The sequence below is a fragment of the Mus musculus genome, chromosome 17, assembly GCF_000001635.26.
Source record: "Mus musculus strain C57BL/6J chromosome 17, GRCm38.p6 C57BL/6J".
NCBI lineage: Eukaryota > Metazoa > Chordata > Mammalia > Rodentia > Muridae > Mus > Mus musculus.
In genome coordinates, this window is record NC_000083.6 from 18555364 (window position 1) to 18627452 (window position 72089).

At 38.3% G+C, this 72089-nt stretch overlaps 1 protein-coding gene across 2 annotated transcripts; it reads left to right on the top strand.

Annotated features, from left to right (window-relative positions):
- Nucleotides 1-17891: 17891 nt before the first annotated feature.
- Vmn2r96 (vomeronasal 2, receptor 96) lies at nucleotides 17892-42794 on the top strand. 2 transcript variants are annotated; one of them, XM_006524579.1, is made up of 6 exons: nucleotides 17892-18250; nucleotides 26354-26648; nucleotides 26980-27771; nucleotides 28432-28647; nucleotides 30951-31074; nucleotides 41869-42794. In XM_006524579.1, the coding sequence occupies exons 1-6, from the start codon at nucleotides 18033-18035 to the stop codon at nucleotides 42792-42794; spliced, it is 2571 nt and encodes an 856-aa protein (XP_006524642.1). In that variant the 5' UTR covers nucleotides 17892-18032. The 2 variants fall into 2 exon arrangements, with proteins under 2 accessions (XP_006524642.1, NP_001098017.1); NM_001104547.1 differs by lacking the exon at nucleotides 17892-18250 and having other exon boundaries at nucleotides 26364-26648.
- The last annotated feature ends 29295 nt before the right edge of the window (nucleotides 42795-72089 follow it).

Consider the following 72089-nt stretch of genomic DNA (forward strand, 5'->3'; position numbering starts at 1 on the left):
TTTTTTTTTTTTTTTTTTGTTTTGTTTTTTGTTGTTGTTACCAAGAAAATCCTTTCCCAAAGACTGTGATTTAGACAGGAAACCCAATCCATCAGAAGGTTTAGAAGGTGGCTGCTTGCTAAAATTAGAATAATTATCCTTATCACTGGGAAGACAAACATGTGAACCTTCAACTCACATAGGACTGGTTCCTATTGCCATGTCATAGTCAATGCTGGATTCAAGAATTTCTGTATGATTTTCTGAAAGAGAGTTTTAGAAAATTAGAATTTCCCTTTTCCATTTAACCCATGGAATGACTATTTTGGTTTCTTTATTGTGTAACCTCCCTCCCTCAGCCTGAAACCTGATTGCTCAGGTTTCACTGTCAGCAAGAAGAGAGCATAGGGGTGGAGCCTGCCGCCCTGTCGTTCTGCCACTCCCACTGCTGCTGCCAGCCTCACATCTGTTCTGGAGCCGAACACGTGGTCACCTGAAACTGGACTCCAGGATGACTTGGCGGGAATAGGCTCCTTTCCCCTCCTTCATAACTCAGTGTACCGAATAGTAAAATTGAGCTTTGATCAGAACCTGGGTTGTTTTAGCTCTGTTCTTTCTCTTGTCCGTCTAGTTTCTTTTCTTTCAGCTCGAGTCTGCCACTTCAGCCATACCCCATTCCTAGTGAGCCGCTGGACTGCATGCAACAGTTTGGTGCCAGACCAGGGACCTGAAGAATGGCAGAAGGACACTGAGAGAACGCTGTCCATGTGGAGCTCCACTGGAAAAGCAAATGGTCTTTGTATTGGGCACCGGAGCAACAAACAGGTACACATGCTAGCGCTAGCTTAAAATTTCATGTTTTTAAAGTGTTGCTGAGGGTGCAGTAGAATACGAACTAAGCTTAATTCAGCACTTACCCAATGCTGGTTCTGTTTTGGTCAGCAGCATATTAATCAGAACTACAAACTGGAATCAAGGGGTTGTCCCCAGCTTTTAGGAGCTGTTTCAGGCCAGAGGAGTAGGGCTTGATGTACAATTGGTAAGAAATTTTTTAGATAGTATAGATAGCTGTTGCCCATGGTTCAAGGAAGAAGAAACAGTAGATTGCAGAACCTGGGAGAAAGTTGGTGAGGCCTTGAAAATCACTCAGGCAGATAATTTCACCTTAGGCCTCTGGGCTCATGTATATGATGCTATCAAAGATGCTACCTCTCCGGGGTTAGATTGTACCCAGACAGAGCTTGTAGAATCTCAGGAAGAGCACCTATTGGAGAGGGCCTTCTCAGAAAAGGGTCCTCTTAACTCTAGAATTGATAACTCTGATGATGGAACTAATTTCTAACAAGAATCACTCAGATAGAGGAGCTGCTCATTATTTTGATGAGAATTGGCCTTCTTGCAAGTCTTCTGCTCCACCTATGGTCCCCACCTAGGGAGGTGCTACTCATAGGGACACGCGACTAAGCAAATTAGAGTTTGAAATTAGGCTTCAGAAGTTGACTAATGAGCTTCAGGAGCTAAAAAGGATATCAGAAGCGGGGAAGAGTAACTCTTCTAAAGTTCACCAGGTGCCGCTAGAAAGAGCTGTGAGTCAGGCACATGGGAGAGGACAGAGTATGTCTGATATGCTAGCCTTTCTGGAGGTCGAGATAGTTGATCAACAAGATGGTAGGGTCAGACATTACCAGACTTTGGATTTCAAGTTGATAAAAGGAATTAAAAACAGCTGTTGTGCAATATGGCCCTTCAGCCCCATCCACTCAAGTGCTACTGGATACCGTCATGGAGTCATACTTAACCCCCCTAGATTGGAAGACTCTTTGTAAGGCTACCCTGTCAAGAGGAGACGTTTTTTGCTTTGGAATTCTGAATGGTGAGACGCCAGTAAAAAAACTGCCACTTTAAATGCTCAGGTTGTTAATTTAGACTGGGATAGCAACATGCTTTTAGGAGAGGGTCCATATGAGATACAGACAAATCAGACTGATTTTCCCATTACAGTGTACATGCAAATTGTGGCTGCGTGCAGTGCTTGGGGACTGTTGCCAGTTAAAAGAGATATTGGTAAAAGTTTAACTAGCATTTGGCAGAGTTCTGATGAGCCTTACCAAAACTTTGTGGACAGGCTTTTAATTTCAGCTAGTAGAATCCTTAGAAAGTCAGGCACGGGAAGGCTTTTTGTTATGCAATTGGCTTATGAGAATGCTAACGCAATGTGCTGAGCCACGATTCAACCGCATAAGGGACAGACAGATTTGGTGGGATATATCCGTCTTTCTGCAGACTTTGGGCCATCTTGTGCAATTTTGCAGGGGACCCATGTACAAGCAATGTTCTTGTGGAAATGAGAGAATAATGCATGTTTTAAATGTAGAAGTTTGGATCATTTTAAAAGTAATTGTCCTAAGAACAATGGTGCTGAGGATAGGCAAGCAGGCCATGCCCCAGGAATTTGTTCCTGGTGCAAGAAGGGCCACCACTGGGCCAGAGAGTGCAAGTCTAAGCCAGGCATTCTGAGCTGCCAGGTGCTGGGAAATGAGGGAAGGGGTCAGCCCCAGATCCTGACTTACTCAAAGAAAACAGCTTATGGGGCTATAAAACTGCTGCCTAGCCAAAAAGATCAGTTTTAAAGCTTATCAGGTCAAACCCAGGAAATACAAGACTGGACCTCCATCCCACTATCCACACAGTATTAACCCCAGAAAGGGGAGTCCAAACTCTGCCTACCAGAGTCTTTGGACCCCTACCCGTAGAAACTTGTGGCTTTCTTTTAGGACGAAGCAGTTCTATTGTAAAAGGCCTGCAGATTTATCCAGGTGTTATAAATAATAATTATGAGGGAGAAATTAAAATCATAGCTCCTTCCCCTCTGTGAGGAGCTGCCCTTGCAATCGCCATTACAAGATGGTGCTGACATCCGGTGTTCTAACTGGTAAACAAGTAGTCTGCGCATGTGCTGGGGTATTTTTCCATTCCTTGTACCCTGCCTGTCCCGTGGCGTCATCTGGGCTGATGGTGAGCAACCAGTCAGGGCAAGACACGTCTCCAACCGCTCTTCGTGGTCTATTTAAGGACCGAGTTTCCTGTGTTCTGGGTCTCCTCCCCAGAAGCTGATCATCTTTCTCTCGAGATCCATTAAGCTTTGCTGCAGAAGGATCCAAGTGTGTCCTGTGTGTGTGTCCTCGCCGGCGAGACTCCTTCTCACACAGGGACATCTGGTGCTGAAACCCGGGAACTACAACATCTCCGGCACTGAGGAGACCCCTGGAAACGGGGCAGATTCAGAACTGCAGTGGAAGGTAACTTCGGAGAGGCATGTCTGATCGTGAGCCTGTTGTTCCTTTTGACTTTGGTCTCAATCTAGAAGCACCGTGGGAAGGGTCGGTGGAAGTTTTGGTTTTGGTAACCCTGGTGCTTGTCTTCTTTCTCCTGGTGTCTTATTGTGTTCATCATGGTTGGTGTTAATTTTGAGGTGCGGTCAGTCCGACGTAGATAAGCGACGGCACCGTCAAGCTCAGTCAGTCTCTCGTACATAAGAGAGTGGAGCGTGGCATTTTACTTTCACTTCTGCTCCGGGAGCAGACTTCTGCTTTGAGAGCAGACTTCTGCTTCAGGAACAGACTTCTGCTTTTGGAGTGGAGTGTGGTTTTCTACTTTCACTTCTGCTTCAGTGTGCCTTAAGTCGGATGTAGATAAACTGCAGGCACAATGGGGTCATCACAGTCAGTTGTAAACACACTGCAAGTTGTCCTTAAGCAGAGAGATCTCAAGATTGCCACCCGCACTGTACAAAATTTTGTCAAAGAGATTGACCATGTTGCCCCATGGTATGCTTGTTCAGGTTCCCTGACCACAGCCTCGTGGAATAAACTAGGAAGAGACCTAGATAGAAAATTTGAGGAAGGAGACTTACGCCTAGGCACTAAGGCAATTTGGAAATTAATAAAGAATTGCTCAGAAGATGAGACCTGCCAACCTGCAGTAGTTGAGGGACAAGAGACGTTAGAGGAGGTTCAGGACAGCATGTCAGAAACCGAACGGAGCGAGAGATTAGGAGCTGGTAAAAAGAAAAAAGACACGTCTAAGGAAAAAGGACCTCCCCGGATGCTAGAAACGGGGGGGAGTGAAAAAAGGGGAAGGTGAAAACGTGCCCCCTACAGGTAAACTTAGTAATATTTATCCCACCCAAGATCTAGAAGCCCTAGAACTTGTTGCTCAGATCCTGATGATTTAGACCCTAGTGAAGAGGCAGAATTAGAAGAGGAAGCAGCAAGATATGAAGAGGCAAGGTATGGCCCTGATCACAGAGTACAGCAAAAGGTTAATAAAAGGGGGGGCATACAGCCATCACCCAAGCCCTCAGAGCCTCCACCATATGAATCAAGATATGGTGCTAGTTCCTTTCTGCCTCAGGAGGAATTAAAAGAGATTCAGATGGCTTTTCCAGTCTTCGATGCTGGAGACGGCGCAGGATGCATACATGCTTCTGTAGAATATCAACGAATTAAGGAACTTGCCGAATCTGTCCGTAATTATGGAGTCAATGCCAACTTCACCTTAGTACAGGTCGAGAGATTTGCCAATACAGCAATGACTCCAGCAGACTGGCAAATGACAGTTAAAGCCACTCTACCTAATATTGGACAATACATGGAATGGAAAGCCTTGTGGTATGAGGCTGCCCAGAATCAGGCAAGAATTAATGCTGTGGCAGAAGATGATAATCAGAGGCAATGAACTTTTGAATTATTAACAGGCCAAGGACAGTATGCTGCCAATCAGACTAATTATCATTGGGGAGCATATGCTCAGATATCAGCGGCTGCCATTAAGGCTTGGAAAGCTCTTACAAGAAAGGGAGAAGCTGGAGGCCACCTTACAAAGATTATCCAGGGCTCCTAGGAGCCGTTCTCAGACTTTGTAGCACGAATGACAGAGGCTGCAGGAAGGGTTTTTGGAGACCCTCAACAGGCTATGCCATTAATTGAACAGCTTGTTTATGAGCAGGCCACACAGGAAAGCAGGACTGCAAACACGCCAAGAAAAAACAAGGGATTGCAAGATTGGCTTAGGGTATGTAGAGAACTAGGATGTCCACTTACTAATGCAGGGCTGGCTGCAGCCATATTACAATCACAAAAGCGCCCCTCTATCAGCAAACAAAGAGCTTGTTTTAACTGTGGAAAGATAGGCCACCTAAAGAAAGACTGACCCTTCCCAGAGCAGGCCCGAGTGGCTACTCTTTGCTCTCGTTGTGGAAAGGGTTATCACAAAGCTAGTGAGTGCTGCTCAATTCGTAATATAAAGGGGAGGCTCCTGCCCCCAATCAATGAATCTGACAACCACCTAACAAAAAACGGGATTGTGGGCCCCTGATCCCAGGGCTCTCACAAATATGGGAGTCGATTTATCAAAAGCCAGAGCAACTCAGAGGAAATGAACCCAGAGGAGTCGCATCAGTGGACCTGCGTTCCACCACTGACTTCCTACTCATGCAACAAATGAATGTCTATCCTATTCCAGTTGAAGCCCCGGAACCCGTACCTTCAGGAACAGTGGGCCTGATAATAGGGCGAGGATTGCTGACTATGCAAGGACTTATAGTTTATCCTGGAATAGTAGATCATCACCATTTACAAGAAATTCAGGTCCTTTGCTCCTGCCCTCAAGTAATTTTCTCCATTACATCGGGAGATAGAATTGCACAAATGATCCTATTGCCCACAGGGAGAGAGGAGAGAACACAAAACATGGAAGCAATCGCATAGGCTCTTCTGGCCAAGATGCAGCATATCTAATTATGCCACTAAACAATAGACCCACGCTGCATTTAACAATCAATGGTAAAGACTTTCAGGGAATTATGAATACAGGGGCCAATAAGAGCATCATCTCCTCACATTGGTGGCCCTGGGCCTGGCCTGTAGATAAATCTTCCCACTCGCTACAGGGCCTGGGATATCAATCATGTCCTACAATCAGTTCTACACAATTGGAGTGGCAGACTCCGGAGGGACAGAGAGGCTTATTTACCCCTTATGTCCTTCCATGACCAGTCAATCTTTGGGGAGAGATGTTCTCTCAGAAAAGGGCCTGACCTTAAGAAATGAGTATTCTACACAAGCTGTTAAAATCATGAGTAAAATGGGTTACAAAAAAGGAAAGGGACTAGGGAAAAGAGAGCAGGGTAGACTTGAACGTATCCCTCAAGAAAGTAATAAAGGGAGACAAGGTTTGGGTTTTTTCTAGGGGCCATTGGGGGCTCTATGCCCATACCATGGCTTACATAGGAAGTTGTATGGGTTCCTCAATGGCCTCTCTCCTCTGAAAAAATAGAAGCAGCCACAAAACTGGTCTCTGAACAGCTACATTTGGGTCATTTAGAGCCCTCTACCTCACCCTGGAATACACCTATTTTCATAATTAAGAAAAAATCAGGAAAATGGAGGCTTCTTCATGATCTCAGAGCAATTAATGCCCAAATGAACCTTTTTGGCTCCATTCAACAGGGATTGCCCCCATTATCTGCCCTGCCCAGACATTGGAAAGTTGTTATTCTAGATATTAAAGATTGCTTTTTCTCTATACCTTTGTGTCCTCAAGATAGGCCACAGTTTGCCTTTACTGTTCAAGCCCTTAAACATATGGAGCCTGATAAGCGATTTCAGTGGAAGGTACTCCCTCAGGGCATGGCAAATACTCCTACTATGTGTCAACTTTTTATACAAGCAGCCCTGGAGCCTGTAAGACATCGGTTCCCCACCTTGCTTGTCATACATTATATGGATGACATTCTCCTTTCACACAAGGATATGACAATTTTGCAAGAATCTTACCCATTTTTGATACAGATATTGGCACAATGGGGATTACAAATAGCAGCAGAAAAGGTGCAAATTTTAGAAGTGGGCACATTTTTGGGGTCTATTATATCCCCCACTAGAATAACTCCTCAAAAACTAGAAATTCGCAGAGATCATTTACACACCTTAAATGATTTTCGAAAATTGTTGGGACATATAAATTGGCTGAGACCATTTTTAAAGATTTCCTCGGCTGTGTTAAAACCTTTATTTGATATTCTGGAAGGGGATTCTCATATCTCCTTCCTTAGGACTTTTACTTATGCCACTAATCAGGCCTTACAAAAGGTAGAGAATGCCTTGCAAAAGGTTCAATTACAGCGCATTGATGAGTCACAGCCTTTTGATTTGTGTGTCTTTAAGACAGCCCAGTTGCCAACCGCAGTTTTTTGGCAAAATGGACCTTTATTATGGGTTCATCCTAATGCATCTCCTGCTAAAATAATAGATTGGTATCCTAATGCAGTTGCACAGCTTTCGCTCCGAGGGATAAAAGCAGCCATCACTCATTTTGGACAAGATCCTAACTTCTTAATTGTGCCTTATACTGCTGCACAAGTTCAAACCTTGGCAGCTACATCTAATGATTGGGCAGTTTTAGTCACCTCCTTTTCAGGGCTGATTGACAATCATTATCCAAAACATCCAATTTTACAGTTTGCCCTAAAACAGGCTATTGTGTTTCCACAAGTAACAGCTAAGGAACCACTCAAAGACAGGATTATAGTATATACTGATGGATCAAAAACTGGTATAGGTGCTTATGTGGTTGCTAACAAGGTGGTATCAAAACAATATAATGAAACCTCACCTCAAATTGTAGAATGTCTAGTGGTGCTGGAGATTCTTAAAACCTTTCCAGGCCCGCTTAACATTGTATCAGATTCTTCTAATGTAGTTAATGCAGTTAACCTTCTTGAGACAGCTGGAGTAATAAAACCTTCCAGCAGGGTTGTCAATATTTTTCAACAAATACAGTCTGTATTATTAAATAGAAGATTGCCTGTTTATATTATTCATGTCAGAGCACATTCATGCCTTCTTGGTCCTATGTCTTTGGGAACTGATTTGGGAGATAAAGCCACTAAGGTTGTGGCTGTTGCTCTGTCTTCACAGACAGAAGCTGCAAAAGAATTTCATATGCGCTTTCATGTGATGGCTGAGACTTTACGTCGCCACTTCTCATTAACTAGAAAAGAAGCTAGAGAAATTGTTACTCAATGCCAAAATTGCTGTGAATTCTTACCTGTACCTCATGTGGGGATAAACCCACGTGGCGTAAGACCTTTACAGGTCTGGCAAATGGATGTTACTCATATCTTCCTTTGGAAGACTTCAGTATTTACATGTTTCTATTGATACTTGCTCTGGTGTTATATTTGCTATGCCTCTAACAGGAGAGAAGGCCTCACATGTAATTCAACATTACCTCAAGGCATGGAGTGCTTGGGGACAACCTAAAATTCTTAAGACAGACAATGGACCAGCTTATACTTCTCAAAAATTTCAACAGTTTTGCCATCAGATGAATGTGACTCATCTGACGAGTCTTCCATGCAACCCTCAAGGACAAGGCATTGTAGAACGTGCCCATCGCACTTTCAAGTTCTATTTAATTAAACAAAAGGGGGGAGTCGAGGAGGCTCTACCCTCAGTACCAAGAGTAGCTGTTTCCATGGCACTCTTCACTCTTAATTTTTTAAATCTCGATGCTCAAGGCCATACTGCGGCTGAACGTCACTGTTCAGAACTGGATAGGCCCAAGGAAATGGCAAAGTGGAAAGATGTCTTGACAGGAAATGGAGAGGCCTGGATCCTATTTTAATAAGATCCAGGGGAGCTATATGTGTTTTTCCACAGGAGGAAGATAATCCCTTTTGGATTCCGGAGCGCCTCACTCGAAGGATCCAGCTCTCGGACAATGAGTCACAAGAATAAGATCCCAAGACATTGATGGATCATATTCCTCATGATGGAGATTCTGGTTTCTAGTATATCTGGAGAGTTAAGATGGGGAATTATGTCAACTTTCCCTCTTCCTATGCCAGTTATGCATAATGCACAAATATTTCCACGCTTTTTTACTACAGATAAAGAACTGGGACTTGCCTACTTACCCTTAGATGAACAGATTCAGGCTTTACAAGAAAATAGAACCTTCTTCCTACAGGGAAGCTTGTGCTTTGTGCTAATTTCCTCATTAAAAGATAAGAGTCAATGTATATCCTTGTATAATCAATCAGCAGCCTGGTTAAAGAAGGTCTCTTTTGACAGAGTGCAAGAGATAAAGGCTGATGCCATAGTTATAAGAGGATGGTGTCCTAGCTGAAAACCTGGAAATAAGCCACAACCACAACCAAGAATGGCACCCTTTTGCAAGGAAGTTTCCATGGAAGATTTAATGTTACCTTGGACAGGTTGCCAAGTTAAAAAATATTCTTGGGCAGTAGAGAAATATTTTTCCTTTTCCCCATATATTAGTAGAGAGTATAATGATACTTTTGCTGGATATGATATTAGTACTATGGACCCTCTCCGATCTAATACTAAACCTTTTGATCAGTGGTTGCTTTGTGGGGTTAATGGAAGCTGTACTTATCTCGCCCCCATGGCAATGATTGGAAGAGGTTCTAGTGAGAAAGGAGAATTGACCTTTGATTGGAAAGGTACCTTGAAGACCAGTCGGTCTGATGAACAGAGTTCAAATTATTTTAAATGGACCACCTCCAATGTTAAATATAAAAAACAGAAAGAGGTAAATTTTACCACCACTCCAGTGTGTGTATGGCCCCCGTTTTTGTGGGTGGTAAGTAGCAAAACCTTAAATCAGAATCAGATAGAGATAGATTGCTCACAAGAAAAATGTTTTTATGCCCTATGCTGGGATGCTAAGAAATATCCTTTTGCTTTGGTTACCCACATGCCTAGATTTGTTCCTATTCCTGTAGATGCCCCTAATAGCTTGACTTTGTTTCGAGGGAAAAGAGATTTTGGTATTTCTGCTATCATAGTTGGACTGGTGGCCACAGCATCTGTTGCAGCCTCTGTCATGGCCTCGGCACTCACTCTATCTACTACTGTTCAAACAACACAAACTATTAACGAGCTTTCTATGACGGTCACAACGGCCTTAGATAAACAGGCCACAGCCAACTCACAGATACAAGGAGGGTTGATGCTGATAAATCAACGCATCGACCTAGTCCAAGAGCAAGTGGATATTCTTTGGCAGTTGGCTCAATTGGGTTGTGAATACAAGATGCCTGACCTTTGTGTTACTTCTGTTCAGTTTGAAAATTTTACAAGAGCAGCAAATTTGTCAAAATCTTTGTCTCATTATATGTTACAGAATTGGACCATGGAATTTGAGCAAATGCTTTGAGAGTTGAGAGTTGCTATTCTACAAGTGAATTCTACTCATCTCGACCTTTCGCTGACAAAGGGCTTCTCCACCTGGATTTCCTCTGCATTTTCCTACTTTAAGGAGTGAGTGGGGGTAGGCTTGTTTGCCGTGATCCTATTTGGTGGAGCATTGCTTTTGCTCTGGATGGTCTGTAAACTTAAAGCCCAAACTAAAAGAGACAAGATGGTGATAGCCTAAGCACTTGCAGCATTAGAACACGGTGTCTTACCTTATATATGGTTATCTATGCTTAAGCAATAGGTCGCTGGCTGCTCAGCTCTTACACCCCATGAGGCTAGTCTCATTGCACGGGATAGAGTGAGTGTGCTTCAGCAGCCTGAGAGAGTTGCACGGCTAAGCACTGCAGTAGAAAGGCTCTGCGGCATAAAATGAGCCTATTCTAGGGAGACATGTCATCTTGTATAAAGGTTGAGTTTCCAAGTGTCCTTCCCCCAGGAAAAAAATGACACAGGAGCAGACCAAGACCCCTCTGGGTGATGAGCCTGGAAGGAGGTTTTGTGTAATGCCCCTATTTTTGCACACTGGGGATTTGACCTCTATCTCCACTCTCAGTACTGGGTGGCCTGTTGCCTTTTAAATAAAAGAAAAGGGGGAGATGTGAGGAGCCGCCCTTGCAATCGCCATTACAAGATGGCTCTGACATCCGGTGTTCTAACTGGTAGACAAGTAGTCTGCGCATGTGCTGTGGTATTTTTCCATTCCTTGTGCCCTGCCTGTCCCGTGGCGTCATCTGGGCTGATGGTGAGCAACCAGTCAGGGCGAGACACGTCTCCAACCGCTCTTCGTGGTCTATTTAAGGACCGAGTTTCCTGTGTTCTGGGTCTCCTCCCCAGAAGTTGATCATCTTTCTCTCGAGATGCATTAAAGCTTTGCTGCAGAAGGATCCGAGTGTGTCCTGCGTGTGTGTCCTCGCCGACGAGACTCCTCATCACACAGGGACACCCCTCATGGTGTTATAACTGTTCCCACTAATCAGAGAATTGATCAACTTACTTTGATTCCTTTACATCAGTCACCGTATATGTTCTTTAAAAATGAGAGAGGACAAAGTAGCTTTGACTCCTCTGGCACAAATTGTGTTCAATCTATTACTAACCAGAGACCTAACATTAAATTGACATTTGATGGAAAAAGCTTTGAAGGATTAATAGATACTGGGGCCGATGTAGCGATTATAAGAGGGCAGGAATGGCCCTCAAACTGGCCCTTGACTGATTCCTTAACTCACCTTCAAGGAATTAGGTACGCTAATAACCCAAAATGTAGTTCCAAATTGCTAACCTGGAGAGATGGGGTTGAAAAATCAGAAAAAATTCAGCCGTATGTTATGTCAAATTTCCTCCTAACTATGTGGGGAAGAGATTTGTTGTCAAAGATGGGCGTTATAATGTACAGTTCTAATGAGATGGTGACTAAGCAGACATTCAGGCAGGGACCCCTGCCTGGTCATGGACTAATAAAGAAGGGACAGGGAATTAAGTATTTTGAGGATCCTAAACCTCACTCTAACACAAGAGGTTTAAATTATTTTCTGTAGCAGCCACTGTCTTGCCTGCATCCCACACTGAAAATATCCAATGGCTCAATGATATTCCGGTGTGGGTAGATCAGTGGTATTTACCTAAAGAGAAAATAGAAGTCACTTCTTTGCTAGTGCAGGAGCAGTTAGAAGCCGCACATTTGATGGAATCTCATTCTCCTTGGGATACACCAATTTTCATTATCAAGAAGAAATCGGGTGATTGGATACTGTTACAAGATTTAAGAAAAGTTAATGAAACTATAGTACCTATGGGATCTTTACAACCAGGGCTTCTCTCCTTAGTAGCCATTCCTAAGGAATATTATAAAATTGTTATAGATCTGAAAGATTGTTTCTTTCCTATCCCTTTACATCCAAAGGATTGTATAAATTTTGCTTTTAGTGTTCCTTCTGTAAATTTTAAGGAACCTATGAAAAGATATCAATGGGCAGTTCTCCCACAGGGGATGGCTAATAGTCCTACCTTATGTCAAAAGTTTGTGGCACAAGCCATTCAGCCTGTGAGACAACAATGGCCAATGATTTACATCATTCATTTCACAGATGATATTTTGATGGCGGGAAAAGAACCCCAAGATTTGCTTTTGTGCTATACAGACTTACAAAAAGCCTTAGCTGATAAGAGATTACAAATAGCTTCTGAAAAAATACAAACTCAAGATCCTTATAAATATTTAGGTTTTAGACTCACTGATTAAGCTGTTTTTCACCAGAATATTGTTATTCATAGAGATAACTTAAGGACCTTGAATGATTTTCAAAAATTGTTAGGTGTTATTAATTGGCTTCGTCCCTATTTAAAGCTTACCACAGTGGAGTTGAAACATTTATTTGATATTCTTAAAGGGAGTTTTGATCCTACATCCCCTAGATCCCTAACCTCAGAAGAATTTCTGGCCTTACAGCTAGTGGAAAAAGCTATTGAAGAGCAATTTGTCACTTAGATAGATTGCTCCTCACCATTGCATCTGTTAATTTTGATATGACTCATGAGCGTACAGGACTGCTATGGCAGAAATTCCCTATAATGTGGATACATTCGAGGATTTCTCCTAAACATAATATCTTGCCATATCATGAAGCAGTGTCCCAGATGCTTATCACTGGAAGAAAGCAGACATTAACTTATTTCGGCAAAGAGCCAGATATTATTGTTCAGCCTTACAATGTAAGTCAAGACACTTGGCTGAAACAACATAGTACAGATTGGTTGCTTGCAAAAATAGGGTTTAAAGAAACTATAGACAGCCACTATCCCCAAGATAGGTTGATAAAATTTTTCAATGTACATGAAGTGATATTTCCTAAAATGACTTCCTTATAGCTTTTATATAATGCTCTATTGATTTTTACTGATGGCTCCTCTAAAAGGCGAGCTAGATATCTTATTAATAATCAACAAGTTATCATAGAGACTCCTAGCCTTTCGGCTCAGTTAGCCGAATTAACAGCAGTACTGAAGGTCTTTCAGCCTGTACATGAGGCTTTTAATATCTTTACTGACAGTTTATATGTTGCACAATCAGTACCCTTATTGGAGACCTGTGGTACATTTAACTTTAATATGCCGTCAGGATCCTTATTTTCAGAATTACAAAACATCATTCTTGCCCAGAAAAATTCGTTTTATATTTGCTACATATGATCTCACTCTGGTCTTCCTGGACCTTTAGCTGAAGGCAATGATTGCATTGACAGAGCTCTAATAGGAGAAGCTGTAATTTCGGATCCTGTTGCTTTGACCAAACGTGATCATGAAAGGTTTCATCTCTCTAGCCATACCTTAAGGCTCCGACATAAGATCACTAAGGAGCAAGTGAAAATGATTTTAAGACAATGTCCTAATTGTATTACATTATCTCCAGTGCCACATTTAGGAGTCAATCCTAGAGGTCTTATGCATAATCATATTTGGCAAATGGATATAACCCATTATGTGAAATTTGGAAAATTAAAATATATACATGTTTGAATCGATACTTGTTCAGGATTTCTTTTTGCTTCTCTGCATACAGGAGAGGCTTCTAAAAACGTAATCGTTCATTGCCTACAGGCCTTTAATGCTATGAGATTGCCTAAACTTATTAAGACAGATAATGAGCTATCCTATTCTAGTAAAATTTTTATTTCATTCTGTAAAGAATTCGGTATCAAACATAAAACTAGAATTCCTTATAACCCCATGAGACAAGAAATAGTTAAATGTGCTCATTGCACCTTAAAGAATTGGCTTTTTAAGACAAAACAGGGGCAGTTATATCCCCCAAGGTCACCAAAGGCATATCTTGCCTTTGCTTTATTTGTTCTAATTTTTTTTGCAAACCGATATTAAAGGTCAATCTGCAGCGGATCACCACTGGCATCCAGTTACTTCTAATTCTTATGCATTGGTAAAATGGAAGGACACACTAACTAACGAATGGAAAAGTCCCCATCTGGTTCTAATCTGGGGAAGGGGCTCAGTCTGTGGTTTTTTTTTCCCGAGAGGAAGATGGAGCGAGATGGCTGCCCAAGAGATTAATTCATCAGCTGAACACAGATCCTGAATCTTCTTGTAAGTATCACTCTGAGGGCTACAATTCCTCTTTTGCCTAGAAATCAGTTGGGAACACAGGCTCCCAAAAAAGCTGTTTTCTTGCAACTCTCAGAGCCAGCTCCCCCAGTAGGAGGCCAGAGACTGAGCTTGAGCTTTGCTAATTTACAACTGAATAAAGTACCCGGACTTCCCCAAAAGAAGCTTTGCATTGTTACATTCTCATTGTCTGAATCTCATTTTTCAAGCAGGTCAATCAACACCCTTCAGCCGGACTGTGGCAGGCGTGCATCCCCGCCCCCTAAAGCGTGCAAGAAGCAGCTACTACTTTTTATTCTAAAGACATTCCAGCACTTATTGTGTCTTTAGGTCTGATTTGTGATAAAGGTTTGCTACTAGGGCTAGAAAGGTGGAAATTTCAATTATTAAAAGAAATTGGTTTTTATTCTGATAGATGGGCTTAGTCCCTTAGCTGGTCTCTGGTTTTCCACCCTTGCTGTTATTGCAAGGTCCTCTTAGTTCCTCAGTCTGTGGAAATAACAGAGATGAGGAGGGTGACCTCCAGCTCCTAATATAGCCTAAGAGCCACAAATTGTGGTGTTACTAGTGACATAATTCTTGTTGAGGCCTTGCTGAATCTGAGGTTGACAGTTCTCCCTTGGGAGCTGCACAGTACTCAGAACTGTGCATGCTGATTTGTAATAATATGAATACAGTATGGACACCAGCGTGGGTGCAGGAAATTTCACTGCAGGGGAACGTCTAACTTGACCATTTCTGGGTTCCCTGAGAGCTATACCCGGTTTGGATAGAGGTTGATATCTAGTTTCAGTTACAACCAAGAATATCTTTCTAAGGCTCTGCCTCCCCTCCCCAAAAGATACCAAGAGCCATGATTGTGGGTCGTGACAGCACCCACGGAAGAAATCAGGTCGATGTCCCCCCAGCCATGGTTAATACCTGCTCATCCATGGATGAGAAGATCATTTGATAACCTCAGTTAAGTGTGGCCTTATTAAGCTTAGTTCATAGGGGGAGAGAGGTTGGTGACAGTACTGTGAGAAGGGCAAGCCCTTCCCAGCCTCCCACCCTAACAAGCCAAATGGCCTTGTACTATGGAGCCGGTTGTCACGCCCTCCTCTCTGTTCCCCACCTGTCATTCAAGACTGTGGAGGATAATTCACGTACTCTCCTTCAGTGTTATCATAATAAAGTGCCTTTCAAAACCATACAGTCAGTCTTTGACAGTGTTCCAACGCCCTAGAAAGACAGTGTAGCTGACTACTTGGTATTCAATAAAAATTTCAACACGGAAGTTACCTATTCAGTACTAATTAGCATTATAAAAGATGGAGCCAACAGCTCAGGGCTAGTCTGCTAGATGTTTACTAGGACAGAAAGGACAGTCTTATCTAGATATGGTTTACCATAAGAAAAGTTAGGAAATCCCACTGAGACAGGATTCTTCATTAGGCCCTAAGAATTCAGGCAAAATATTGAGCATAAATAAATTCTATGCCTCAGGCCAGACTTTGCTTTTTTATATTAACAACAGGAAGGAGATGTAACCTCCCTCCCTCAGTCTGAAACCTGATTGCTCATGTTTCACTGTTAGCAAGAAGAGAGCATCGGGGTGGAGCCTGCTGCCCTATCGTTCTGCCACTCCCACTGCTGCTGCCAGCCACCTAGCTGTTCCAGAGCCAAACACATGGTCACCTGAAACTGGACTCCAGGATGATTTGGCAGGAATGGGCCCCTTCCACCTCCCTCATAACTTGGTGCACCGAATAGTAAAACTGAGCTTTGATGAGAACCTGGGTTGTCTTAGCTCCATTCTTTCTCTTGTCCATCTAGTTGCTTTTCTTTCAGCTCGAGTCTGCCACTTCAGCCATACCCCGTTCCTCGCGAGCTGCTGGATGGCACGCAGCATTATTGTCCCTATTTTCATACTCATTTAAGTGGCCTGTCTCCTTATAGCCTGTGCCCATGATTACATTTTTAAATTGATAATAAGAGAGCTTGAATTTAAAATCCTTAGTTTAAGCTTCTACACTTAAAAAGCTACTGATATATATTGTTAATAATAATTAAGAAATTCTTGTTGGAAGTCAGTCATCTTACAAATGATAAAATCATTTAGTGCATGAAGAACAAACACTGTGGCCATGCTCTGAATTGATGCACTTAAATATGTCGATAAGCCTAACATAATCTTCTGTACATGTATTGCAGCTTAAGCTTAGAATAACTAACAGGCAAAAAGCAAAGATTCTTTTCTATTTTGATAGTCTTTATACAGATAGGTAGTTCTCACACACTCAATGACCTTGAGAATGTGGCATGTAAGGTATTTTAATAAAAGAGTTTTATGTGATATACAAATCAAGTAAGGCAGCACTCTGTATCTGATTTAAAGAAAATTATGGGCAAAAGTCAATTTTCTCTTTGAGTTTGCTACAAATGAGTAAAAAATGGCCACTAGGATGTAAAGTGCTCTTTATCTTGACTGATGAAAATATACAGTTCAAACTGTAAACAAGCAACATACTGAATAGGCAATTACCCAAAATTTCCTGGAAAAGGCAGGCGATTCCTAAAACTTTCTGGTTCACAGAATTTCTGGGCATGGCTGCCAAAATGGATGTCTGCACTGACACAGATAAACTTTGGGTGACTGTCCCAGGAGTCATTATTTCTCTGTCTTTATTTAAAAAAGAAGATACTTGCTCTAAACATCCTTGTTACTCAGGTGAAATTTTTCCCTCACAGGTATTTCACGAGTTTGAAAAATAGATTAATGATAGAGATTCCTAAATCCAGAGTTAACATTAATCAGTGAAGTTCTGATAATATCATGCTCACAGACATAAAAACTAACGTTTCCTTAGATTGTCTTCTAATTCTCAATTTGAAATGCAGTTTTAATTTTACTCATTTTACATAATCCCTTTACAGAACTTGGACTAAATAAGATAGAATAGAAGTAATTTACTGAAAGCTATAAATACAAATGAACTAGATACTGTAGTAGTAATTCTTGCCTTGACAATTCTCATAAGTTTAATTGTTTTGTGCCATTTAAAGTTATTAGAGATAAATTCGTTTTTTTGGATTAAAAGCAGAAAATGTTGGTATAACATACATCAATGCTTATTCTATCAAATGTCTTGGAAATTGTTTCCTATAATTCACAATTTTTAGTTGCCACCAAAGCTCTGCAATATATTATGTTTGAGTGGTTATACCTGCAATTCTTTTTTTTTCAGCCTGTTCACTTTTCAGTTATTTGGCCTCCTATGATGTAACCTGTGGGGAAGAGCCTGAATTGTTTTTCATACTAAAGGATTCTAAATTCATATGGTTAGCCAACTCATCCCAAGAGAAGATCAACCCAGAGATATTGTTGTCTGTAGTCTTTGCTGAAGTCATAGTGCCTTTGGCTATTGAAAAATGTGAACGAACATAATTCCAAACTTGTTTTGCACTTGAATAGAAGGCCTCAGTAGCAGAGTTCATGTGAAAAAAATAATTTCAAAATTCCCAAAGTTGTCCTAAATCCCTTAGAATAATCTGAGTGACAAACTGAGTCATCAATAAACACAAAACATGCATACTTACAAAAACATGAACCAAGCATATATGTACTGGACACTATTTGTTCTGCATCAAGCAGACCCATGATCTAATAGGATGTTCTCTTGGATTTTTATCTTCAGACTCCTGCAAATTCCCAAATTTGTCTCTGCTTTTTCCTATAATATCAGTGTATGTTATTACAAAATCTCAGAAGAATTTCACCATGAAGGAGATGTTGTAATTGGAGCATTTTTCCCACTTCACACATTCTACTCTTTGAAGAAAATGTCACATTCAACTATCCCATATTACTATTTGGACAATGTCATACAGTAAGTTCAATTATTTAGTTTTTGAGTTAAGAATTTTTATATCTTCGATGGTATAATCATTAAAATTTACTAAACTTTTACATTGATTTTGGCCAATTCACTCTTAGAATTTCTAAAATCTTTTCATCAGTTTTATTTTTCTTTTAAATTATTATGCTCACTCAGAGGGAAAGGTAATCAAAACTTGAACTGAGTTCACTTTAGTTTCTTCTTTGATTGTTAACCATAATCTCATATTTTTTAATTGCTTTTATGCCACAATGATTGAAGAGATTTCATTATTATGATTTCAAGGCAGAATGATTTATTCTAAGCCTGTCTGTCCTTCTTATTCTTGGCATTTTGGAAGTACTGATTGTACCATTGGTATTAGATGATGTCACAAAATGCTCTAAGTTCTGTGTGAATGTTGTAAAATTTGAGTGAAGAGGTTATGTGTATTACATGCAGCGGATTACAATGTTAACAACATCACATTTAGAAGTAGAGAATACTTCCATGCTACATAGATATTTCATCTATCTCATGTTTTTTATGTGTTTGTTTGATAATTCAAATTTTAATCTCAGGCAGTTTACCTGTGTTTACCTGTTTACTCCATTGGTTTGTAGCATTTACTTTTTTTTTTTTTTTTTTTTTTTTGGTTTTTTGAGACAGGGTTTCTCTATATAGCCCTGGCTGTCCTAGAACTCACTTTTTAGAAAAGGCTGGCCTCAAAATCAGAAATCAGCCTGCCTCTGCCTCCTGAGTGCTGGGATTAAAAACCTGGACCACCATGCCCGGCTTTACTCTCATTTTTAGATGTGTGTCTACCAAGCCTTTGAGACTATAACAGTATCGTTATGGTGCTATTTCTTACCTTTAGTTAAATAATCCAGGTTAATGGATAGTGTCAAACGGGTATTGCTGAGTTGGACAAAAATATTCTTGTATGTTTCTTAATAAAGTATATAAGATGTTTTTATCCAAGCCAGAATTCCTTTCCCAAGAATACATCCTTATGTATGTATGGAATAGGTAATATGGCATGGAAATAGAACAATACTTCTTACCTATCTCTGTGAACACAAGAAGAAATATGTTAGAAATTGAGAAGCAGAAAATGACCAAAGGAAATACAGGAAAGATTTTAGAATCTCTAAAAGGGATTCTGTCAAAATAACAATTAAAAACATCAATTAAAGAATAAGGTGATTTATGCTCTATGAGAGAATACTCTGTGTTTGCTAAATCATTTGAGGTATTGAGCTATTAAATCAAAGAGAATGGAGGGGAAATGGTTAGATATAAATTGAAACTTAATCATTTTATTATTTGACACATTAATTTTGAATATTTAAACATATCACATATGGGTATGTAAATTTTGTTATTTGTGTAAAATATTTAATGGTATTTCTAAATTTTTAGGGAATAATATGTTGACTCAAAAGCAATCATTATATTTTCTCATGTGCTTAGTTGATGGGGCAACTTTAATTTTTGGGTAGGCCCTTTTCTATTTTGTTATGATTAATGCTCCTTATAAGTCCACTTTTCTGGTTCCCTTTTACTCTCAGTAGTTCAGGTACCAATGTGTATGATGATGCGTTTCTCATACTTTGTGCAGCAGCTAGCATTTCACTGTACAGACTGTACTATAGGATATGTGAGCAACTAGTCTGGTTTTACTGTTCATAGTTTGATAAAAGTGATGTATCATAAGAATTCCACTCTAGGCAATATTGTTTTCAATAGATTTTATTATTTTACTGGGGCTATGTACCATTGTGTGCAATTTTCATATTAAAAACAAGCACATTTTCTAGAACATTTCTCATGTAGGTAATGTCGTTCTGGATTATTTCTACCCTGCCTTCTCTCAGGTATTTTAGCCCCATTCCTAACTATAATGTGATTCTGAATTGGCTTTATAATTCATCTCACTTTTTTTTTGAATTTCAGAAATGCAGTTTTCAGTATAAAATATTGACTGCTATTTAATGCAAACACAATTCCTTCATGGCCTTATTTTTATTTGAATTAACTACAAAAGTTCTTTCTTGGTGCCTAAGCTGTTGTAACCACTTGCCTTCATTTATCACATTCGTACTTGTCCTTGACAATAATGTCTTTTTTGTGAGCTCTCTTTTACTCTGTGTGTAGTCTAAGGAAGACATAAATTGCAGCGTTATAGTCAATTAAATTTAAAAATGCAAACAAAAGCAGCTCAGCATATATTTCAGGCTTGCGGCATAAGTTTGTTTGGCAAAGTTCTCACTGTGGTAAGGATTGATGGACAATTTTGTCAGCACTGTAAGGTTTATTTTTACCATTTATCTTTTAGAAGTCGATTTTTGCATCCAGCTAAAACATTTACATTCTATAACTAATAAGACAGATGTAGAGTGATTTTACATAAAATCTTTCATGGGGAATATTATAATCTTGCCTGTGGAATAATATTAAACATTGGGTAAACTATTTCACATCATTCATTAGTTACCTACAATTGTGTGTGTGTGTGTGTGTGTGTGCACTCAAATGGATGCTTCTGGGTTTTTTTTTTGTTTGTTTGTTTGTTTGTTTTTTTGTGTCTGTGTGAGAATACAGGTATGTTTGTGTGTTTGTTTGTGAGTTTTCGTGGTTGTACCTGTGAGTGGATGTTTGTATGTGTATGTATGCATTACTAGCAAGTTCAAGTCCTCCTGGGTAATTAATGATAGAAGACTCCATGAAATTAAAATGATAAATGAAGTGCATAAGAATTTACCTGGAGAGAATGAAAGGGGGAAATTATGCAATCATTTTATAATCTCAAGTATATAAATATTAAACATTGTTTTCATTTTCAAAATATATTTATTATAAAGCATGTGCTTTATGAATTAGGTATGAAAAAGAGAGTGATCAAGTCTGTTTTATTGAAGTTGACTCTGATCACTGTTCTGTGACTGTAGATATTGAGTTAATCTGCTCAATTATTAGTGATTGTTATTTAATTTCCTGCATATACAGAATTCTCAAAAATTATATGTATCTTTGAATTTGTATATGTATTTATGTGAATATATAATATATATGCATGAGAAAATGTGATTGATATTATTCTCAAATTAAAAATCCTAATTATCATTTTTCCTCCAAGATATATTATCTCATATACATTTTATCTATATGCTTTACTTTAAAATTAATATGTGTTAATTTTTACCATTTTAGTCTTTTATATCAAATAACTTTATTAATTATTCAAATAAAAATGAAGTTAATTTCAAAATACATGCATTCATTAACAAAATAGGGTTTTAGTTAATTTTATAGATATACTCAAGTAGGTAGTCTAAACAATTTTCCTATTCTCAGCATGCCAGGTTTTTTATCTTGTTTTTCTGTTTCAGTACCTCTATTGCTTGCCATCAGATTGATATTATTATGACTATTTTTTCTCTTTCTTTGTTTGTGTGTGTTTGTGTCTTTGTTCATGTGTTAATATGTGACCCTTTCATTTTCAAACCGAATGAGTCCATTTCTTGTGTTAGATTCTCAAGATTTGTATGCTTGTAAGCTGCCTAAGATTATTCTGGACATCAAAGTTGGTTTCTCTCGAAAAATGACACCCTTAATTGATGAGCAATTCCTCCTCCTCACCATAAAAATTATTGTTTATTAACCTTTTTATTATAGGTGAACTCCTATTCAGTCCTTATCTGAGAACTCTGCCAGTCTCCCATCAGTCACTAGTTAATTACTTCTACATAGTAACCTGACTTCTTTTACTCAGAGTACATTCAAAGAGATTGTAAAACAGTTAATCAAAGGTCATAAAAGGGGAATTGTGTTTTAGTATAGGTGCTAGGACAGAAGAGAAAATATTGACTGATTTTATCTATACAAAATTTTACTAATATCTTAGTTGTGGTTTTTAAAAAATTTTTCAATAAACCTGTGCGTGTGTACTGACAGAGTTCTTTACAGATGTTATTGAGCACATTCTTAAGGAAAATGTTCATTAACTTTAGAACTAGCCAGTTGACTGACTTTTTCACTTTGTACAAATGGTGAGTTCTTGGTTCCAGGAAGGAAAATTTAGATTTGAATGCTTAGGCAGATAAATATTCCTATTGGATATGCATGTAAGCATTCTCTGTTGTAAACTCCTGTTTCAATATATTATCTGATTTTATGTGAACATTTATGATGGACGTTTTAACATGTGATCATGTACTTTGAAAGATGTATAACTGCTGAGAACAAAGGAAAGAGTCAAAGGAACTGGGGAGATTAATTAAATTATTTATTTATTTATTTATGTTGTTGGGGGTGGTTTTGTTTTGTATTGTTTTGTTTTGTTTTTTTTTTCTTATTTTTTTTGAAAGAAAAATTCTTAGACAAAGAAGAAAATGAGGTTTTTTTTTTTTTTTTTTTTTTTTCACTTGCCCACTCAGGATCTGTATGTTCTTCCCTAATCTTTAGATAAATTAATCAGAAATGCGTTAGAACCTAGAAATAAACTGTAAAATCACTTTTCAAAATGTCCCTTCTAGTTCTTGAAACATACAACTAGAATACTAAAATTTCAAGCTGTGCAGTTTCTGCTGAGATAGATCAAGGACTCTTTTCTTAACCATTTATAGCCAGGCTACAGATGCCATTCTCCTAAATCTACAGCCTTTTGCCCTCAGAAAGACCAAGAACATTTTTAGGACTTTTAAGAAGTTATCATCAGCATTTCAGCATAGTATGAAATCTAGAATGTCTGGAGACCCTCACACTTAAAGTCATACTTGAGTCCTACCCTGTACATTGTCTACACCGTCTCTAGGTCGTGGGGTCCCATAATCTAAATCCCCTCTTTGAAACAGGAATTTTGAAGAAGATATGTCAACACAGATAAGACTCTCAGCTGAACTTTGCAAACCCCTTGATCATGGAGTGTGTGGTTATGGAGGGTGAGAAATAGGAGTTGATATTGTCTAATGCAATCAGCAGAGGCTGATTTTGGGTACCATCATCACCTGCTTTATACCATGAATCATCAGAACTGAGTTGAAATTGCCTGCTGCCATCAGCAAAACCCATAGTAGGTGCTATCAGAACCTGTTTGTGTTAGTTGAGTACCACCAGTGCCTACAGTAGGGCAGGAGCCATTACTCTATCCTTAATTGCCTGCTGTAACAAGGCAGTTCTCCCAGCAGTTCTATTGGGATTTGTCAGCAACATCCTTAGATCAGGAGCCATCAGATCTGGCTTGTGAGCATTTCATGTATCTATCAGGACAGAACAAATTGATTCTACCAACAGAGAGTTCTTTACAGATGTTATTAAGAATACTCTAAAAGAAGAAAAGTCATTAAGTTTAACGCCAGCCACTTGACTTACATTCTTCAGTTTGTAAAAATGGTCAGTCCTTTGTTTCAAGAAAGGAAACTTTAGATATGAATGCATGGGAGAAAACAGAGTTAGATATTAACAACTGGATTACAGAGAATGGAGGACTAGGTGTGCCCCTTACAGCATTTGGTATTTGGACTGTGCTTAGGAAGTAATTGACAGATGACAAAAAAGCCATATGTGCTCAGGTGTCATTACATTCACCTCCTTGTGAGGAGAATTGATTAATACTGTCTCCATCAGGATCTAAGAACAATGTTTATTCCTTGATATAAAAGTCTACGAAAGTAGCTCAGGACAGGCTAATAAAAAAAAATTAAAATCAACCTATGAAGAGGAAACTGAAAAAATGAAACTACCAAAATATAAAAAAAAATAACTGGCTTACACTGAAGCATTTAAATAGAAATCATTCTATAAGACTCCCTCAAAGATATAAAAAGCAACCAAAGAAGTCTACAGGTTCTGCTGCTGGTGTACTCCAAACTCCACAACAGAGTAAAGTTGTTAAACTGTTTCCCAGAGTGTTTGGAGAATAAGAAACAGAAGAAGGATCTCTTATGGAACCATTGACATTTTAATTGCTTATGACTCCTCATGATTAGTTTAAAATAGCCATAGCCGGCCTAAGTAAAGAACAATTATATATATATATATATATATATATATATATATATATATATATATATATATATATCTGAACTTGGACGAAAAGTTATCTAAGATGTCTGAAAAAAGAGAAAAATATATTAAAATATGAAATGTTTATGGGAATGTGAGGATATTTTGAAGAAAAACCTCAGAAAAAGTGACAAAAGAAGTTCTAGTAAAAAATGCAGCTGCAGATCCAGAAGCATGGAGATGGGTGCCTAGTAGAGATACCATGTTTTCAAAAGGCTTGATAATATATTGAAGAAACCAAAAATATACTGAGGACAACCCTTGTTCAACTGATAGAGGCTCTGAAGCAAAAGATATTGTTTTAAAAGATATGTCCTTTGAAAATGCTACACCCACTTGATAAACTCTGCTAAAGACAATTTAAAAGTCTGAAATTTGTTGAAAGCATTTGCTGTGATTTCTACTTCATATTTTCAAGGTATAATTATTATAAAACCTCATGAGGCCAGAACACTGTCCAAAATCTTATTAATCAACTACAGAATATTTAGTAAATCAGGTTTTGCGCACAAAATTATTCAGGGAAAAAGCTTGGACATAACAGCAAACAATGTCTCAGTAAGGCAGGAGGTCCCATAAATTTTAATGCTTCTGGCTCCACTGAGAACAGAAATCCAACTGGATATCCACCTGGCATGAAAGGGTACCAGTGGCAGAAAGACTGCCAGACTAGCTTTCATAAAAATGTCACTGCCTTATTTGGTGCTACTGTAATCCCTAATAATATATGAATCTTATCAAGGCAGGGAAACTGTGAGGAATAAAGAAAACTTAATGACATTTTTTTCCATGATACACTTTGACAGATATATTAAGTAATATTTTTCTGTATGTGTAGATTTGGAGCCTTTCAGAGTAAAAGATGTTTTCATCAAAACATATAATTAAACAGATAAAGAGATGTTTCAGACAGTAGCAAACACCAATTGTGAACTGATTTCATACCTACCAAAAGAATATGAGTACATTCCTGTAATCCAGTGATAATAAAGAGTTTAGGGGAGTGAATCAAGAGAATCTCTACAGGTTTCCTATGAAGAGATCTTGGCATATGTGTTAAGAAAATTAAGAAATCCAGCAGGCAAATATGCTAGAACAAAACTTTATTCCCAGTAGTCTAGAATAAGAGACTGGTGGGTACTTCTGCGTTCAAGATCAGTGTGATTTGCACAACAAATTAGAGTCAAGTTGTAGACACTGTGTTAATGAATAAACCAAGAAAGAAATTAAATATTAAAAGAGTGAAATGAATAAGTGCATTTATATATATATATATATATATATATATATATATATATATATACATACATACACATATATACACATATATATATATATTTCATATACTATAAGTAAGGTGAATATGAATAAAACTGTGGTTGTTTAACTTGAATGTATTCTTTCTGAACTTCATACAACTGTACATTCTAAGAGACATGCGTGCATGCAGTCACACATAAAACATCATAACTAGAATGATAAAAATATAAAGGGAATGTACTATACAATTTAATGACATCTATTCACATATAGAAGCAGGCTTTTTTTTTGTTTCTTTAAGACATTAGTAAATATATGCTGCAATACTAAAAAATTTATATCAGAGAAATAGATTCCATGGTCACATGCCATGAAGTGAACTTGAGAATATTATTTAATTAAGATAATGTTTTTAAAAATTTGTTGGGTTGGTAATAAAATAGTGTGTTTTCATAAGTGAAGACCCCAGAGATTCACAGATCTACATTCCAGTAGATGTGATATTTTGGGGAAAATGATTCCTGATTAATAAACAAAATGTGTAAAGAATCAACCTATGAAATATGAATAATATATGCCTTAAGGGTCAATAAATAATGAGTAGTAAAGGTAAAGGAGCCTGCTTAAGCCTAATGTATTTACCTAATCCAGTTCATCTGTTCATGATAAGGCAATTAAATTACATATTTTATAGATTCCAAACTAAAGTATATAATTTACTGTATTAAATATGTAGATGTGTATGATAAAGCTGATCATTATCTTAACGTTTTTATGCTACTTAAACAGATATAACTTTAAGAACTACCAGTATATTCTCGCTCTGCAATTTGCCATTGAGGAGATCAATGCGAATACCAATCTTTTACCCAACATATCTCTTGGTTTTGATTTCTACAATGTCAGACACATTGGGAAGTTCATTCATAGTAATACTTTCAATTGGCTCACAGCTCTTGGTGACGGAAATCATATACCTAATTACAATTGTAAAAAGAGAAATTTCACTGCTGCACTCACAGGAACATCATGGATAACATCTGCCCAAATTGGGACATTGCTTCAACTCTTTAAATTTCCACAGGTGAGAAAATTTGGATTTGGGGAACTGAGAGTCAGTTCTCTTTGTTCATGTTATTGGTGTCTTTAAAGTGAAAGAATGGTTGATCAATTATCTAAACCTCAAAGCAATACTCAGAACATGGAGTTCAATCCAGGTTTCTCTTGCTTTTAAGAGAATTATTTACGTAGTAAATGAAGCCAGGTGAGTCTTGAAACTTAGAGGCCTAACAAAAATTTCTGTTAAATGTAGTATCTGTAATGTCTGTTTCAAATATTCTCCTGTCTTCTATTCCTTCAGGAATAAAATTTAGTTAGATGTTAATATTCTTTTTCTTCTTTCCAATTTGCTTCAGATTAGTTTTGGACCTTTTGATCTTCTCCTGAGTGACCATGGTCAGTATCCTTCTCTCTACCAGATGGCCCCCAAAGACACATCTCTTTCACTTGCCATTGTTTCATTGATGGTTCATTTTAGGTGGACATGGGTTGGTCTCATCCTTCCCAATGACCACAAAGGAAATAAAATTCTATCAGATTTTAGGGAGGAGATGGAGAGAAATGGCATCTGCCTAGCTTTTGTAAAAATGACCCCAGAAACATGGACTTCATATGTTGCCAAATTCTGGGAAAATATGGATGAGACTAATGTAACAATTATTTATGGTGAGATTGATTCACTGGAAGGTATAATGAGGAATATTGAGCAAAGGTTATTGACATGGAATGTGTGGATCATGAACATTGAACATCATGTTATTGACAGAGCAGATTATTTCATGTTAGACTCATTCCATGGGAGCCTCATTTTTAAGCACAATTATAGAGAGAATATTGAATTTACCAAATTTATTCAAACAGTTAATCCCAATAAATACCCAGAAGACATTTATCTTCCTAAGCTGTGGTATTTGTTTTTCAAGTGTTCATTTTCTGACACTAATTGTCATGTGTTGGAAAACTGTCAAACCAATGCTACCTTGGATATATTCCCTCGTCACATATTTGATATGGTCATGAATGCAGAGAGCACAATTATTTACAATGGTGTGTATGCTGTGGCTTACAGCCTCCATGAGATGAGACTTCAGCTACTTCAAATGCAACCATATGAAAATCACCATGGGATGGTGTTCTTTCCATGGCAGGTAATAACCTTTCTACTATATTTTATTGTCAGCATTCTGGCATAAGAGATTTGCAAGACAACTAACTTAGGCAATCTAAAATTCAGTTATCTTCTCCACAATCAAGAACTGGTTGTGTTTCTAATCTTAGATAGAAGTCAGGATAGTTTCAAATGTATGATGTTTTGAAATCATGGGCACGGTACCAGGAGCAAATATGCTGTGTGAAAATCAAGTTCTTTTCATCAACATCTAGCTTTTCAGCCTTCGTATGGTAGTAGAGGCAATTAATGTACTCATTGCTGTATATATTTGCTACAAAAGAAATTATAAGAGGGACACTTATGTGAAACAATGATGGTTTGTTTATATAGAAATGATGCCTTTTAATTATTTCTTGACATCAGTATCCTCATTTTGGACACTGTAGCTCTGAACATATTCTAAATTCAAATGAATATTGCTAGGTTTCAAAAAAGTTCATCTTTTCATAGATCAGTTGTCATTGATTGCTTACTTGAACTTGGTTCTAAGTTTTCACTTGAAGACCAATAATAAAGCTGTTCTGTACAGTCAGGTTTTCACTAAGTCATCATTAGTGGAATCTTCATTAATGTTGATGTGCACAACAGAATTTAACCTTTATGAACAATGAAATATAAAATTATGTTTCTCTTTAAGCTTAACACTTTCCTGAAGAATATTGTGGTGAAAGACAAAAGGAGTTTAGATTGGAGACAGACAATAGATGCAGAGTATGACATTCTTAACATTTGGAATTTGCCAAAGGGTCTTGGATTAAAAGTGAAAATAGGATCCTTTTCTGCAAATGCTCCCCTGGGACAACAGTTGTCTTTATCTGAACAGATGATACAATGGCCAGCAATGTTTTCAGAGGTGGGTTATGTTTTACCTAAATGCTTTGTGCTTATATTATTGAAACAATTATGTTCTCTGATATAATGATAATTGACTCAAGTTCCATTACACTTGGAGTATCAGTATAAAATATTTTAATGTAATTCTAGTATACTGTCTTTTAATTTTCCTTGATTAAGATCAATGGAAGAGTACAGTGTTCAATGAATCCCCCATTACTCACTCATATGAGGATTATGTTTCCTCTATTTGTCAAAAATGTCATATGGGACAGGTGCTAAGAGAAAATTTTTATCTCCAAATTACATGTGTTAATGTACTGGAGGAAAATATCTTTTGGGGATTAATATCATAAAACACTATTAGAATTATTTTTTATTGTTCATTCAAACACTGTGACCAAAGTGACTTTTATAAGACAGACTATTTTTTGTTCTATGGTTCTAGAAGAATCAGAGTCTGCAGAGGATAGAAGAATAACAACAAATGGTTATAATGGAGAAAGGCTTAGGAAATGGAGAAATAATGTTTTATCCCCAAGTATGAACTGTAAAAAATATTTTATCCTAGAATTAAGGAAACATTTCCATTTTTCTATTCCCAACTAGTGTCCTGATTTTATCACCATGTCTCAATCCCCTAAATATTCTATAACTTTCCATATAATGTTACCAAATAGGAAATAAGCATTAAAATGATTTGTACTATATGGAATACTATCCTTTAAAATATCATGTAATGTCTACATTAGCCTTCCTTAATTGTCCTTTGATTCTCAATATGTGCTATCTGATCGAAAGTATAATAATAATTTGGAAGACCTTACAGACCTATGTGAGAGTGCAGGGCATTATATTTGAATATGCATTGTTTTCATAGGAAAGAGTGTACAAATGATATATCATCCTCTGAATGCAGGATGCAATGAATACTGCAGCTCTCTTCTATCTTCTCTGCAATTGTGACATTCTTACAATAAGTAGTGACAATTAAATTTTTACTATTATGTTTCATCTTAGCTAAATTTATCTATATATTTCTTCCTACAAATATATGTTTATTTGCTTCCATAATAATTTTAAATCCTCTCAAATTGACATTCATTATTCACAACAATGGCGGAAGCTGAGAAGCTCAACACTGTTGTCAGAAAGTACAAAATTAGTTTTAGGCTAGATAGACCCCATGGATTCCAATATCATACTCCTAGTCACTAATGTTTCACAATATGTCCTTAATTCATTAAGATCCCAATTTTTTTAGTACTGTGATAATTGTCAGATCAAAATTCAAACACTTTTATCTTCTCTGGGGCATTATCTTTAAAAATTTTAAATTCCTTTTAAAAATTTATATTGGTTATTTTATATATTTACATTTCAAATGTTATCCCCCTTCACTGTTTCTCATTTGTAAACTCCATTTCACATCCCCCATCCCCAGATTTTATGAAGGTGTTCCTCCTACACCCATACTCCTGCATCATCGCCCTAGTGATGTCATTCTGCTCTGAAGGCTGGGCATCAAGCCTTGAAAGGACCAAGGCACTCTCTTCCTACTGATGCTAGATATGGTCATAGTCTCTTACATATACTGCTGGAGCCGAGGATTCCTATATGCATATTCTTTGGTTGGTTTATTAGTACCTGAGGGCTCTGGGGATTCTTTATTATTGCTATTGTTGTTTTACCTTTGGGGTTGCAAACCCTTTCAGATCTTCAGTCCTTAACTACCACATTGGGGTCCCTATACTCAGTCAGATGGTTGACTGCAATCATCCTCATCTATATTGGTAAGGCACTGGCAGAGACTGTCAGGAGACAGCTACATCTGACTCTGTCTGCAAGCATTTCTTGGCATTAACAATAGTGTCTTCTTTGGTGATTGTATTTCTGATGTATCACCAGGTGGGACAGTCTCTGTTTGACCTTTCTCTCAGTCTCTGCTCAACTCTTTGACTTTGTATTTTATTTAGATAAGACTAAATTTTGGTTCATATTCTTTTAGATGGCTTGGTTCCCCCATCCTTCATACAAGGGCCTTGCCTACACTATGAATATGGCCTCTAAAGTTCTCTCTCTGCATTGTGGGCTATATCAACTAATGTCATCCCCAATGGATCCATGGCGTCTCTTGCTTTCCAGGCATCTGGGAATTTCTCTTAGCTACACCAGCATCCCATCCCTTATTACTACAAATACTCTTTTAAATGAGTCTAATTATCAATAAAAATATTTGCTTTTCAGTGTATGACCTTCAAAAATTATTTGTTCATTTTTATAAAACCCTAAGAATTAAATAACATTATTCATTCTTCTCAGATCCCTCAGTCAGTGTGCAGTGAGAGTTGTGGGCCTGGATTCAGGAAAGTAACCCTGGAAGGCAAGGCCATCTGCTGCTACAAGTGCACTCCTTGTGCAGACAATGAGATTTCTAATGAGACAGGTAAATGCAGATTTTATGGAAAACTTCCTATTTCTTGCTTGTGTTTTACAATGTGCTAGCAATTAAAAGAGATCTAAGGTGAAGTCAAGTATGAGTTATATTTATTATTTTTATAGGTACTTCCATGTCATATTAACCACCATCCCCTTGAAATAGGTCAAACAGCCATTTCATATTATTCTTGATTATATGATTAATTGATTAATATCTTTAATCTAGTGACAATACTGATATTGGATGACATAGTATATTCCTCTGTACTTTTCAATGTTTTTCAATTTACTCTTCCATTTAACCCATTTTAATTAAGTATCGCAGATTTTTTGAAAATGTATTTAAATGATTTTTAAACCATACAAGACTCAAATCTGTTGCATTATCATAGAAATAATTAACAGCTCATTTCTCATTTTTATTTGTTTGATAATTTCCTACAATGTTTTCATCACATGCATCACTCACACTCTTCCCAGATTTATTTACCCCTTTTCTCATTCCCTGAATCTGTAATTAAACTATCTAATTAAGTTCATGATACTAATGTATACTTACATGTGTGCATGTCAATTAATGCTTCTTAACCAACCATATTCACCACAGTGAAGTATACAGCTGATTATCTTCCAAGTAGCTATCAATTGTTAATACCTCATTTTCTGGAGATGGGGGATTCTTAATGACTACCTCTGATATCTATACTGAAATTTGCCTGGGTAAAGGCAGCATGCATCTGAAATATTTTCTTTTGTTTTGAGTTTATGGGAACAATTTCTCTGTGATCAAATAACAGAATTATTTTGTGTTATTCTGTACACGGAAGATTTTCGTAATTTTCTGGCTTCTCTTGGATAAGAATTTTGCAGATTTTTTTTTTTTTTTTTTTTTTACTGGACCGATTAGAAAAGAGTTAGGGTTGTGTTCTTTTAGGGGAAGGTGCATATCTAGGGACTGGCTTTAGGTTATAAAAGTCCATGTGACATCTGGACTCTATTATTTTACTTTATATTTTATTTTTTTCCTGCAGCTTCCTTCAAATCAAGATTTATCCCTGGATGCTTTTATGGTTACTTCTATTATGTAAATGAACAAATACTCTAAATCTATAAGTACACACCATATTTAATGAATTCATTTCTTTATTTACAATCCAATCATTGTTCCCACTCTGTGGCAACCCTCCCACAGTTCATTAACTTATTCCTTCATCCTTATCTTAGCCTTCTGCTTCCTAAATTTCTGAAACTGTGAGATACATCCTAAGTGTTCTGTGTGTCCTTTTGGGGGGGGGTAATATCGACTTACTAGTGAGAACATATGATATATGTCCTTTTGGATCTAGGTTACTACACTCAGAATGATATTTTTAGCTTCATCCATGATCCTTCAAATCGCATTATGTCATTGATTTTAGTAACTGATTAATAATGCCACATATTCTGCATCCATTCTTCTGTTATAGGACATGAGTTGCTTCCAGCTTTTGGGCTCTTAAAAATAAGACCACTATAAACATTTATGAGCATGTGTTCCTTGATACATTGGGCCATTTGGGGGGTATATACCCAAAAGTGGTAGAGTTGGGTATAGGTCTATTTCCAATTTTCTGAGGAACTGCCAGGTATATTTCAAGAGTGGTTGTACCATTTGAAACCCCAAAATTATGGGATGGATCCCCAGTTGGGGCAATCTAAGTGTGGTCATTCCTTCAGTCTCTGCTCTGAACTTTATTCCTGTAATTCCTTCCATGGATATTTTGTTCCCCCTTCTAAGAAGGATTGAAGTATCTACCCGTTGTTCCTCCTTCTTCTTAAGTTCCATGTGTTTTACAATTTTTTTTCTTGGGTATTCTTAGTTTCTGGGCTAATATCCTCTTACCAATGAGTGAATATCATGTGTGTTCTTTGTGACTTAGTTACCTCACTTATGATTCTATCCTCCAGATCCAACCATTTTTCTAAGAATTTTATAAATTCATTGTTTTCAATAGGTAAATAGTACTGCATTGTGGAAATGTATCCCTTCCTCTGTTGAGGGACATCTGTGTTATTTCCAGCTTCTAAATAAGTCTACTATGAACATAGTGTTATTTCCAGCTTCTAAATAAGTTTACTATGAACATAGTGGAACATGTATCCTTATTGCAAGTTGCAGCATCTTGTACGTATATACCCAGGAGTGGTATTCCTTCATCTTCCTGAATAATTATGTCCATATTTCTGAGGAAGAGTGAAACTGATTTCCAGGGTGGCTATAGATTCCCACGAGCAATGAAGATGTATTCCTCTTTCTCCACATTCCTGCTACCCTCTGCTGTCACCTGAGTTTTTAATCTTAGCCATTCAGACTGGTGTGAGGTGGAATCTCAAGGTTGTTTTGATTTATATTTCCCTGATGATTAATGATGTTTAACATTTTTTAGGTGCTTCTCAGGCATTTAGTATTCATTAGGGTTATTTGGTTTTCTGGAGTCTAAATTCTTGAGTTCTTTATATTTATTGGATATTAGCCACCTATGGGATTTGGGATTTGTAAAGAGCTTTTCCCAATCTGTTGGTTGCCAATTTGTCTTATTGACAGTGTCTTTTGCCTTATAGAATTTTTCCAATTTTATGAGGTTTCATTTGTAGATATTTGATCTTAGAGTAAAATCCCGTGGTGTACTCTTCAGGAATTTTCCCCTGTGCCCATATCTTCAATGCTCTTCCCCACCATCTCTGCTATATATTTCAGTATCAATGGTTTTATGTGGAGTACCTTGATCCACTTAGACTTAAGCTTTGTACAAGGAGATAAGAATCGATCAATTCTCCTTCTACATGCTAACCACCAGCTGAGCCAGTACCATTTGTTGTAAATATAGTCTTTTTTTAGACTATATTTAAAACCACTGGATGGTTTTACCGCCTTTATCAAAGATCAAGTGAACATATGTGTGTGGACTCATTTTTGTGTCTTCAATTCTATTCCATTGATCTACCTGTCTGTCAATGTACCAATAAAATGCAGTTTGTATTTCAATTTTTCTGTAGTATAGCTTGAGGTCAGGGATGGTCATTCTACCAGAGATTCTTATATTGTTGGGAATAGTTTTTGCTATCTTAGGATTTTTGTTATGACAGAAGTATTTGCAAATTGCCCTTTTTAACCATGAAGAATTGATTTGGAATTTTGGTGGGGATTGGATTGAATCTTTAGATTGCTTTTGGCAGAATAACCATTTTTACTATATTAATCCTGCCAACCCATGAACATAGGGGATCTTTCCATCTTCTGCAATCTACTTTGATTTCTTTCTTCAGAGACTTGAAGTCCTTATCATACAGATCTTTCACTTTCTTAGTTAGAGTCACACCAAGATATTTTATATTATTTGTGGCTATTGTAAAGAGTGTTGTTTTTCCATTTCCTCTCTCAGCCTGTTTATCCTTTGAGTAGAGAAAGGGCACTGATTTTTTTTTTTCAGTTAACTTTATATCAAGCTACATCACTGAAGTTGTTTATCAGTTTTAGGAGTTCTCTGGCGGAATTTTTGGTGTCTCTAATATATATACTATCATATCATCTGCAAAGAGTGATATTTTGACTTCTTTCTTTCCAATTTGTATCCCTGTAACATACTTTTATTGTCTAATTTTTCTGTCTAGGACTTCAAATACTATATTGAAAAGGTAGGGAGAGAGAGGGCAGCCTTGTCCAAGTCCCTGATTTTAGTGGGATTGCTTCAAGTTTATCTACATTTGGTTTGATGTTGGCTACTGGTTTGCTGTATATTGCTTTTATTATGTATAGGTATGGGCCTTGATTACCTTATCTTTCCAAATCCTTTATGATGAATGGGTGTTGGATATTGTCAAATGCTTTCTCAGCTTCTAATGGGATGATCAGATGGTTTTTGTCTTTGTGTTTGAGGGATTTCCATATATTGAACCATTCATACAATCCCAAAACTAATAGTGGAGAGTTTCACTTTGTCCACATCCTTGCCAGCATGTGCTCTTTCCTGAGTTATTGATCTCAGCCATTCTTGAAATCTAAGTGTTGTTTTGATTTGCATTTAACTGATCAATAAGGACTTTAGTTCTTAAGTGCCTTTTATCCATTTGAGATTCCTCTCTTGTGAATTCTTTGTTTTTTACTGAGTTCCTTGATCCACTTGGTATTGAGTATTCTGCAAGTTGATAATTACAGATCTTTTTCATATTGGTAAATACATACTGTTGATTAGACCAGGATCATTCATGGTATATCCTTCCTTCCTTCCTTCCTTCCTTCCTTCCTTCCTTCCTTCCTTCCTTCCTTCCTTCCTTCCTTCCTCCCTCCCTCCCTCCCTCCCTCCCTCCCTCCCTCCCTCCCTTCTCTCTCTCTCTCTCTCTCTCTCTCTCTTTCTCTCTCTCTCTTTCTTTCCTTCTTTTTTTATTGTTTGTTATTGGCTTCGTTGAAAATATAAAGTGTCCTGCTGGGCATTTTGGTGCACGTCTTTAATCCCAGCACTCAGGAGGCAGATGCAGGCAGATTTCTTAGTTCAAGACCAGCCTGGTCTACAAAGTGAATTCCAGGACATCCAGGGCTATAGAGGAACCCTGTCTAACTATATACATATGGAATATATATATATATATATATATATATATGTCCACGTACATATGGAATATATATATATATATTCCATATGTACGTGGACTTATTTCTGGGTCTTCACTTCTATTCCATTGAATGGCCTATGTATATATGGACCAATAAAATGTGTTCTTTATTTGTTTGTTTGTTTGGTTGATTGGTTGGTTGGTTTTTGTTTTGTTTTGTTTTGATTTGTTTTCACAATAGCTCTGTAGTACAGCTTGAGTTTAGGGGTTATAATTACTCGAGTAGTTCTTTTTCTATTAAGAATGGATTTTTCAGCCGGGCATGGTGGTGCATGCCTTTAATCCCAGCACCTGTGAGGCAGAGGCAGGAGAATTTCAGAGTTCAAGTCCAGCATGGTCTTGAAAGTCAGTTCAAGGACAGCCAAGGCTACACAGAGGAACCCTTTCTCAAAAAAAAAAACAAACAAACAAAAACAAAAAACAAAGAAACAAAAAACCAAAAAACAAACAAAAAACCCCACGAAAACAAACAAACAAACAAACAAACAAACAAAAACAAAAACAAAAAAACACCAAAAAAAAACCCAAAATATAAACAAACAAAAAAAAATGAATTGATTTTTCTATTCCGGGTTTTTGTTTTTCTATATGAAGTTGAGAATTGCTCTTTCAATGTTTGTGAAGAACTTTGTTGGAATCTTGATGGTGATTGCACTGAATCTATTGATTGCTTTAGGTAGAATGGCCATATTTACTCTGTTAATCCTACCAATCTCTGAGTATTGGAGTTCTCTCCATTTTCTAAGTTCTTCTTCAAAGTCTTTCTTAAAGGACTTGAAGTTATTGTCATATAGATCTTTCATTTACTTGTTAAGTGTTACATCAAGATACTTCATAAGACTTCTGCATATTGTGAAGGGTTTGATTTTTCTTCTCAGTTTTGTTATCTCTTGGGCAGATGAATTCTACTTATTTGTTTGAGTGAAATTAATATCCAGCTACTTTGCTTAAGTTGTGTATTAGCTGTGGAAGAACTCTGGTAGATATTTTGAGGTTGGTAATGTAAACAAACATACCATGAACAAATAGTGATACCTTGACTCTTTCTTTTCAAATGTGTGTCCGTCTGATCCGCTATTGTTGTCTCATGGCTCTCTCTAGAACTTCAAGTAGTATATTGAATAGATAATGAGAAAGTAGGCATCCTTGTCTTTTTCCTGTAATTGAGTAGGATTGTTTCAAGTATCTCTCCATCTAATTTGAGTTTGGGTGATTGTTTGCTGTATATTGTTTTTATAATATTTATATAAGGGCCTTGATATCCTGATCTTCCAAATACTTTTAATATGATGGGGTGTTGTATATTTTCAAATGTCTTATCTGCTTCAAATGAGATGTTTTACATTGAGTTTGTTTATATAGTGAATTACATTAATGGGTATTTATAAATTGAGCCATCTCTGCATTCCTGAAATTCTAAGTGAGAATTCCTACAGTTGATATAACCACTCAAGACTGTGGGCAGATACAAAATTAACTCAAATCAGAACCTTACATACAATGTAAGCAATAACATGTCTGTGAAGGATGTTAAGGAAACAATACTGTTCACAATAAACAAAAATAATACCTAATTCATGTACCTCTAACCACGTAAGCAAAAAATCTGTATGACACAAAGCTCGAGCCTCTGAAGAGAGAAATTGAGGATGATATAAAAAGATGAAAACAGCTCCTGTTCTTGTAGATCAATATAATTAACATAGTGCAAATGACCTTCTAACCAAAAGAAATGCCCAATTATAATGCAAACAACATCAAAATTCAACAAAATTCTTCAAAAATTTGAAACAACAATTACCAATTTCATATGGAGAATTCTGAATCTTATGAAGTGTCCATACTGTCTTCTATCAATAATAATACATTTTACTTTGTATAAAATTTCACACGAGTGAAATCCTTACATACAAACGCCCCCCCCCCAGACTCAGACACACACTTGAATAAATAAATTAATTTTAATGTATCCTCTGTATGCATAAAAAGAGCCATTCAGAACCGGGTATGGTGGCACACACCTTTAATCCCGTACTTGGGAGGCAGAGGCAGGCAGCTTTCTGAGTTCGAGGCCAGACTGGTCTACTGAGTGAGTTCCAGGACAGCCAGGGCTGTACATAGAAACCCTGTTTCAAAAAACTAAAAATAAATAAATAAATAAATAGAGTCATTCAGACACTAAGAACAAATCTGGCTCTTTTCTGTTAATTAATGATATTGCTCAAAAATATACAGCTCAAAGAAATACTAAACACTGGATGTTTAAAAATATTGTTGATAGAAACTTTAACACTAAGATAATACTATATATTATTTTTTAAAATACACAATTCAATGTTATTGATGAAATTAAATAGATACTTTGATTATCAATTACATTTTTAAAAATATAGAAATATTGTGTTATACACTGTCATATGTTTTAAATGCTGTGAACAAACACCATTAAACAGTCAACACATAAAAGCACAACATTTAATTTGTGCTTCCTTAGCAGTTCAAAACTCCAGTCAATTATCATCTAGGTAGGAACATGGCTTCATTCAATCAGGCATGATGCAGAGGGCCTGAGAATTCTATATCATCTTCTGAAGGCTGCTAGTAAAAGACTGGTTTCTTGGCACATAAGATAAGGGTTTTAAAGCCCCTTCCAACAATGACACACTTCCTTCAACAAGACACACCTACAAAGAGTGCCAGTCCCCAAGCCAAACATATTCAACTGGGACATTACATACCCGAGGTGCCATAGGTATGTTTATATCTATAAAGGCAATAGCTAGGCATATCATTAAAAAAGTGTGTATTGTCCAACTTATAACATCCACATATTTTATAAGTTTCAACAATCTTAAAAATCCAAGTACAAAACTCTTCGGACATTAATTTAAACTCTTCACTGTAAGCCCCAAAGAAAGTCACAGGCCAGTTGGGCAAACTCTAAACTCTGGATTTCCATGTTTGATGTCAAGGAGGTCTTCACGGATCCACCATTTTTTCATCTTAGTTGACTGAAACACATTTCATTCACCTGTGCTGATTCGAATCCCTGCTATCAGCTTTCCTCAGCATATATCCCATGGTTCTAGAATCTTGAACACTTTGGTATTTTCAAAGGCTATTTCACCATTATTCCTTCATCTTCCTCCACAGTCTGGGGTCTACACATGATTTTCTAGGTTCTTTATTGCATTATTTCTCCAGCACTTTGATCTAGCAATTTAGATTCTGGTTGACTACACTCTACTTTTGCTGATGGTTTTTATGATCAAACAATTCTATTGGCATCTGCAGTACACTGCATTCTTGCTCTGCAGCTAGGCTTCATTAGCAGCCTCTCATAGGCTCCATTAATAGTTCTAAGTCTCACTTTTTTTTCTTTTTCTTTTCTTTTTTTTTTTTTTTTTTTTTTTTTTTTTTTTTTTTTTTTTTTTTTTTTTTTTTGCATGATCTCTCTATTCCTGTGCCATCAACTTCAAATGAGGCTTTACCTTTACCAATGTCATTTCCTGGCTTCTCACAATATCAAGCACCAGTTACTCTCCAGGACCCCCTTCATACTTTCTAATCCAGTAAAACCTGGGTGTCTCTAACACCAAGTTAAGCAGCAAATTGTGGTATAACTTTGGGTATCTGTGGAACATAGCATTTTTACTCTCAGAAAACACTTCCCACATAATTTCTCCTCAGTGATGCAGATCTTTTCTTAATTATTGGTGATTTATAGCTCCATCTACCAGATTAAATTGTTCTGGTAGTCTCCTTCCCTATTTGACTCATAAGAGAGAGCCACATGACCAATGCTCACAAGTTCAGCTTCTTAATGGGGCTAGAATATCTCTCCCCCTATTCTATTTTCAGCTTTTTTTTTACAACTATATAACTGTATGAGCTTGGCTGTCATTGGACTTTCTCTGTAAATTAACCTTGAACTCAAGATCTGTATGGCTCTGACTCCAGAATGCTGAGATGTATTGCATATACTAACACCCCTTGTTTTAAGGTTATCTCTACTTTGAATTTCTCCTATCATAGGCTGGCTTCAAACTCATAGATCAGCTTGACTCTGTCTACTGGAAGGAAAAAGTGTACCATCATGCCTAGGTCTAAATTTCTCATGGCCACTGTTTTCCATGGTCTGGGTCAAAAGCCTATGTCTTCCAGTCTAAATGTCTCTTTCACATGTTTGCCTCCTATTTCTGGATTGTAGTTCACTCCATATTAAAACTGAAATGTATTCCCTTCTCAATTGCAAAAACAAAAAAATAATGTTTGGTTTAGTGAGTTCTTGCTCAGAGATCACTACTCAATTTACTTTTTTCTCCTTGAAACTAGCATTCAGCTTAATTTCATTTTCTGGTGCCCCTTTATTTTACTTAAAACATATGTTTTCTATTTTTCCTTTCTACGATTGCTGTGGTTGTAAGAAAATGCTCTTCATATGACTTCACCAGAGATCAAAATCTCTGTTCACTTATTTGGGATTTCCTTTATTAATTCTGTTAATATAAACCTGTTTATCTTAGCCTCAGGTAAACTCCTTAGACAAAGGCAAAGGGTATCCACACACTTCACCAAAATATTACAAGAGGACCTCCATATAAAAACACTTCTCCTCTAAAACATCTAGACCCAGGCTTCTATAGTTAAAATCATCCTCAGCCACAAAGGTCCCCATATTCCTATAAGGATGGCACATTTAGCCTAACTTAAACATTCTACTGTTTCCATCCAAAATCTCAAAATCCAAATTCTTCCAATGAAAACCATAGACAGGTCGATCAAAGGAATAACACTCTAGGTACTAACTTATGTCTTACTTAGGGTTTTACTGCTGTAAGCAATCACTTTTACACCGTCAACTTTTATAAGGACAGCATTTCATTGGAACTGAATTACAGATTCAGAGGTTTAGTAAAACATACTCAAGTTCAGAGAGTGAAAGCATCCAGGCATGCATGGCACAGGAAGAGCTAAGAGTTCAAAATATTCAGGTATAACATTCTAGGGAAAGCCTGATTCCCAGGTATCTAGGATGAGGGTCTTAAAACCCATTTCCACAGTGACAGAATTCTTTCAACAAGGCCACACTTTAAAATAGTGCCACTCTTTAGACCTAGCATATTCAATCTACCATACCAACATAATATAGTTTATAAATTTTGCTGCATCTATTTTATGTTCATCATAGTATTTATGAAAATATTTAAAAGTTCCATAGCAGAGCACTTTTTCCAAAATCTCTCACATTTTCTAAGAAGAGCCTATCTATGAAAATATATGCTTGCTTTAAATGTTATGAAAACATATTGTTTGGTCATTTTGAGCACTATCAAATGTAATAGTATCTATTTCATAACCTCCAGCAGAGAATGGATAGATTATAAAAATACAATGAATTTTATAGAGAAAAGTAAATTTAGAATTCACATAAAAGAAAGCATTAACTGGAAAAATTAGGAAAAATATTTCCTCTAATCTACATATCCCACAATGAAATTAAACAAATCTGTGAAATATAAGTACTATCAAGGTCACAGAAGAAGTTGACAAGGTAATTAATATTGTAGTGAATTTCAAAAGAGTTACAGCATTGTCAGTAAAGGAAGAGAAATATTGTATTACAGAGAACAAATGCATTTAGGTAATAAAATTTAAATGACAACCATCAAATTTTAAGGATTTTATTGGAAGTTGAAGGGTACCTAAATATATATAATAGTTTTCTTTACAAGGGTAGGGCTTGAAAGTATAAATATTTTCCCACTGAAGCTATCACCCAGTTGTGCAGACACTGGCTCATCTATATTGACTCAGTGGTTATTAAAACGTAGTAGGTAGATGTAGGTATCTCAAGGAGTTGTGAGTTAAATCTGATGGTAGAGAAGGGAAGGTGTGTGATGGTAGTATTTAAATAAAGCTTGCATCAAATCCTATAGTATGTGAACATAAATATGGAAAAAAATATTTAATGATTAAGGAGCAGTTTCTAAATCTAGATTTATTCGTGCCAGTGTACTATTACTTTGTCAATGAAAAAGTAAAATACAGCGACTTCTGTGACAGTCCCTGTATTTAGAGATGTCTAAAAATATAAGAAACCTTCAGAGACTGAACTCCTGATCTCAAGATAACCTATGTTTCTGACCAGATGTAGACACGTGTGTGAAGTGTCCAGAGAGACATTATGCAAATGCAGAGAAGAGCAACTGCTTCCAAAAATCTGTGAGCTTTCTGGCCTATGAAGACACCTTGGGGATGGCATTAGCAAGCATAGCTTTGTGCTTATCTGTACTCACTGCCTTTGTTATTGGCATATTTGTGAAGCACAGAGACACTCCTATTGTCAAGGCAAATAATCGAGCTCTGAGTTACATTTTGCTCATCACACTCACCTTCTGTTTCTTATGTTCTTTGAACTTCATTGGTAAGCCAACCACAGTTTCCTGCATCCTCCAGCAGACCACATTTGCAGTTGCTTTCACTATGGCTCTTGCTACTGTGTTGGCCAAAGCTATCACTGTAGTCCTTGCTTTTAAGGTCAGTTTTCCAGGGAGAATGATAAGGTGGCTAATGATATCAAGGGGTCCGAACTACATCATTCCTATCTGCACCCTGATCCAACTTCTTATTTGTGGAATATGGATGGCAACATCCCCACCATTCATTGACCAAGATGCTCATACGGAGTATGGACATATCATCATTTTGTGCAACAAGGGCTCATCTGTGGCCTTCCATTCGGTCCTGGGATACCTCTGCTTCATGGCCCTTGGGAGTTATGCTATGGCCTTCTTGTCTAGAAATTTGCCAGATACATTTAATGAATCCAAATTTCTGTCATTCAGTATGCTGGTGTTCTTCTGTGTCTGGGTCACCTTTCTTCCTGTCTACCACAGCACTAAAGGGAAGGTCATGGTAGCCATGGAAGTATTCTCTATCTTGGCGTCCAGCACAGCACTCCTTGCCTTCATATTCGGTCCCAAGTGTTACATTATCTTGTTGAGACCAGACAAGAATTCATTTAATTATATCAGGAAGAAAACACCCTCTAGAAAGAATTTTCCTAAAATATAGTTGAAAAAAATTACCTTTTATTTTAACAACCTCATGAATGGCATTATTCATATATTGTTCTATGATATGTTAAACAGCTTCTCTGAGTATAAGACCTGATGGCTCCATTCCTAGATCACGTCAAACATTTGTATCCTTTTTCAATGAAAACTCTTCTTTTAATTTATTTTTTTAATTCTATTAAAGTTCATGAGAATTTTTTTTCTTCCTGAAATGACAAAACATTTAGTTTACAAAATCCATTGGAATGTAATTTCTTAATGTCTATTATTTAATCATAATAACAGTTCAATTGTCATATAACTTGTTTTTAAATTTATTACATATTTACTTTTCAATATACCATATTTGGAAATGAACAACATAATATTTGTAAATCTCTTATTGAATATATATATAATGTTTTGTTTGAATTTATTTATTTATATTGAATCTACCACCTGTCTTAAATTAAATGAAAATATTTATATTTTTATGGCATTCTAGTTCTTGACATTATATGTCACCTACTAACTCAGTGTGAAGTTTCATTCGGAAAAATATTTTATTATTCAAAATATAATATGTGTCAACCAGCGCAATCCAACTAGAGCCCATATTCATAGTTTAACAAAATCTGTGACATGTTCAACTGTATGTAAGTTTCATGACTACTGCCATATGCATTTAAATTTAGTTGATTATACATATATTATGTAGTATTTACCTATCTGGTGCATCAACTCATTTGAGAATTCCTGGTAACAGAACTTGTTCTTGTTGAATTTTATTTTTTTAATTTAAATTATTCATTTGATTTTTAGTCATTCAATTTTCTCTAACCTAATTTTCTGTACACTTGTATAAAATACTCAATTATATTTCAAAATCACTTATAGCTTTCTATTTTATTATGACCCATTCCTCCATGATTCATTTTTATTTTGTACAAATAATGTACATTATACTTAAAATAATATTTTTTCTGTCCCCAGGGTTATATGAAAGAAACCAAATATAAAATGGATAGTACAACAACATAGGACTTTTTGTCATGGTCTATCTTTCTCTAATCACTATATCCTTTGTAACTTCCATATTTGTCTAATGGCCAGCTCAAGTAGAGGGACTGTATGTCTTCATTGGAAATCTATTTAAGTCTTCCCACTAGCACAAATAACATGAGGGAAACATATACCTAACATATTACTAAGGTAACAGTGGCACACCCATTGGCAAACTCATATATAATGGGAAGAGTGAAAATCAAATAGACAACACAGCTGTTTCACAAAGACCTTATTTATTAGACCTCCATGTTAAGATCATGATCAACTGCTTTTTCAATAGTTTTCTGAATCTCTACCTATTGCAGGCTGTAGAGAGGCTTTCGTTATTTGTACACCTTGGAGATATTAGATTGAAGTAAAATTTCTTCAGAATCATTTATGGCACATTACATGTGTATTTTCATAAGCCTCCCCAAGAATTTCTTAAGTATACTACCTACCCTGCTTTTGAGTAGCCTTATCTGGGTCTACTTGAAGATAACCTTGCATTGTAGAGGTTATGAAACACATAGATATGACATAGATCACCCTGTTATGAAATGGTTTAAAGCTATATTTAGAAAATGTGCTTTGGAATTAACAAAGGAGAAAAAAATCCCAATGAAGTAAACGTTGAAAAAGTAAAAAGGATTAAGTGGGCAAAAGAATGTGGAACAGGATCAAATTAAAAGCCTTTTCTTACAATGCACTCAGGCAATTTCATGGCATATGAGATTGTGTTTTTACCTAAGGTATGTTTCCCCATAAAATAAAAATACACCAACAAAGTTAAAATGTCTGGCATTTATATTTCTTTCACAGTGCTTATTCTGATAGAAAGAGAAAGACTGGATGAATGAAAAAAAAAAAAGAAAAACAAAAACCAAAACAAAACAAAAAAAACGATCAAAAACTCAGGACTTCTCTTGTTTGTGGAAGTTAGGTTACAAAAGGCCACTGTGGTGTCTAATGACCAAAGAACAACAGAAGACCAATATTAAACAAATGAAGTTTTATCAAGATATAAAAAATAAATATTGCATTGTACCAGTATTTCAAAATAATTACAGTAAGATTGGCCTTAAGGTATTCTCATACCCAAATGACAATTAGTACATTGGACATTAAAAATTGATAACACAGCAATTGGAACATAAAAGGTTACCATGCTAGCTTGTATGTTGTATTTATGTCTACTGCCCTTGAAACCTCAACAGCTGCCAGCCTGAGAATCGGCTGTCATGTCTTGGGAAAACATCTATCTTGATTCTATTTTTAAAATTAAATATTAATTTACAACCAAAAAGTTGGCCCCCTATTGTTCTCTTTTTTCAGATTTCTTCAATTCATTCCCATCTTCTTTACCTTGAAGATAGTGCTCATCCTGCCCCAGGCCTTTCTCTTTCTTTGGGCATAAAGTCTCTAAAATTTTAGGATCCTCCTCTCTCATTGAGGCCACACAGTGCTGTCTTCTGCTACATTTTGGTGTGGGGTCTCAGACCAAGCAGTGTAAGCTCATATCTTCAAACACAAATTTATATGAATAATAATGACAAAGATTGGTGCCCATTAATGGAATCGATTCCAAGTTGTGCCTTCCTTGTTCAACCTTTCTTCACTCTGTGCACAGATTTTGTTCTTGCCAAGGAAAGGAATGTCATGCCTTGACAAAATATGCCAAAATAGTTTTAAGTAAGTGTTAAGATATATTTGTTAAGGGGATACAGTTATAAAAGATTATTCTGCTCTTTCATGATTTATTAATAATGACTAAACATATGACTTAGGACATCATTAAAAATTAAAAATAACTGTGTTCAATCATAATTTATAAATAATGACTATAAGTATATACTTTTGGCCAAGATAAAGTCAGAAAACATGTGTTAGTGCAAAAATGACACACTATATGTTTTGGGAGAAAAGTGAATCAGTTGCTGGGGGTAGCCTCTCCGAAAACAATATGCTCATGTCTGCAAGTATAAGAGAATATCATCAGTAGCTCCATGGATTGGTGCTTACCCATAGGACAGCTCTCAAATTCGGCTGTTTATATGATGGTCAGTCCCTTAATTTCTGTTCCACCCCCCCCCATGCCTTCATTTCTTATAGAAAGATGTAATTTGGCTTGAAATTATCTGGATTCCTTCATGAGAATAAGAGGTAGCCTCTTCCGGTTCCATATCTCCAATAGAGTGAGCACATATAAGGTAACCCCACTGATCCTTGAGTGCTTCCATTATCCCAGGTCTTTGTTGTTTCCTAGTGATTCCCCCTTGTCACCTCCTCAATCCCATTAGTTGCAGATTTCAAGTCATTTTCATGGTCAATTAATCATCTCACCTAGTCTTTCTTTTTTTTTTTTTTTTTTCCTGTTTCTCAGTCCATTTATCTATAAGTCTTTGCATTTTGACCAAGAGAATACTTTAAAGTATCCTTTTAGCATTATGGCTCATGTATCTTTTTTTTTTTTTTTCCATTTTTTATTAGGTATTTAGCTCATTTACATTTCCAATGCTATACCAAAAGTCCCCCTTACCCACCCACCCCCACTCCCCTACCCACCCACTCCCCCTCTTTGGCCCTGGCGTTCCCCTGTACCGGGGCACACAAAGTCTGTGTGTCCAATGGGCCTCTCTTTCCAGTGATGGCCGACTAGGCCATCTTTTGATACATATGCAGCTAGAGTCAAGAGCTCAGGGGTACTGGTTAGTTCATAATGTTGTTCCACCTATAGGGTTGAAGATCCCTTTAGCTCCTTGGGTACTTTCTCTAGCTCCTCCATTGGGAGCCCTGTGATCCATCCATTAGCTGACTGTGAGCATCCACTTCTGTGTTTGCTAGGCCCCGGCATAGTCTCACAAGAGACAGCTACATCTGGGTCCTTTCGATAAAATCTTGCTAGTATATGCAATGGTGTCAGCGTTTGGATGCTGATTATGGGGTGGATCCCTGGATATGGCAGTCTCTACATGGTCCATCCTTTCATCTCAGCTCCAAACTTTGTTTCTGTAACTCCTTCCATGGGTGTTTTGTTCCCACTTCTAAGGAGGGGCATAGTGTCCACACTTCAGTCTTCATTTTTCTTGAGTTTCATGTGTTTAGGAAATTGTATCTTATATCGTGGGTATCCTAGGTTTTGGGCTAGTATCCACTTATCAGTGAGTACATATTGTGTGAGTTCCTTTGTGATTGTGTTACCTCACTCAGGATGATGCTCTCCAGGTCCATCCATTTGGCTAGGAATTTCATAAATTCATTCTTTTTAATAGCTGAGTAGTACTCCATTGTGTAGATGTACCACATTTTCTGTATCCATTCCTCTGTTGAGGGGCATCTGGGTTCTTTCCAGTTTCTGGCTATTATAAATAAGGCTGCTATGAACATAGTGGAGCATGTGTCCTTCTTACCAGTTGGGGCTTCTTCTGGATATATGCCCAGGAGAGGTATTGCTGGATCCTCCGGTAGTACTATGTCCAATTTTCTGAGGAACCGCCAGACTGATTTCCAGAGTGGTTGTACAAGCCTGCAATCCCACCAACAATGGAGGAGTGTTCCTCTTTCTCCACATCCTCGCCAGCATCTGCTGTCACCTGAATTTTTGATCTTAGCCATTCTCACTGGTGTGAGGTGGAATCTCAGGGTTGTTTTGATTTGCATTTCCCTGATGATTAAGGATGTTGAACATTTTTTCAGGTGCTTCTCTGCCATTCGGTATTCCTCAGGTGAGAATTCTTTGTTCAGTTCTGAGCCCCATTTTTTAAGGGGGTTATTTGATTTTCTGAGGTCCACCTTCTTGAGTTCTTTATATATGTTGGATATTAGTCCCCTATCTGATTTAGGATAGGTAAAGATCCTTTCCCAGTCTGTTGGTGGTCTTTTTGTCTTATAGACAGTGTCTTTTGCCTTGCAGAAACTTTGGAGTTTCATTAGGTCCCATTTGTCAATTCTCGATCTTACAGCACAAGCCATTGCTGTTCTGTTCAGGAATTTTTCCCCTGTGCCCATATCTTCAAGGCTTTTCCCCACTTTCTCCTCTATAAGTTTCAGTGTCTCTGGTTTTATGTGAAGTTCCTTGATCCACTTAGATTTGACCTTAGTACAAGGAGATAAGTATGGATCGATTCGCATTCTTCTACATGATAACAACCAGTTGTGCCAGCACCAATTATTGAAAATGCTGTCTTTCTTCCACTGGATGGTTTTGGCTCCCTTGTCGAAGATCAAGTGACCATAGGTGTGTGGGTTCATTTCTGGGTCTTCAATTCTATTCCATTGGTCCACATGTCTGTCTCTATACCAGTACCATGCAGTTTTTATCACAATTGCTCTGTAGTAAAGCTTTAGGTCAGGCATGGTGATTCCACCAGAGGTTCTTTTATCCTTGAGAAGAGTTTTTGCTATCCTCGGTTTTCTGTTATTCCAGATGAATTTGCAAATTGCTCCTTCTAATTCGTTGAAGAATTGAGTTGGAATTTTAATGGGGATTGCATTGAATCTGTAGATTGCTTTTGGCAAGATAGCCATTTTTACAATGTTGGTCCTGCCAATCCATGAGCATGGGAGATCTTTCCATCTTCTGAGATCTTCTTTAATTTCTTTCTTCAGGGACTTGAAGTTTTTATCATACAGATCTTTCACTTCCTTCGTTAGAGTCACGCCGAGATATTTTATATTATTTGTGGCTATTGAGAAGGGTGTTGTTTCCCTAATTTCTTTCTCAGCCTGTTTATTCTTTGTATAGAGAAAGGCCATTGACTTGTTTGAGTTAATTTTATATCCAGCTACTTCACCGAAGCTGTTTATCAGGTTTAGGAGTTCTCTGTTGGAATTTTTAGGGTCACTTATATATACTATCATATCATCTGCAAAAAGTGATATTTTGACTTCCTCTTTTCCAATTTGTATCCCCTTGATCTCCTTTTGTTGTCGAATTGCTCTGGCTAATACTTCAAGTACTATGTTGAAAAGGTAGGGAGAAAGTGGGCAGCCTTGTCTAGTCCCTGATTTTAGTGGGATTGCTTCCAGCTTCTCTCCATTTACTTTGATGTTGGCTACTGGTTTGCTGTAGATTGCTTTTATCATGTTTAGGTATTGGCCTTGAATTCCTGATCTTTCCAGAACTTTTATCATGAATGGGTGTTGGATCTTGTCAAATGCTTTTTCTGCATCTAACGAGATGATCATGTGGTTTTTGTCTTTGAGTTTGTTTATATAATGGATTACATTGATGGATTTTCGTATATTAAACCATCCCTGCATCCCTGGAATAAAACCTACTTGGTCAGGATGGATGATTGCTTTAATGTGTTCTTGGATTCGGTTAGCGAGAATTTTATTAAGGATTTTTGCATCGATGTTCATAAGAGAAATTGGTCTGAAGTTCTCTATCTTTGTTGGATCTTTCTGTGGTTTAGGTATCAGAGTAATAGTGGCTTCATAAAATGAGTTGGGTAGAATACCTTCTACTTCTATCTTGTGAAAAAGTTTGTGCAGAACTGGAGTTAGATCTTCTTTGAAGGTCTGATAGAACTCTGCACTAAACCCATCTGGTCCTGGGCTTTTTTTGGCTGGGAGACTATTAATAACTGCTTCTATTTCTTTAGGGGATATGGGACTGTTTAGAAGGTCAACTTGATCCTGATTCAACTTTGGTACCTGGTATCTGTCCAGAAATTTGTCCATTTCGTCCAGGTTTTCCAGTTTTGTTGAGTATAGCCTTTTGTAGAAGGATCTGATGGTGTTTTGGATTTCTTCAGGATCTGTTGTTATGTCTCCCTTTTCATTTCTGATTTTGTTAATTAGGATTTTGTCCCTGTGCCCTTTAGTGAGTCTAGCTAAGGGTTTATCTATCTTGTTGATTTTCTCAAAGAACCAACTCCTCGTTTGGTTAATTCTTTGAATAGTTCTTCTTGTTTCCACTTGGTTGATTTCACCCCTGAGTTTGATTATTTCCTGCCGTCTACTCCTCTTGGGTGAATTTGCTTCCTTTTTTTCTAGAGCTTTTAGATGTGTTGTCAAGCTGCTAGTATGTGCTCTCTCCCGTTTTTTCTTGAAGGCACTCATAGCTATGAGTTTCCCTCTTAGAAATGCTTTCATTGTGTCCCAAAGGTTTGGGTACGTCGTGGCTTCATTTTCATTAAACTCTAAAAAGTCTTTAATTTCTTTCTTTATTCCTTCCTTGACCAAGGTATCATTGAGAAGAGTGTTGTCCAGTTTCCATGTGAATGTTGGCTTTCTGTTATTTATTTTGTTATTGAAGATCAGCCTTAGTGCATGGTGATCTGATAGGATACATGGGACAATTTCAATATTTTTGAATCTGTTGAGGCCTGATTTGTGACCTATTATGTGGTCAATTTTGGAGAAGGTACCATGAGGTGCTGAGAAGAAGGTATATCCTTTTGTTTTAGGGTAAAATGTTCTGTAGATATCTGTCAGATCCATTTGTTTCATCACTTCTGTTAGTTTCAGTGTGTCCCTGTTTAGTTTCTGTTTCCATGATCTGTCCATTGGTGAAAGTGGTGTGTTGAAGTCTCCCACTATTATTGTGTGAGGCGCAATGTGTGCTTTGAGCTTTACTAAAGTTTCTTTAGTGAATGTGGCTGCTCTTGTATTTGGAGCATAGATATTCAGAATTGAGAGTTCCTCTTGGAGGATTTTACCTTTGATGAGAATGAAGTGTCCCTCCTTGTCTTTTTTGATGACTTTGGGTTGGAAGTCAATCTTATCAGATATTAGGATGGCTACTCCTGCTTGTTTCTTCATACCATTTGCTTGGAAAATTGTTTTCCAGCCTTTCATTCTGAGGTAGTGTCTATCTTTTTCTCTGAGATGAGTTTCCTGTAAGCAGCAAAATGTTGGGTCTTGTTTGTGTAGCCAGTTTGTTAGTCTATGTCTTTTTATTGGCGAGTTGAGACCATTGATGTTAAGAGATATTAAGGAAAAGTAATTGTTGCTTCCTGTTATTTTAGTTGTTAAAGGTGGCATTCTGTTCTTGTGGCTGTCTTCTTTTAGGTTTGTTGAGGGATTACCTTCTTGTTTTTTCTAGGGCGTTGTTCCCGTTCTTGTATTGTTTTTTTTCTGTTATTATCCTTTGAAGGGCTGGATTCGTGGAGAGATAATGCGTGAATTTGGTTTTGTCGTGGAATACTTTGGTTTCTCCCTCTATGATAATTGAGAGTTTGGCTGGGTATAGTAGCCTGGGCTGCAGTTTGTGTTCTCTTAGTGTCTGTATAACATCTGTCCAGGCTCTTCTGGCTTTCATAGTCTCTGGTGAAAAATCTGGTGTAATTCTGATAGGCTTGCCTTTATATGTTACTTGACCTTTTTCCCTTACTGCTTTTAGTATTCTATCTTTATTTAGTGCATTTGATGTTCTGATTATTATGTGTCGGGAGGAATTTCTTTTCTGGTCCAGTCTATTTGGAGTTCTGTAGGCTTCTTGTATGTTCATATGCATCTCATTCTTTAGATTTGGGAAGTTTTCTTCAATAATTTTGTTGAAGATGTTTGCTGGACCTTTGAGTTGAAAATCTTCATTCTCATCCACTCCTATTATCCGTACGTTTGGTCTTCTTATTGTGTCCTGGATTTCCTGGATATTTTGAGTTAGGATCTTTTTGCATTTTCCATTTTCTTTGATTGTTGTGCCGATGTTCTCTATGGAATCTTCTGCACCTGAGATTCTCTCTTCCATCTCTTGTATTCTGTTGCTGATGCTCAAATCTATGGTTCCAGATTTCTTTCCTAGGGTTTCTATCTCTAGTGTTGCCTCGCTTTGAGTTTTCTTTATTGTGTCTACTTCCCTTTTTAGGTCTAGTATGGTTTTGTTCATTTCCATCACCTGTTTGTATGTTTTTTCCTCTTTTTCTGTAAGGACTTCTACCTGTTTGATTGTGTTTTCCTGTTTTTCTTTAAGGACTTGTAACTCTTTAGCAGTGTTCTCCTGTATTTCTTTAAGTGATTTATTAAAGTCCTTCTTGATGTCCTCTACCATCATCATGAGATATGCTTTTAAATCTAGGTCTAGGTTCTCAGGTGTGTTGGGGTTCCCTGGACTGGGCGAAGTGGGTGTGCTGGGTTCTGGTGATGGTGAGTGGTCTTGGTTCCTGTTAGTAAGATTCCTCCGTTTACCTTTCGCCATCTGGTAATCTCTGGAGTTAGTAGTTATAGTTGACTCTGTTTAGAGAGTGTTCTTCTGGTGATTCTGTTACCGTCTATCAGCAGACCTGGGAGACAGATTCTCTCCTCTGAGTTTCAGTGCTCAGAGCACTCTCTGCTGGCAAGCTCTCTTACAGGGAAGGTGCGCAGATATCTTGTATTTGGACCTCCTCCTGGCCGAAGAAGAAGGCCCAAAACAGGACCTTTCTCAGACACTGTGTTGCTTTGGCAGTTCCTAGGTGGTACAGACTCTCACCTAAGCAGACTAAATTCCTAAGTTCCTTGGAGTCCCGGGACCAAGATGGCGACCGCTGCTGCTGTGGCTTAGGCCACCTCCCCTGCCGGGTGGGCACCTGTCCTCAGGTCCGGAAGGTGGCCGGCTGTCCCCGGCCCACACAGGGTGCTGCCTCAGCGCCTCTGTGCTTCTGCCTGTTCCAGAAGCTGTCAGGTTCTCTGGCGCACCCTCTCACCTGTTCAGACTAATTTCCTAAGTTCGGCGGGTCTCGGACCAAGATGGCGACCGCTGCTGCTGTGGCTTAGGCCGCCTCCCCAGCCGGACGGGCACCTGTCCTCCGGTCCGGACGGTGGCTGGCTGTCCCCGGCCCACAAAGGGTGCTGCCTCAGCGCCTCTGTGCTTCCGCCTGTTCCAGAAGCTGTCAGGTTCTCTGGCGCACCCTCTCACCTGTTCAGACTAATTCCCTAAGTTCGGCGGGTCCCGGACCAAGATCACCACCTAGTCTTTCACATACCTGATTATGCAACCTTCTTTCTCCTCCCAATATCCTCTTTGTTGTGCTCTGAACGTTCACCCCAGGCAGATTACTCACCCAGATTCAGTCACCTACAGCCATGCAGTGGTGTAGATTGGGGTCTCTTATGGAAAAATAGGAGATAGGATTGCAGGAACCAATGGTATTGGAACTAGACAGGAAGATCAATGGAGTCAACAAACCTTGACACATGGGGCTCTCAGAGAATGAGCCACAAAGTAAAGTACACGCAGGGGCTTAAAGTAGGCCTCCCTGCACATGTGTAGCAGATGTGCATCTTGGTGTTCACATGTTTAGGAACAATGGGTACAAAAGTTTTTGCCTATGTATGGGAAATGTTCTTGTTGGGCTGTCTTGTCTGGCCTGACAGAGACTTGAAGTGCTCTGGTGAGAACATAGCCTGGGTGCCCAAACCTGTGCTTAGAGAAGTGGAGGGTGAGAGTGAGAGATATTGTGTGAGAGGGTAACTGGGAAGGGGCAGTGAGCAGTATCTAAAGTGTATAATTAAAAATTAAAACAAGATAAATAAAAAAGACTGATAAAATGAAATAAAATAAAACAAAAAAGGAACAGATCTCTACACACAGAGTTTCATATAACTAAACTAAAAAGGAACTTTGATTGTCAGGGAGTCAGGACTACAAGATTCTCCTAAATATTTTGTCTAACTCACTTCTTTCTTTCATCCGTATAACCTCTCCTCTGCAAATTACTGTCAGCTACTGATGTTTGCCCCAAGCACAACATTCTCTCAAAACATTCTAAATTGTGATGTTCATATTTACACATAGATCTTGTTTCCTGCAATCATAAAGGAATATATCTCAGCAACAAATGCAGTTCATTAAAGAAAACCACAGTCATCAAAAACTCAGTATTTTGAAGATCAAATTAATACTGATGTATTTGCAACATACTAAGAAACAAAGGCTCAGGGTTAGTTGGTAAAAAGTGGGAGAAAATTTTAAGAGCCATGAAACCAGAATGTCTGGTAAGAGTTTCTATCTCTGAACAGGAATCAGTTACCTGTAAAATTATATAAAATATCACCAACATGACTGTCAATGTATGTCGAGAAACTGAGCAGCAATATATACAAGCTGCTGTCAATGTAGAAAGCTAATGAGACAATATATAAAGTTACAGACCACTAAGTAATGTTCAGAAAGCAATAAGCAGTCATGTTAGGATATTAAACATAAATAGAAGAAAATACATTCTGGTCAAAATTGGATGAAAATAGGCAGCGGTAAAGATTATTGTTCATTAAACCACATATGGTCCCGTCATTTGTGTCTATGTTACTTACTTTCTTTTGGACATGTTTAGAATACTATATTTACTTTCATTTTGACTTGGTTCCTCATGGAGAACTGTTGAGAATCTCAGTACTTAGGATATTTTCTCTGTGGACTTGAATCTGGTAACTTTCCTTTCCTTGGTTTAAGATTTTATTTTGACTTGCCTTTCTCTGACTTTTAACTTTTTAACTTTTAACTTTTAATAACTGAGGACATTTAACATTTCTTTAAGTGTTTCTTGTCCCTTGAGATTTCTCTGGTCAAAATTCTCTGTTTAGATCTGTGTGTGCCCATTTTTAAATTGGGTTATTTGAGTAGATGCTGTTTAATTCATTTAAATCTTTATAATTTTTGGATAATAGCTTCTGTCAAATCTGAGATTGATGAATGTCCCATCACAATCTGGAGTCTTGTGTTTTATACTACTGACAGTGTCCTTTATGTTACAGAAACTTTGGTATTTCATGGTATTCTACTTATCACTTTTTTCTTAGAGGCTGAGCCATTGTTGATTTGTTCAGGAAATTGTCCCCTTTATTAAAGCATTCAACATTTTTTTCTTTTTCTCCTCTATGAGACTTAGTGTATCTTTTGGTTGTTACTGTTGTTGAGGATATTGATCCAGTTGAACTTGAACTTTTTGGAAGCTGAAAAATATGGATCTATTTTCATTTTCCTGTATGCAGACATTCAGTTAGACCAGTATCATTTGTTGATGGTTTTGGTAAATTTATCAAAACCAGATGCTCACAGGTGTGTAGATTTGCTTCTAGGTCTCAGAATCAAATTCATTGGTCAATGTGTCTCTTTTTGTACAAGTATACTTTTGGTTACTATTGCTCTCTAGTGCTGCTTTTCAACAGGGATGCTAATTTTTCACAAGGTTCTATTCTTTTTTCAAGATTGTTTCGGTTACCTGATGTTGTCATTTTTGTTATTCTTGTTGATGTGTTTTCAAAGGATGTTGACAAAATGAATGGTAATCTGCAACTGATGGTGATGAGGATGTAGAGCATCTCTCCAGGAAGTGACATATTCCTGGGACATAAGAGGCACTCAGCAATCAATGGGTATGTCCATGAATGTAATTCACAGTATTGGGTCTATGGACAGTGGAGGTACGTACCACTTACTGTTGCCAGACAGGAAACACAATAGTGTGATAGGGACTCTGATAAACTCACCTATCTGTCATTCCAAAATTTATCCTGTATAAAGGAAATTCAGGGAGATCTAATGGAACAGATCCTGGGGGGCTAGCCAAACAATAACCAGCCCAACTTGAGACCCATCCCTGTTGGTAACAAAATAAAAAGGGGGGTACCTGGCGCCCTGGGGAAGAGTGGAAAGAAAAAGAAGCCCACACCCCACCAGATTTTCCCTATTCTCTGGTCATTTAGGCATGGGAGGGCTGCTATCCACTCATCCTTGGGGGGCATTCCTCTATCCCACTCTTCAGGTGATGTTCAAGGGGCAGCCCTGCCTGAGGAGCCCCCCCCCCTTCCCGGAGCTACTTTGCTAAAGCCACCAATGTTTTGGGAGAGAGGGAAGAGGGAAGAAGTTCCCAACATTGATCAGAGTGTTCACTGGAACTGAAGGAGCAGAGCAGAGACTCTATGGTTTTAGAGATTTATTATGGAAATGCAGGGGGAAGAGAGAAGTTAGAAAGGAGGAAGAGGGGGGAGAGAGAGAGAAGAGAGAGAAGAGAGAAGAAAGAGGAAGACAAAGAGAAAGGGAAGAGGAGAGAGAAGTGAGAGAAGAGAGAGGTGAGAGGACAAAGGAATAAAAGAGTGAGGTGTGGGCTGAACACCCCTTTTTATGGTCTTCACTGTTGCTAGGTCACTGGAAATGAGTTTAGCCTGAAGGTCAGAAGATTGGGCCATTGCTTACATGACTACTGACCATGGTTCTCTTGTGGGGGCTATGGGAGGTGGTACCTTAGGCAGGGGCCGGAATTCCAGAAGCATGAGGGAATACCTACAGTGTTCAGACCTCAGCTCAACTGGAGACCAGCCTGCAATTCCCCACATTTCTTCCTCTTTTTTTATTAGAAAAAAATTTGGCGGGGGTGGGGGGAGGTCACTGATGTGACTGTGTCATTAATTGTGAAAATTTAGAGTGGATGGAAATATCATAAGTCAATATATAGCCTAGAGAAGTAGCAGAACAATGCCAGAGTAGTAAGGAGAGTTAAGGGTAAGAGTTGAGAAGGCAAGAGACTTAGTTTAGAAGGCAAAAGATTGTACCATCAGTCAGTTGTTTCATGGGTAGTACAATTTGAGGGAAAAAACATCCATTTTTGAAGAGCAATCAGTTAATCTATATAGACATTATGCTTTCCTCACTATCATATAACTTTGCCCAAAGTTCAACAGCCATTTGGCTTTAGCAAAAAGATTCCATCTATAGCTGGAAGGTCCCAGGTCTGTTTTCAATAGAGTTTAATACTTGTCTCGGGAGCCTTCAGTCAGATGAGATTTTTGGAGGAAGGCAGCTTTTGTCTGTAAGTCTCAGTAGATGGTGCTGTCTCAGGTGAATCTGTGGCAGCAGACCTCGTGTGGAGATAGACCTGTAGTAATTATAGCAAAGAAGCAGAACACAAGCAGAGGATATCTGCATAGTGTGGATAGCAAAAGTTATGCCTGTAATGGTTTGCTTAGAAGCACATCCCAGTTCCTTGTGGATGGCGAAAGAAGAAAATATCATGTTAATTTTGTAACTGGAGTAGGCAGTTAACAGTTCTTCTGTAAAAGAAAACCAGCTATTAATTAAGGATTGGACAACTTTTTCACCTTAAAGGAAATTTTAAATAAGTTGTAAGAATTTTTGGACATATATGTTGAATGCTAGAGAGAAAAAAGAGCATTTAGAAAAAGAAGCAAGAGAACTTTTTGGTTAAAAGCACTATTCATGTATTCCTGTCCCGGGCTTATCTGGATGTTGGGAGAGGCATAATTCCCCCTGTTTTCTTTTTATTTTAACTGGAGAGTAAAGGGTTAAGTGGAAGGCTTTTAGCAGGGGTTCAGCCCAGCCATGGCATGTCCCTCCCACTCAGCTGTCAATCACTGCCTAGCTGAGCCTTATCTGAAGTGAGAAAGGCTACAGAAGTCAGAAAGCCAATTCTCTTGTAGTTAAATCTATAACAAAGAATGGGAAAGGGATCTCACACCAGCCCTAGCCAGCGGAGGTTAAATCCCAGAGACAGAGGGGAAGGGCTACAGACCTGGCCAGGAACACTTTGAAAAGAGAGAAAAAAGTAAAAGGCCAAGTTTTTTAACTGGATCACTCACTGTCTTGGGAAACTTGGAGATCTGTAGGTCTCTGTGTGAAGCATTCTTTGGCTGGTTCTGTCTCATGTGAATGGTATAACCATCCATCTGTGAACAGTTGTTGGGAACAAAATTTAAAAAGGGGGGAGTTCCAGGGGCCCAGAGGAAGAACATAAGGAAAAAGATGCCCATGCCTTTCCAGAGTTTCCCTGTTCTCTAGTCAGTCAGGAGTGGGAGGGCTGCTATCTACCCAATCCACTCATCCCTGTGTCAGCATTTCTCTATCACACTCTTCAGGGGGTGGTCAAGGGGCAGCCCTGCCTGGGAACCCCAAAGGAACTACTTCGCTAAAGCCACCAGGGTTGTGAGAGAGAGGGAAGAGGGAAGAAATTTCCAACACTGACCAGAGTGTGCAGTGGAACATGAAGGAGAAGAGCAGAGACTCTATGGTTTTAGAGTTTTATTATAGAAATGCAGGGGAAAGAGATAAGGTAGAAAGGAGGAAGAAGGAGAGAGAGAGAGAGAGAGAGAGAGAGAGAGAGAGAGAGAGAGAGAGAGAGAGGGAGAGGGAGAGAGAGAAGAGAGAAGAGAGGGAAGAAGAAGACAAAGAGAAAGGGAAGATGAGAGAGAAGTGAGAGAAGAGAGAGGTGAGAGGACAAAGGAATAAGAGAATGAGGTGTGGGCTGAGCAACCCTTTTTATGGTCTTCACTGTTGCTAGGTAACTGGGGAGGAGTTTAGCCTGAAGGTCAGAATCTTGGGCCATTGCTTATGTCATACTGACCATGGTTCTCTTGTGGAGGTTGTGGAAGGTGGTACCTTAGGCAGGGGCTGGAATTCCAGGAGCATGAGGGAACACCTACCCTGTCATGTAGGTGAATTATGACCATTGGGGTTCAGACCTCAGCTTGACTGGAGATGAGCCTGCAATTCCCCACATATCCCCTGGGAAAGTAACTAACTCTCACACAATTAATTATATATTTACTGATAGAAGTCTAGCATAACTGTCCTTTGAGAGGCTCAAAACAGCAACTGACTCAAACAGAGGCAGATATCCACAGCCAAACCATATATGGAGGTATGGAAGAATAGGAGGAAGGTCTGGGGCGTCTAACTGGAAAGGATATCAACAGGCAGACAAACAGAGTTAACTAATCTCTACCCTTGCATATCTCAAAGACTGAATCACAAAATAAAGAATATTCTGGGCTGAAAGTAGGCCTCCCTGTACATGTGTAACAAATGAAAAGCTTTGTCTCCATGTGTCCCCCAACAAATGAAGTGGGGGCTATCCCTAGAGCTATTGCCTGTCATTGGAATGTGTTCTAAATGCTGGAATGCCTTGTGTAGCCTTAGTGGCAGAGGATGTACCCAGCCTCACAGAGAATTATATGGCAGGGTGGTTGCATACCCAGGAAGGCCTCCACCACTTAAAGAAGAATGATACGGAGTATAGGGGAAAGGATTGTTGAGGGGGAAATAATAACAATAATAAACTTTAAAAGGATCTTACTTTCTTCCTTGTCTCGTTTTCTTACTCTGTTTATAGGTCTCTCTGCTTTCTCTGTATATAAATATGCATATGTGAATGTATGCATATTTGTATGTCTATATGTCTGTATGTAAGTATGTATGTATGCATGTGTGTATGCACTTATGTATATGTAATTTATCAGCTCTGTACATATCTATCTCTGTGCAACCTCTCTCTCTCTAAGTATCTAATATATCATATTACATGTCTCTTTCTCTCTCTCCACTTATCTCTCACTCTCTGTCTTTGATCTGTCTCTTTCTGCCTTTTTCTCTGTCTATCATCCATTCATCATCTATCTCTTCCTCTGTATTTTGTCCTATCCAAACTATATGTATATATCACAGATACTGGGGACATATGAACTAATTAGTCCACGAAAATGTTGTTTGAGTTTAGACTCACATTTACTAAGAAACATTAAAAATTAATACTATAGTCAATAATTTTTAAATACAAAATTCTGAACAATATATCAGTTCACAGTTATAGGAGTTGTCCCATACTTTAATAAATATTCTATATTTAGATTATTTATGCCTATCTCTATCACGAGAATTGAACTCATATAAAGCACTTAAGAGGACAATATTATTTTTATATAGTTGTTTTAGATAGATTTCAGTCTATCAAGGCAGAGAAGAGTAATGGAAAGATCTGACTAAAAAGAATGTTTTCAACTCCTCACATCATAGAGAATGAGGAGCAGCTAAATTGGCTATAAGCAAAATATAAAATAATGTCAATGCTTTCTGACGATTTGTTGCTGTCCCCTCAATATTCAAAGATCTCAATTTTTCTAAAATATTCAAATCGGCAACATGTAGGGAAAAAGCCTGAAGTGCAAAATAAATAGCATATATCAAGGCAAGTACCCAACTAGCACAGAAGATACATTTGTTCCAGTTACACAGCTCCATACCTCCCAATTGTTGGAGACCAACACTGAGCCATAATCCAAAGTTCCCCTCCCTTCTTGAGAAACTTCTGACCTTTTGAAATGACAGCTGATAGAACATCAATGTCAGTTAATAGTATCTGCAAACTTCCTGAGAAAAACCACAGAATGTTCCCTAAGCTAAGAGTAGATAACATCTTATGCAGATCCACCCCCGCCCTGGGCTGAGGCATGGCAAGTTTCTCTCTTTTTACTTCCTCCTTCTTACCACTTATATTCTGTAACCTTGCTAACAATAAACAGACCTTGACAATCATTGCTTGGTCTCGCTCCTTTTTTTCTTGCCCATTTCTCTTTCAGGCATGGTTGCCCTCAGAACCCCGAATAACTGAGTCTTGCGGATCGGGACAAATGGCGCCCAAACATGGGGCTCAAGGTACAGACCCTTGCCAGATGGAGTCCATTTTCCTGAGAAGGTCACCACTACAAGCTATAAAGTCGCTTTGAGGAGTGCTCTCACCTCTCATGAGAGAAAGTCTTCTTCGATGAGTCTACATTTCTCCATCCTATAAAATGGGCCAAAAACTTTCTAAAGCAGCATTCTTCATTAAGGATCTCAAAGCCTCTCTCAGTGAAAAGGGAGTTAGAGTTAAAAATTAAGATTTCACAAAAATTTTATCTTTGTCACCCAAGTCTGTAAATGGTTCATAATAGATGGACCAGAGATTCATCACCTTAAATGAGAAAAGGTAGGATGTGATCTTAATGAACTTTTAAATAAAGAAGGATCAGATGCAGTGCCTATTCAGACCTTTAGTTATTGGGGTCTTTTTAGAGATGTCATTAAGTCATCCTCTACTGAGGCAGGCAAGATTGCTTTATTGGCTGAGGATTTCCTTAAACCAATTTCTCTCTCGGTCTCTATGTCCTCTGTAAAGATTGTAGACCCACAGTTGCCACAACCTCCCTCACCATACCCCTCCATTATTATTGATATGTCTTCCCCAGAGGACCTGGCTGCTCACCCCAAAAAGCCTGTCCAACCCCTCTATCCTCAACTTTCCACCAATGCAGCCACATCCAGTGAGCCAAAATTCCAAGAATCAAAGCTTACTTGCCCCATTTTTAAGAAGCCTCAGGACAATAAGCTAAGTCCCTCTGAGGAGAGTGATTTGGAGGAAGAGGCTTCCTGATATTGCAACCCTGATTGGCCACCCATTGCGAACACAGTGGCACGTTCTAGGCCCCCTCCTTACCCCTTCGCTCCTGAACTTTGTACACCTGTGGTCTTTCCGCCATCTCCACAAGGTGATTACCTTTTACAGGCCCCAAGTCAGCTATCTAAACAAGTTTCTGACCTTAAAGAGGTCCTAAATTTACAGAATCAGTTTGCTGATCTCTCCATACAGCTCTCCTCTCTTCAGGAGACTGTAAGATAGAAAGTTTTCCCTGGTCCATTGATGGCTCTGGTCCCTTTCCCTGCTGTCTCTGGCGGCCATCAGGCTAGAAGGATGCTCAGCTCTCCTCATTCTCACCCTAACAAAGCCTCCCAAAAGTCTTATTCGAACAAAACCTCCCAGAGAGTTAGTTCGAGAAAATCCTTGGCATTCCCCATGTTAACACGCCAGAGTGACAAAGAGACTTCCTCCTCAGAGGAAGACCCCACCTCTGATACAGAAAATGGCAAAGAGAACGAAATAGCAAGTGATAGTGAAACTGAAAATGTGACCTCTGCGACAGCTCCCGAGTGCCCACTGCAAGAGATGACTGAGTTTAAAAGATTAAAGTTTAAGGCTCTTACGGATCTCATTACTGCAGTCAAAACTTATGGTCCTAATGCGTCCTTTACTGCTTCCGTGCTCGAAGCCCTCTCCTGAGGGGGGAACATCATTCCTACTGAGTGGTTTAGAGTTACCCAGGCAGTTTTGACTTATGGACAGTTTTCAACTTGGAAATCTGAGTTTCTAGATAGGTGCCAATCTCTCTCAAGGCAGAACCAGAGAGATGACAAAGCGCCTGCTGCTGAGTGAACTCTTGATAAACTCAGTGGACAGGGGAAATATATGTCTGAGAAGCACCAACTTAAATTCCCCACCGGACTTCTATCACTGGTTAATGAGGCTACCTTTGGGGCATGGTGAGCTGTCCTTTCAAAGGGTTCTACGACTACCCCATTGACCAAAATTATTCAGGATGCTCAGAACCCTTACAATGAGTTTGTGGGGAGACTCTTAAAAATTGCTGAAAAGGTCTTGGGCCCTGAGGAAAAGAATAACAAGTTTATAAAAGTTGGCCAATGAGAATGCCAATTCTGCCTGTAAGGCTGTTCTTAGAGGCCAGACTAAAAATAAGACTCTTGATAATTTCGTGAGACTTTGTGGTGACATAGATACCTTCACACATAGGATCTTGTACAGCCTTTCTCAGAGTGAGAATTTGGCTGTGGGGGCTGCCTTGTAAGCTGTTGGCCCTTCCAACGGTTGTTTTAAACGTGGACAGCCTAGACATTTTCCCAAACAATACACCCTGACACAGGGTGTATCGACTGCTATGCCTCATCTCCCGGGGGCAACACCCCCAATGCCTAATACTGTGTACCCCAGGTGCAAAAGAGGCAAACATTGGGCGAATCAATGTGGATCCAAGACAAATGTCATGGGCCACCGTTTGCCACCCCTTCAGAGAAATGGCTTTAGAGGCCAGCTCCAGGCCCCAAGACTCATCCATTTCCTGCTGGCCTCAGGGACCAGCCAGCAGACAATAATGCCTCAGCCTGTGGCCACTCCACTCAATTCTTCAGAGCAACCCGAGGGAGCACAGACCTTGACCTGTGTACCTCCACCAGTACAATTTTAAAACCTGAAAATGGTGTTTTTCTCTTTCTGGGATGTGCCTCATCCACCATCAAGGACCTCATTGTTCACCCTTCCCTGGTTGATAATGACTTTATAGGAGAAATTAAGATTTTAGCTAGTTCCAGCTCAGGGACAATCTTACTCCCTCAAGAACAGAGAGTTGCACAGGAATTGCCCCTCCCATTGAACACCCAGAACCTGGTAATTGGGAGGCATTGGCGGGGCCTCTCAGCCAGGGTCCTCAGATATTTTCTGGATCCAGATGGTTTCTAGAGAATGTTTTATGTTATGCCTTAATTTAGAGGGACAATGATTTGAGGGCATTGTGGATACAGGGGCTGATGTCACCGTCCTTGCAAAAAATTCCTGGCCCTCGGCTTGGCCACGTCAACCTTCCCTTACACTTTTACAGGGCATTGGCCAGTCTAAAAATACCTTACAGAGTTCTAAAATTCTGACATGGGAAGATTCAGAAGGGAATTCTAGCACAGTGCAGCCTTTTGTTGTTGAAGCTCTGCCAGTTAATTTGTGGGGAAGAGATCTTTCTCAGATGAAAGTAATTACGTGTAGTCCAAATGAGATTGTAACCTAACAGATGTTGTCTCAATGCTTTTTGCCAGGACAAGGCCTAGGAAAGGAGGGAGAAGGCTTGCCTGCACCCATACGCGTTTCACATAAGAGTGATCACACTGTGCTAGGGTATCAAAGTTTTTCTTGAGGGCTATTGCTCCTCCTGAACTCCAGGCTGATATAATCACTTGGAAGAGTGATGTTCCTGTCCAAATTGACCAATGGTCCCTTTCTTCCCCAAAGTTATCAGTGGCCCTAGAGTTAGTGCAGGAACAGCTGGCTGCTGGGCATATTGAGCACTCACGTCCCTTTGGAATACACCCATATTTGTCCTACAGAAAAGATCAGGAAAATGGCGCCTATTACAAGACTTATGTGTCATCAACAAAGCTATGGTTCCTACGGGGGCATTACAACCTGGCCTGCCATCCCCCATTGCCATTCCTAAGAATTATTCTAAAATTGTTATAATCTTAAAGATTGTTTCTTTTCCATTCCCCTACATCCAGAGGATTGTAAATGCTTTGCCTTCAGCCTTCCCATAATTAGTTTTGTAGGACCCTCGCCTCATTTTCAAGGGAGGGTTCTCCCCCAGGGCATGGCTAATAGTCCCACACTTTTTCAGAAATGTGTTGCTCAGGCTGTTGATCCTTCTAGGCTTCACTTCCCTAATCTTTATATTGTACATTACATGGATGATATTTTTCTGGCCGGAGCTGATGGGTATCAACTTTACCAGGCTGCCCAACAGCTTATATCTGCTCTTCAGCAACAAGGCTTACAAATTTCTCTGGAGAAAGTACAACTACAACCTCCACATTTGTTTTTGGGATTCGAGCTGTTCTCTAACAAGACCGTTTCCCAAAAATTACAAATTAGAAAGGATTTACTTCTTACACTTAATGATTTCCAGCGACTTTTAGGCGATATTAATTGGCTTCGCCCCTACCTCAAACTCACTACAGGAGAACTCAAGCCCTTGTTTGATATCCTTAGGGAAGACTCAGAACCGTTGACTCCATGCAGCCTTACTGCCAAAGAAGCTCAGGCTTTGTCCTTAGGTGAAAATGCTATTAATAGTCAAACTATTATCTATTTCTTTCCTGATATGCCCTTAGGTTTTTTGTTTGTTTATTTGTTTGTTTGAGACAGGGTTTCTCTGTATAGCCCTGGCTGTCCTGCAACTCACTTTGTAGACCAGGCTCACCTCAAACTCAGAAATCTACCTGCCTCTGCCTCCTAAGTGCTGGGATTAAAGGTGTGTACCACCACCGCCTGGCTGCCCTTAGTTTTTCTTGTTCTCCCTAGTCCATTCTCTCCCATGGGACTTTTTTGGCAAACTAGGTCCCTTTTTTGAGTTCATTTGTTGGCCTCCCCTCCTAAGGTTCTTTCTACATATCCTTGGCTGATGTCACAACTAATTAAGATGGGAAGAGAACAGTCTCTCCAGCATTTTGGAAAGGAACCTGATTCTTCCATATAGTCCCTCTCAGGTTCAATGGTTGAGCCAATATGATGATGAGTGGGCCATTAACTGTGTTTCTTTTCAGGGCACTATTGAAAATCATTATCCACCTGATAGGTTTATTCAACTTTTACATAAAACCCCCATAGTGTTCCCTAAAGTAACCAAGACTGCGCCCATTGCCGGGGCCAACTTGGCTTTAACTGTTGGCTTCTCCAGTGGCATTGCAGCATATTCCATTGATTCAAAAGTTTTTTTTTTTCGGTTTCTCACCCCTTTTTCTTCCACTCAGGTGGTCGTTGGCAGCCATTATTAAGGTTTTTTCAAATATTGCCAGATCTATTTTTTAATATTTTTACAGATAGCTCCTATGTTGCCTGTTCACTTCCACTTTTGGAAACCACCCCATATATTCATCCATCAACTAATGCAGTGCCCTTGTTTTTGGTCCTTAAATAATTGATTCATGAGTGTTCCTCTCCTTTTTTATTGGCCATATATGTGCTCATTATGGTTTAGCACAAGGCAATAAGTGTGTAGACCTCGCAACTCAAAGTACAGGAATAGCTCTGCAAATTACTCCCAGCCCTGTTGATTCCCTGTTTCAAGCAAAGAAGGCTCATGATCTCCATCATCTTAATTCCTGCACCTTAAGATATAAATTTGGCATTTTTACAGAACAGGCACCACATATAGTGCACAATTGCAGAAGCTGCCTCACCTTTTTGCCTGAGGCCCATTTACAAGTCAATCCCTGAGGTTTGGTTCCTGGAGAATTGTGGCAAATGGATGTTACTCATTTTGCCTCATTTGGGAAGATTAAGTATGTATATGTCACCATTGATACCTTTATTGGTTTTATTTATGCCACACTACAGATAGGAGAAGCTACTAAAATTGTCATCAGTCATGTTATCTTGTGTCTTACAGTCTTGCCTCAGTCCAAGATTATTAAGACTGATAATGGTCCAGGATATACTAGCAACAGTTTTAAACACTTTTGTTCCCAGATGGGTATTAAGAATATTACTTATACACCCTATAATCCTCAAGGCCATGGCATTGTTGAGAAAGCTCATCAAACTCTTAAAAATATGATCTCCAAATTACAGTCAAATGGGGGAATTTTATACCCATTGTCGCGGAAATAAAAGACCCTACTTAACGATTTAATTTTTGTTTTTAATTATCTCATGGTAGATGCTGAAGGCAAATCTGATGTAAAATCACCTGTTGTACCCATCCACCACCCAAAACTATGCCCAGGCTCTTTGGAATGATCCATTATTTAGTAAATGGCAGGGCCCTGACCCAGTCCTTATCTGGAGAAAAGGACATGCCTGTGTTTATGATACTCAAGCAGGAAATGCCAGATGGTTACCAGAGTGGCTGATAGAATTATATAATCCACCCAGGGAACCCTCTTAGAAGTTCTTTAATTGTGCTTAATTTCAGAAAATGCTGCTTCCTTTCTGGATGATCCTGTTCCTTAAGGCTACAGATGCTGCTTCTCCACATCAGGTTTTAATTTCCCTTGGATGGTTATTAATGAAGCTGGGGATATTGCCTATGCCACATCCAGTATATCACCATCATCCTCATGGCCCATTTTGACTCCAGATCTTTGTAAATTGGCTACAGGAGGAAACTCGTATTGGGGTTTGCCTGACAAATATTTGCTCATGGAAAAGGCCCCTCATGGGTCTGGGATCAATGTACATTATGTTGGCTGCAATACTGTCCACCTGCTCACTAATATTAGAGAATCAGAATTTTATGTTTGCCCTGGGGCCCATAGAGATAGATCCTTAAATTATAAATGTGGGTATCTTGATTCCTTTTAATGTGCATCTTGGGAGTGCGAAAACACTGGAGATGTTTATTGGAATCCTTTTTTCCTCTTGGGATTATATTCAAGTAAAAAAGGATGGGAAAATTCCAATAGAAATGAAACCTTGATGGCCGAATGTTGGAATTCTCGTGGCAAATTCAGCTGCTGTAATCCTCTCAAACTTTCATTTACTGATGCAGGCAAAAAGATTTCTCTAGAGACATGGCTCCGGGGTATAGAGTGGTGTCTTCTTATGTATGTTTTTAATAAGAACCCTGGATTAATTTTCAAAATAAAATTGCTCAAAATCCCTCCCAACATTAAAAAACAAATTGCCATAGGATAATCCTATACTTCATCCAGCAGCACCTAAAGAGCCTGGGGCCCCTAAGGAGACTGTTCCATCTTAAACCAATGTCCCTATTACCTTCTTAGAACCCACACTCCCTGCAGGCCTGCCCTCCTCAGCAGAACTTATTGTTATCATGATTAATGCCTCACTACACGCCATTCATGAGGCCAATTCTACCCTTGTTAGGGATTGTTGGATTTGTTATTTGTGCCAGCCTCCTTTTTATGAAGGAATAGTACTTTTTGGAGAGGTGATTGCCACCAATGATACTTCCTTTCTGAGATGGCATTTGGAGTCTAAAGAAGGGCTGACTCTTGGCCAAATATCTGGAATGGGTCTCTATCTTTTCAGACCCCAGAAGCCTTCCCCCTTGTCCCTGTTTGAAGTGTGTAATCAAACCGTGGTTGTTAATAATATCTTTCAATATGTTATGGCCCCTAATAATACTTAGTTTGCCTGCTCTTCAGGTTTAAATACCTTTATAGTTACTTCCACCTTTTTAAAAGGCAGAGAATATTGTGTTTTGACTAAATCGCTTCCTCACTTGACAGTACATCTGCCTGATGATTTTCTAAGATTCTGGGAGAGAGGGTGTCACACTTCTATGAAGGCACAGGAGAGAGCCTATCACTGCTGTCACCCTCACGGTTCTCTTTGGATTTGAAGCTGTGGGGCAGGAACAGGGATTGCCTCCTTAGTGACCTCCAATCAACAGTATACCCTATTTAGTATGGCTATAGATAGAGATCTTCAGGAGATGCAGGCTGGGTTAAAGAACCTTAAAGATTCGGTTACTTCACTTTCTGAGGTAGTGTTAAAAAATAGAAGAGGGTTAGATTTGCTTTTTCTCCAACAAGGAGGACTGTGTACTGCTTTAAAAGAGGAATGCTGTTTTTATACAGATAAGACGGGGCTAGTAGAAGATAGTCTGAAAAAGTTGTAAAAGAGAGTTTAGAAAACAGAAAAAGAAAATGAGAAAAAAGTGAATCCTGGTACCAGAATTGGTTTTCCACTTCTCTATGGCTCTCTACCTTGTTGCCCAGTATTTTGGTCCTGTGGTAGGATTACTTTTGCTCATATCCTTTGGACCCTGGGCATTTAGAAAGTTAACAGGGTTTGTCAAATCAGAGGTCGATGCTGCCTTTAAGAGACCAGTATTTGTCCATTATCTTCGTCTGGAAGTCAGAGATATTGATCAAGAGGTATATGCTGAGTCCCTGGGCGCTCCTTCAAAGGGCTTAGATTTCAAAGCCTTAGATCCAGAAAACAATCTTGGATGCTTTGGTAAGCTATGGAGACATCAATGATGGGAATAGCATGATGCCACATAAAAGGGACATAGCTTGATAGGATGTAGAGCACTTCAATGATAGGATTATCAAGAGTCCATGACCCATGGGCCCACTCCGAGGTGAGAGTGCTGGGTATGGAGACAGCTCGTGTAGCCTAAGACTGAGACTCTACCCTCAAACCCAATCATATCAGTGCTGGATGTGGATGCACATAATGTAGCCTAAGACAGATGGTCCATCTATAAAATAAAAGAGGGGGAGATGTTGGAGACCTACACTGAACCATAAGCCAAAGTTCCCCTCCCTTCTTGAGAAACATCTGACATTATGAAATGACAGCTGACAGAACATCAAGATCAGATAATAGTATCTGCAAACTTCCTGAGAAAAAACACAGAATGTTCCCTGAGCTAAGAGTAGATAGCATCTTCCAGGGCAGTTATACAGAACCACCCCCTGCCCCAGGGCTGAGGCACAGGCAAGTTTCTCCCTCTTTACTTCCTCCTTCTTACCACTTACATTCTGTAACATTGCTCACAATAAACTGACCTTGACAATCATTGCTTGGTCTCGTTCCTTCTTTTTCCCTGGTTTCAGGCATGGTCCAGCTCAGACCCCCAAATAACTGAGTCTTGCGGGTCAGGACACTCAGTAATATAATACTTCTTACCTCTATCTTGGTCAATATCCAATCTTAAGTATAGCTTTTTTTTTTTTTTTTCTTTGTAGTACATTTCTGTACAACACAAGTCCTATCCAGGCCTTGCTACAGGCATTTTGAGTTTGCTGTGTACTGCAATAAGAGTGTCTAACTGAATCCTTAGTAGAGGCTGCTAGATATCCTTCAACAAAGTTTCATTTCTGCCTGTTGTGTACTACCTTGTTGATGATTCTACCCCAATTTTCTGGCAAATGAAATCATTTTCTATTTCCGTATACTGTATTTGATGTTTCTATTGTGTGATAAGACATAAAAATATTTTCTTAGTTTTTCTATAGCATGAACCCTTGACCATCACTCAATGCTTGCTGTACCTCTCTCTAATAAAAATTATGATTTTACTTTCTTGAGTCATCTTTTGTTTCTACCAACAACAGTCTTTTCCTGTTTATTGAACCTTTACAAAATTTTCCTTTTCTCTCTTTCTCTATCCTTCTCTTTCCTTCTCTTTTCTTTTCTTCTCTTTTCTTCTCTTTACTTGCCTTTTATTTTATTTTCTTTTTCCTTTTTTCTCTTCTCTTCTTTTATTTACTGTTCCTTTTTTCCTTTCTTTTCTATTCTCTCTTTTCTTTCTTTCATTCATCTTCCCTTTCTTATTTTCTTTCATTCATTTTTCTTATTTCTTCTTCCCTTTTTTCCTATATTCTTTCTTTGTTTCTTCCTCGCATTTGAAAACTAATGATTTTATTCAGATTTTCTGCAGACATATGGGTAAGGACTAACTTAAAGGAGTAGAAACATCAGCTAAACACTGAAAATCCTACCTCACAATGGTAAGACATCATGAAAGTTATATCATTGGAACTTACCCTAAAATAATCACACAACTCACCACATCTTTTAAGTATTCTCTTTGCCTGAAAGATCTTACTGTTTTTGACTACAAGGTATATATATATATATATATGATATTTTTATTAATTTAGGGACTCTTAGACTGTTGTGAGTTGTTTAATTCTGAGTCTAAAGGAGTTACTCTGTTTAATGGAATGTTTAAAAGTAGTAATTTCTGAGTCATGAAGAACATCTCTCCAGGATGAAAAAGATTTAGTTTGGAAAGCTAGGACCACCATATATTAAATGTTTTTTGTGTTCTGTAAACATCCTTTACTGTTTTGAAACTATGGAGTCTGTTATCCCAGGCAGCAAAACAAATTATACAATAATCCACAGTGTGAACATGGGGATAACTATCAGTTGTAAAAGAATGTGTTTCTCATAATGTATAGGATTTCAGAAGGGATGCAGTTCTGTTGCCAATGTATTTATAAATATGGCAAGTGTTTTTAGATTTCTGTACTTGCCTCAATGACCAGCTGAAAATTTCAAGCCAGTTAACTTTGTTAGGATAAGCTATTTCATGTTTTCTCTGCTGTTACATTCCCCTTTTGAACACTTCTTATTGATTCCACCTAAATTTGTGTTCAGGCACCCCAATTCCAATTATCTCCCTGTCCATTTTTACCACTTTCTCCCTTGCAACATTCCTCCTAAATTCAATAAAAGGAACATAATATCTCTTTGTGGAAGGAATAGTCTGTCCATATGTCCCACTGCATGTAGCTGCCTGCAGCCACAGGTTACTCGATTCCTGAAAGTAAAAAGTGTGGTTGGGATGGGAAAATCTGCTGGAGAAATAAGAAATAAAAACGTAATGTTTATGTAACAGTTTCACTTTATAAAAAGGGGGGAACCCATCCCCCACCATTGCTTTATCAGGATCACTGCTTTGTGTTAGGAAAACAGGTTCAGCCTCTCAGGAGGTAGTGGCATCTTGGAGGAAAGCTGCAGATGTAGCAGGGCAATAGACTTTCCCTAGGTCTGAAGACTACTCCCTAGGTGGATTAGCAGGATGTGGCAAGCTAAGTCTGAGCCAGCATGCTCAAGGCTGGGGGAAGGGCAAAACTCCATACCACTTTGCCCACATTCCTTTACTTACACATGATCATTGTATTGATGCTTGTGACACACTACCAATATTGTATACTTACTAGGACTGCTCTGCAATATCAAATTCTAGCCTGGTGTCATTGACATTCTGCAGCTTTGGATCTGCAGGTCTGGGCCTTTCATGTACTCCAGCAGATAAAAAAGTAAATATGTGAGAGGATCAACTCAAGATTTTAGATCAATCCGTGACTGGGTAATTGTTGAGTCACTCCCATACTGACAGAGTGAGCTCCCCAGCTATGTCCTGGCTACCTTATCTAATGCTGCAACCAGCAATAGATAGATACAACACTCCTGCTCTCATGTCCTAAGGGCTAGATGTTCCATAATATGAAGGGCCAGGATCAACTCTACTGTGCTCAAAAGGATAGATGCTGCCCATGCTCTTCTAAATGTTGTAGCCAGGCAGAGACAGGAATGTCTTGATTTTATTATCTCAGGCCATCTATCTGTTTGACATAATAGGTTGGAATCAGCTAATTAACAATGCAAAGTAAATAAATTATAGGGCCAATGACATGTAATCACACCATCACAAGCTATTCAACTTTATCCACCCAACAGCATGATTTCTACTGTGATAATCAAGTAAGGTAGAAGTTCTGCTTTTCAGAGTGCTTTAGTCAGTAAAGGGGAGGGAATGCTCTGCTGTTGTCATGAGCATTGAAATAGCTTCCCAGCTTATTGAAGGAAGTGAATAACTGTTCTTTTCTTTTGTATTCTATGATTTTATTACAAATGCCTTTTAAATTATTGAAGATCTGATTGAAAAAACATACTTGAAACAATGATATCTTTTTATGGGGTTATTCTCTTTCTTTTTCTGGCATTATATTTTATTGGTTAAATTCTATAACATTTATGTCCTCGTTACACCTTCCCCTCCCTCCTCTCTTCTCAGTCCCCACATCTTACCTCCTTTCCTCCATTGACCATGCCTGCCCTCCTCCTCTGAAATAGGGAGGACTTAAATTACTTCAATGAGAATTTGCATATTAAGTTGCAATATGATTAACCACATCTTACTCTGTTGAAGATAGAAACAATTCTCCATTCAGAGGAAACCTATACAAATGAAGTAGATGTATATAAATTGTCTTTCAATGGTTTTAATTTCTGTCACAATCTTAGATGATTTAACTGAAACATGGTTTACAAATCTCAAACTCCATAGTCTCTTTTCACATTGATTTTCTTTGTTCATATAATATATGGGAACAAGTTTGCTTCATCTGTAGTCTTGAATCATAACAGTCAGAAGTAAATATGACCTAAGGTTCTGGCTCTTTTGTAAA

Coding starts and splice junctions, on each gene's coding strand:
- Vmn2r96 (XM_006524579.1), top strand. CDS start 18,033: ATGTTCTCTTGGATTTTTATCTTCAGACTCCTGCAAATTCCCAAATTT. Junction 26,649..26,979: donor AACTCTTTAAATTTCCACAG/GTGAGAAAATTT, acceptor AATTTGCTTCAG/ATTAGTTTTGGACCTTTTGA. Junction 27,772..28,431: donor TGGTGTTCTTTCCATGGCAG/GTAATAACCTTT, acceptor TTTCTCTTTAAG/CTTAACACTTTCCTGAAGAA.